Genomic DNA, 72,089 nt, shown 5'->3' with positions numbered 1-72,089 from the left:
CACATTGAAGTAAAAATTTGCAAACCTCAAAGACCTGAAAAAATACAGTAAAATCCCTCAGTAACAGAGTGTAGCAAGCAGAAGAAAGTACTTCTGACATTGAAGACAAAGCTTTTGAACATTTTCAAATGCTCAAAGAGGAAGAGACATGGAGAGCAAAAATGAATCATTCTTTCAGAGAGCTTTGTGATAATTCAAAGAAGGCTAATATCCACCTCATTGGAATCTCTGAAAGTGATGAAGTGGCGTCGCAAGGCACAGAGGCCCTTCACCATGAAATTATGAAAAAGAATTTTCCAGACATGCCAAGAGATTCTGAAATTCAGACAGCAGACAGTTTCAGAACCCCAGCATGACTCAACCCGAATAAGACATCCCCCAGGTATATCATAATTAACTTCACTAAAGTTAATATGAAGGAGAAAATTCTGAAAGCAGCCAGATGAAAGAAAACCATTATCTACAAAGGGAAGAATATTAGAATGACTGCATATCTCTCTGCTGAAACTTTTCAAACCAGAAGAGGATGGTCATCGACATTTAATATTCTAAAAATAAAATAACTTTCAACCCTGGATCCTGTATCCAGCTAAACTGAGTTTCATTTATGACAGAGAAATTAAATACTTTAATGACATTCACATGTTGAAGAAATTTGCCATAACCAAACCAGCTCATCAGGATAGTTTCAGACCTATCCTCCATAATGACCAGCCCAATCCTCTACCACAAAAGTAAACTCACTCAGAAACTTTTCATCAAACTCCAACTTCCACAGTGGCGAAAAGATTAAAAATGTCCACTGGACTTTAGAAAAACTTGATACCCAAAATTTTATCAGAATTATCTATATTCTCAATTAATGTGAATGGCTTAAACTGTCCTCTAAAGGATACAAAAACTCAGGCCAGATATTTGCAGCATACCTTAAAATATAATATAGACTCAGGGTGAAAGGATGGTCATCCATATTTCAGACAAATGGTAATCAGAAAAAAAGCAGTTGTTGCAATTCTATTTGCAGATACAATAAGCTTTAAACCAATAAAAGTAAGAAAGGATAAGCATGGTCACTTCACATTTGTTAAAGATAATACTCAATATGATGAGATTTAAAATATTAAATTTTATGCACCCAACCAGAATGCACCTCAATTTATAAGAGAAACTCTAACAGACATGAGCAACTTGATTTCCTCCAGCTCCATAATAGTCAGAGATTTTAGCATTCCTTTGCCAGTGTTGGATAGATCCTCCAAAACGAAGCTGAGCAAAGAAATTTTAGATTTAAACCTAACCATCTAACATTTGGATTTAGCACACATCTACAGAACATTTCATCCTAACAAAACTGAATACACATACTTCTCATCAGCCCACAGAACATACTCCAAAATCGATCACATCTTAGTCACAAGTCTAACATCAGTAATTTAAAGGAATAGAAATTATTCCTTGCATCTTCTCGTACCACCATGGAATAAAAGTTGAACTCAGTAACAACAGGAATATGCATACTCATACAAAACATGGAAGTTAAATAACTTATGCTGAATGATAGCTGGGTAATAGACAAGGCTAAGAAGAAAATTGCCAAATTTTTAGAACAAAATGACAATGAAGACAGAAATTATCAGAACTTCTGGGATACTGCAAAGGCATTCCTAAGAGGGAAATTTATAGCACTGCAAGCCTTCCTCAAGAGAATGGAAAGAGAGGAAGTTAACAACTTAATAGGACATATCAAGCAACTGGAAAAGGAAGAACATTCCAACCCCAAACTCAGAAGAAAAGAAATAACCAAAATTAGAGCACAATTAAATGAAATTGAAAACAAAAGAATTATGCAACAGATCAATATATCAAAAAGTTGGTTTTTTTAAAAGTTTAATAAAATAGATAAAACTTTGGCTAACCTAACCAGGAAAAAAAGAGTAAAATCTCTAATTTCATCAATCAGAAAGGACAAAGACAAAATAGCAACAGACTCCTCAGAAATTCAAAAAATCCTTAAGGATTATTACAAGAAACTTTATTCTCAGAAATATGTAAATATGAAGGAAATGGACCAATATTGAAAGCAGGTCACCTTCCAAGACTTAGCCAGAATCAAGAGGAAATGTTGAACAAATGTATATCAAGTTCTGAAATAGTATCAACCATACAAAATCTCCATGAAAAGAAAAGCCCAAGACAAAATGGCTTCACGTCAGAATTCTACCAAACCTTTAAAGAACAACTAGTACCTACATTACTAAACCTCTTCCAAAATATAGAAAAAGAAAGAATACTACCCAACAATGAAGCAAACATCACCTTGATCCCCAAACCAGGGAAAGACCCAACAAAAAAGAAAATTATAGACCAATATCACTAATGAATATTGATGCAAAAAATATTAAATAAGATCCTAACAAACAGAATCCAACAACACCTCAAACAAATTATACATGACCAAGTGGACTTTATCCCGGGGTCTCAAAGCTGGTTCAATATACATAAATCTATAAATATAATTGAGCACATAAAAAAACTAAAAATAAAGACCATATGATTCTCTCCATTGATGCAGAAAAGGCTCTCAATATATTCAGCATCCCTTCATGAACAGAACACTTAAGAAAATTGGTATAGAAGGGACATTTCCTAAACTGATAGAGGCCATCTACAGCAAACCCACAGCCAATATCATAGCAAATGGAGATAAATTGAAATCATTTCCACTTAGACCAGGAACCAAACAAGGTTGCTCATGGTCTCCATTGCTCTTTAACATTGTAACGGAAGTTTTAGCCATTGCAATTAGGGAAGAAAAGGCGATCAAGGGTATCCATATATGGTCAGAAGAGATGAAACTTACAGTCTTCACAGACAATATGATTGTATATCTGGAAAACACCGAGGATTCTACTCCAAAACTTTTAGAAGTGATCAAGTGACACAGCATGTCTCAGGCTACAAAATCAACAACCATAAATCTGTAGCCTTTATATATACCAACAATAGCCAACCTGAAAAAACAGTCAAAGACTCTATTCCTTTCACAGCAGAGCCAAAGAAGATTTGGAAATATTTGGGAGTATACCTAACAAAGGACGTGAACGATCTCTATAAAGAGAACTATGATACTTTAAGAAAAGAAATAGCTGAAGATGTTAACAAATGGAAAAACATACCATGCTCATGGCTCTTGTTAAATGTCTATACTACACAAAGCAATATATAATTTTAATGCAATTCCTATTAAAGCTCCACTGTCATATTTTAAAGATCTTGATAAATAATATTTCATTTTATATGGAATCAGAAAAAATGTCAAATAGCCAAGACATTACTAGGAAAGAAAAACAAAGCAGGGAGAATCATGCTACCAGAACTGACACTGTACTATAAATCAATAGTGATCAAAACGGCATGGTACTGGCAAAAAAACAGAGAGATAGATGTCTGGAAAAGAATACAGAACCAAGAAATGAATCCACCTACTTACCATTATTTGATCTTTGACAAGCCAATTAAAAACATTCAGTAGGGAAAAGATTCCCTATTTAACAAATGGTGCTGGGTAAACTGGCTGGCAACCTAAAGGAGACTGAAACTAGACCTACACCTTTCACCATTAACTAAGATAGACTCTCCCTGGATAAAAGATTTAAACTTAAGAGATGAAACTATAAAAATACTAGAAGAAAGTACAGGGAAAACTCTTGGAGGAATCAGCCTGGGTGAATATCTTATGAGGAGGTCTCCCCAGGCAATTGAAGCAGTATCAAAAATACACTACTGGGACCTGATCAATCTAAAAAGCTTCTGCACACTAATACGTTCCTTTTGGAAGGATGTTTGGAGAATACTTAGAGATCTAAAAATAGATCCATTCAATCCTATAATTCCTGTACTAGGTGTACACCCAGAAGACCAAAAATCACAATATAACAAAGACATCTGTACCAGAATGTTCTTTGCAGCCAAATTCATAATTACTAAGTCATGGAAGAAGCCCAAGTGCCCATCAACCCAAGAATGGATTAATAAATTGTGATACATGTATACCATGGAATATTATGCAGCCTTAAAGAAAGATGAAGACTTTACATCGTTCGTGTTTCAATGGATGGAGCTGGAACATCTTTTTCTTAGCAAAGTAAATCAAGAATGGAAGAAAAAGTATCCAATGTACTTAGCCCTACTATGAAGCTAATTTATAGCTTTCACATGAAGGCTTTATCTCAACTATAGCACAAGAATATGTGGAAAGGGCCAAGGAAGGGGAGGGGAAGGGGGAGGTGGAGTTGGAGGGAGGGAAATGGGTGGGGCCACACCTACGGTGCATCTTAGAATGGGTACAGGTGAAACTTAACTAAATGCAGAATACAAATGTCTTCATACAATAAGAAAATACCATGAAGGCTATATTAAACAGTTTGATTAAAATAAAATAAATATTTGGGGGGGTGGAGCAAGATGGCAGCCGAGGAACAGCTTCCCTACAACTGGGCATAGTGAGTCTGGGGACATAAGACTCCAAGCATCTCTGGCTAGTAGGATCTGCCTATAATAATCCTTTTAAGGATACAGGGAGTCAGCAAGCGACTTCTGGACCCCAAGAGGAGAAAAAAAAAGTGGAAAACAGGAAAGTGGTTGCATGTGTTCGATTGACCTAAAGAATCACATCATACATTAAAAGACAAATATAGACTCAAGGTGAAGGGATGGTCATCTATACTTCAGGCAAATGGAAAGCAGAAAAAAGCAGGCATTGCTATCCTATTCGCAAACGCAATAGGCTTTAAACCAACCGAAATAAGGAAGGATAATGATGGACACTTCATATTTGTTAAAGGTAATACTCAATATGATGAGATCTCAGTTATGCACACAACAGTAACACACCTCAATTTATAAGAGAAACTCTAACAGACATGAGAAACTTGATTTCCTCAAATTGCATAGTAGAGCATTTCATCCCAACAAAACTGAATACACATTCTTCTCATCAGCCCACGGAACATACTCCAAAATTGACCACATCCTAGGCCACAAATCTAACATAAGCAAATTTAAAGAAATAGAAATTATTGCTTGCATCTTCTCAGACCATCATGGAATAAAAGTTGAACTCAATAACAACAGGAATCTGCATACCCATGTAAAAACATGGAAGCTAATCAACCTTATGCTGAAGGATAGATGGATTATAGACGAGATTAAGAAGGAAATCAACAAATTTTTGAAACAAAACAACAATCAAGACCCGAATTATCAGAACCTCTGAGATACTGCAAAGGCAGTCCTAAGAGGACACCAACCCCAAACACAGCAGAAGAAAAGAATAACCAAATCAGAGCAGAAATAAACGACATTGAAAACAAAAGAATTATGCAACAGATCAATAAATCCAAAAGTTAAAAAAAATAAATAAATAAATAAAATAAATAAATCCAAAAGTTGGTTTCTTGAAAAGATCCATAAAATAGATAAACCTTTGGTCAACCTAACCAGGAAAAAAAGAGTAAAATCTCTAATTTCATCAATCAGAAATGGTAACGATGAAATAACAACAGACCCCTCAGAAATTCAAAAAATCCTTAACAAATACCACAAGAAAGTCTACTCTCAGAAATATGACCAATACCTGGAAGTACGCCACCTACCAAGACTTAGCCAGAACAAAGTGGAAATGTTGAACAGGCCTGTATCAAGTTCTGAAATAGCATCAACTATACAAAATCTCCCTGAAAAGAAAAGCCCAGGACCACATGGGTGCATCATTTACATCAGAATTCTACCAAACCTTTAAAGAAGAACTGGTACCTATATTACTAAACCTCTTCCAAAATATAGAAAAATAAGGAATATTACCCAACACATTCTACTAAGCAAACATCACCTTGATCCCCAAACCAGGGAAAGACCCAACAAGAAAAGAAAATTATAGACAGGGCGGCGCCTGTGGCTCAGTCGGTAAGGCGCCAGCGCCATATACCAAGGGTGGTGGATTCAAACCTGGCCCCAGCCGAACTGCAACAAAAAAATAGCTGGGCATTGTGGCCGGCGCCTGTAGTCCCAGCTACTCAGGAGGCTGAGGCAAGAGAATTGCTTAAGCCCAGGAGTTGGAGGTTGCTCTGAGCTGTGTGATGCCACGGCACTCTACCGAGGGCCATAAAGTGAGACTCTGTCTCTACAAAAAAAAAAAAGAAAATTATAGACAGATATCACTAATGAATATTGATGCTAAAATACTCAATAAGATCCTAACAAACAGAATCCAACAACACATCAAAAAATTACACACCATGACCAAGTGGGATTTATCACAGCTCTCAAGGATGGTTCAATATACGTAAATTTATAAATGTACCAGAATATTTATTGCAGCCCAATTCATAATTGCTAAGTCATGGAAGAAGCCCAAGTGCCCATTGACCCATGAATGGACTAGCAAATTGTGGTACATGTATACCATGGAATATTGTCTACATAAAATAACGAAGAAAATGCCATAAAGGTTACGTCGAACAGTTTGATGAAAATATTTCAGATTGTATATGAAACAAGCACATTGTACCACTTGATTGCACCAATGTACACAGCTATGATTTAACAATAAAAAAAAATAGATCTGCCATTCAATCCTATAATTCCTCTACTAGGTATATACCCAGAAGACCAAAAATCACATTATAACAATGATATTTGAACCAGAATGTTTATTTCTATATTTTGGAAGAGGTTTAGTAATACAGGTACTAGTTTTTCTTTAAAGGTTTGGTAGAATTCTGATGTAAAGCCATCTGGTCCTGGGCTTTTCTTTTTCTGTTTTCTTGAGGAAGGCTTGCAGTGCTATAAATTTCCCTCTTAGTACTGCCTTTGCAGTATCCCAGAGGTTCTGGTAATTCACGTCTTGATTGTTGTTTTGTTCCAAAACTTTGGTGATTTCCTTCTTAATCTCGTCTATAACCCATGTATCCTTCAGCATAAGGTTGTTTAGCTTCCATGTTTTTGTATGGGTGTACACGTTCCTGTTGTTATTGAGTTCAACTTTTATTCCACGATGGTCTGAGAAGATGCAAGGAATTATTTCTATTTTTTTAAATTTGCTGATGTTAGGTTTGTGGCCTAGGATGTGGTCAATTTTGGAGTATGTTCTGTGGGCTGATGAGAAAATGTGTATTCAGTTTTGTTAGGATGAAATGTTCTTAGATGTCCATTATGTCCAGATGTTCAATGTTTAAGTTTAAATCTACAATTTCTTTGCTTAGCTTCTTTTTGGAGGATCTATCCAGCACTGCTAAAGGGGTGTTAAAATCTCCAACTACTATGGAACTGGAGGAAATCAAGTTATTCATGTCTGTTAGAGTTTCTCTTATAAATTGAGGTGTGTTCTGGTTGGGTACATAAATATTAATAATTGAAATCTCAACGTACTGAGTATTACCTTTAAAAAATATGAAGGGTCCATCCTTATCCTTCCTTATTTTGATTGGTTTAAAGAATATTGCATCTGCGAATAAAATTGCCACGCCTGCTTTTTTCTGCTTTCCATTTGCCTGGAATATAGATGACCATCCCTTCACCTTGAGTCTATATTTGTCTTTTAATGTAAGATGTGATTCTTGTATGCAGCAGATATCTGGCTTGAGTTTTTGTATCCAGTCAGCCAACCTGTGCCTCTTTAGAGGACAATTTAAACCATTCACATTAATTGAGAATATTGATAAGTTTTTCAAGTCCGGTGGACATTTTTAATTATTTTGCGACTGTGGAAATTGGAATTTGATCAAAATTTTCTTGTTGAGTTTACTTTTTGGTGGAGGATTACATTAGTCTTTATGGAGGATAGGTCTAAGAATATCCTGGAGAGCTGGTTTAGTTATGGCAAATTTCTTCAACATGTGAATGTCATTGAAGTATTTAATTTCTTCATCATAAATGAAACTTAGTTTAGCTGGGTACAGGATCCTGGGTTAAAAGTTATTTTGTTTTAGGAGATTAAAAGTCGATGACCAAATGGGTACAGGCGATTGCACTAATGTACACAGCTATGATTTAACAATAAAAAAAAAAAAAGTTGATGACCATCCTCTTCTAGCTTGAAAGGTTTCAGCAGAGAGATCTGCAGTTATTCTAATATTCTTGCCCTTGTAGGTGATGGTTTTCTTTCATCTGACAGCATTCAGAATTCTCTCCTTCATATTGACTTTAGTGAAATTGATTATGATCTTATTTGGGTTGAGTCATGCTGGAGTTCTGAAACTGTCTGCTATCTGAATTTCAGAATCTCTTGGCATGTCTGGAAAGTTCTCCTTCATAATCTCATGGAGAAAAGACTCTGTGCCTTGTGAAGCCACTTCATTGCTTTCGGGGATCCCTATAAGACGAATATTGGTTTTCTTTGAATTGTCCCAGAGCTCTCTGAGAGAGTGATCTGTTTTTTCCCTTCATTTCTCTTCCTCTTTGAGAGTTTGGGAGCGGTCGAAATCTTCGTCTTCAATGTCAGAAATCCTTTCTTCTGCTTGCTCCATTCTGTTACTGAGGGATTCTACTGTGTTTCTGAGATCTTTGAGGGCTGCAACTTCTTGTCTCAATGTGTCAAAATCTTTGGTCATTTGGTCTTTGAATTCGTTGAATTCCGAGATATCTTTTAGGTTACTGCTTGAAATTCTAATTCGATCTTATTTGATATCCAGATTCTGAATTCCATTTCCGACATCTCAGCTATTTGTTTGTGCATGAGATCTTATGCTGTGTCTGCCCCATTGCTTTTGGGGGAGTTTATCTACTCTGATTGCTCATATTCCCAGATTTTTTCTGTTGATTTCACCTCATGATTGTTTTTCACTGTTGCCTCTGGCCATCCTCAGAGTTGGGGAGGTGTCTTTCCAAGATTAGACCCCAGCAGGATCACTCTATTGTTGCTGGATCTTTGTAGGGAGTGATCCTGTGTAATTCCTCTTGGGCTTCTCCAGCCAGAGAGTTCTGGTGGTGGAAGCAGTTCTGGAGTGCGACACACCCGGATCCAGCAACAGGGTGGGAGGTGGTGCACATGGTTCTGGGAGTGCCTGGCACCCAGTGACTTTGGCACAGAGAGCCCAAGGCTCCAGCAGTCTCTTGCCAGGAGAAGGACTCTGTGTAGAGGCAGGGAGGGCTCAAGGGGGCACGTGTCTACGACAGTCCCTGGCCAGACGAGTGGACCAATGTGGAGGCAAGGAGGGTACAGGAGGGAGGACACGGGGTAGTGCGGCTCCCACAGTTCTTGGTCAGTGCATGCAGAGGCCCGACGGGCACGGGTCGCATGTCGAGGTTGTGGCACAGCTCTTATGGAGGTCCGGGCAGTGCCAAGCCCAGGAGTTTGAGGTTGCTATGAGAAGTGACGCCACAGCACTCTACCCAGGGCAATAGCCCGAGGTTCCAGTCTGCCAAAACCGGTCTCACTCTGCCCATGAGGGTTAAGGCTGGAAGGCAGCTCAGCCCCGCCTTTAGGCTGCTCAGTCACTAGGTTACTAGCTCCCACCCTATCTTTGGTCTGCGACCCTGAGGGTGGAGCTTACAAAGGCCGTTCTCTCACAATGACTCCCTGTGGCCCACAGCCGAACACTATTAGCTCTGTCTGGCTTAGCAACTCAGTCTGGGGCCCTAGACAATGCCCAAAGTTCTCTGCACTCCTGCTCAAGCTCTCCCCAAGGCAGTTCAACTGAGTGCCAAGTCCAAAAACACCGAAACAGTTCACAGGTAAGGTCTTTCCGGTTTGCAGTCTCACTGCTGCTTGTACTTACAGCTGCTGGCGGGATTAGGTCCATCAAACACATGCAACCACTTGCCAGTTTTCCACTGTTTTTGTCCTTCTCTTGGGATCCAGAAGTTGCTTTCTGAATCCCTGTGTCCTCAAAGGGATGATTGTAGGCAGATCCCACCAGCCATAGAGGCCTGGAGTCTTATCTCCCCAGATTCACCGTGCCCAGTTGCAGAGAAGCTGTTACTCGGCCAACATCTTGCTCCACACTGACAATATGTTTTTAATATATGTCAACCCCCTGGCCCATGTCTCTGAGGAAGGGTGGCATGCCTTTTGGCCTCAGGCTTCACAGGGTGTGCAACTTCAGAGAATTGGCTTGTGGAATTTTAACTCCAGGCAAGTCAGCTCTGTGCATGCCTCAGGGGGGCCCAGGTCCCTCAAGCCTCTGTAAGAATAGCAAGCCATTTCAAACTCACACTGAGTTCACTTTGTGTGCTTGATATAAAATATGTTTATTTCTAAATACCTCTAAAATATTGAGGTATTCTTCAATACCTACAGGTTTTGAAGAGAAACTTCTCTGAAGAAGACAGGTGCACAGCCTACAGACATATGAAAAAATGCTTATCATCCTTAATCATCATAGAAATGCAAATCAAAACTACTTTGAGATATCATCTAACTCCAGTAAGATTAGCCCTTATTGCAAAATCCCAAGACCAGAAATGTTGGCATGGATGTGGAGAAAAGGGAACACTTCTACACTGCTGGTGGGAATGCAAATTAATACATTCCTTTTGGAAAGATGTTTGGAGAACACTTAGAGATGTAAAAATAGATCTGCCATTCAATCCTGTAATTCCTCTACTAGGTTTATACCCAGAAGACCAAAAATCACAATATAACAAAGACATCTGTACCAGAATGTTTATTGCAACCCAATTCATAATTGCTATGTCATGGAAGAAGCCCAAGTGCCCATCAACCCACAAATGGACTAGCAAATTGTGGTACATGTATACCATGGAATATTATGCAGCCTTAAAGAAAGATGGAGACTTTACCCCTTTCATGTTTACATGAGTGAAGCTGGAACATATTCTTCGTAGCAAAGTATCTCAGGAATGGAAGAAAAAGTATCCAATGTACTCAGCCCTACTATGAAGCTAAATTATAGCTTTCACATGAAGGCTATAACCCAACTATAGCACAAGACTATGGGGAAAGGGCCAAGGAAGGGGAAGGGAGGGGGGAGGTTCGAGTGAAGGGAGGGTAATGGGTGGGGCCACACCTACAGTGCATCTTAGAATGGGTACAGGTGAAACTTACTAAAGGCAGAATACAAATGTCTACATACAATAACTAACAAAATGCCATGAAGGCTACATTGAACAGTTTGATGAGAATACTTCAGATTGTATATGAAACCAGCACATTGTACCCCTTGATTGCACTAATGTATACATCTATGATTTTACAATAAAAAAAAATAGATCTGCCATTCAATCCTATAATTCCTCCACTAGGTATATACCCAGAAGACCAAAAATCACATTATAACAAAGATATTTGTACCAGAATGTTTATTACAGCCCAATTCATAATTGCTAAGTCATGGAACAAGCCCAAGTGCCCATTGATCCACAAATGGATTAGTAAATTGTGGTATATGTACACCATGGAATATTATGCAGCCTTAAAGAAAGATGGAGACTTTACCTCTTTCTTGTTTACATGGATAGAGCTGGAACATATTCTTCTTAGTAAAGTATCTCAAGAATGGAAGAAAAAGTATCCAATGTACTCAGCCCTACTATGAAACTAATTTATGGCTTTCATATAACCTATGAATATGGGGAAGGGGGAAAGGGAAGGAGGGAGGGGGAAGGATGGACAGAGGGAGGGTGATTGGTGTGATTACACCTACGGTGCATTTACAAGGGTACATGTGAAACTTAGTAAATGTAGAATATAAATGTCTTAACACAATAACTACGAAAATGCCAGGAAGGCTATTTTAACCAGTGTGATGAAAATATGTCAAATGGTATATAAGACCAGTGTATGATGCCCCATGATCGCATTAATATACACAGCTATGATTTAATTTAAAAAAAAAAAAACTGCATGGGTTTTGAGCAGGAACTCCTAGGAATTTTTTAGAATTCACATAATCAAAGAACACCCTACTCCTCTATCCACTTCTGACACACCCCTGATAACAAGGCGCAGGGTTAGCAGTCTGAGCACGCTCAGCCGTTTCTTGCTCATTTGCTCAAACTCCCTGAACATCTTCTGCTACACATGTGCCCTGGCCATTCAGCACCATTGAGCTACATGCTCGCTAACATCCCCTTCAACGCCTAGGATGCGTTTGTATTATCTCCTATAGATTATGGTCTAAACTCATCAAATTAAATAATGTTTTGTATTTCTAACGCAATCTGTCTATGTTAGTGATTTTCAACTGGTGTGCTGCAGCACACTGGTGTGCCATGAAACTTTCAAAGATCATTAATGAAATTATTTTCTAAAGAAGTTCAAAGCACAGTAAGTGTATTCTTCTTTTTACTGTTTTTTGATCAACATAATTTAAGTGTGAGCAGAATTTAACTATAGGTTCCAGTGTGCTGTGAGATAAAAAAAATAAAAGGTTGAAAAACACTGGTCTATGTCAGCCAATGAGCATAAGCCTTTCTTTTTTGCCTTTTACAATCTCCATCAAAGCAGTAGATGTTAATTAATAATTTTCATATTAATTTATCTTCACATACCCCCAAAATACCATATGTACAAGGATTCTTACGCCAAGCTAACAAATTTTCAGTGACATATATTAATTTCATCATATACCCCCTGCACAGAAGCAAAGAAAGAATTTGAAAACTAGTCTATGTTTAGGAGTTGCGTGTTTTAGACAAAAATTTTTCATGCCACATAAACCTTTGAGAGATAGTAATTTGAAATTTTCTTTCCTTTATTATACCCTCTTCTGGAAAAAAAAATGTTAAATATTTTTTATTTATTTAATGTGAGTTTTTAGGATATAAATGCATTTCCTTTTTGCTGCTAATCTTCAATCATTTTGGATATGAATTCACATACATGCATGCACCTAACTTCTAAATGTCAAATATCCCTGCTGCACAGACAGACATCAAGCAGTTTCCACGGGAACATTGCTTTAAGGCAATGATCCTATTAAAAGCCCCATCTGAGAACAAATATCTGTTCCCTTCACTGTCATTCAGGAGCATTAAATTAGAGCCACTCCTCTCGGAATGAAGAGAACAATCCCACACTTAACCATCACAGGGCAGTAGAGAATTTTTCCGTTAAAAGCATAATTATTTTACAGCATAGAAGTACTGATAGGGACCATTAGCCTTGACACCAAAAAGCTTCAAATTCTTCTACAATTGAAAAGATGCTTGAGATGACAAGAGACCTACAAATCATGATTATCTTAAAATCAGAGAATTAGGCCACATAGTTGAAAGTGCCCTCCAGACAACTGGCTTTCAAGTCCTCTGGATTAGTCAGGGAAAACAGCTAGAAAGTAGACTTGTTGAGTAGTCTTTCAGAGGTACCACTTGCCTAGTATTAGCCATCAGAGCATGGGAATATTTCTTTTTTTAAAAATTTGTTATGTTCAGTATTTTTCTCATTACCAAATAATAAGATTTAGAAAATTGAAAAGCAAACAGAAGAGATTAAAATCAACCATACCCTCAGCTCCCAGAGAGCCACTGTTAACTTTTTTTTTCATTTTGTATTTACTTTCAAAAGACCCAGGTGAGGACATAGCATATACACTATTTCTTAGTGTACTTTTTTCACAGAACACGTTGTTGTAAATATTTTCTCTGTGTTCTATTCCTATATATTCCAATAAAGATTTTTAATAGCTGCAATGAATTTTAATTTACCATACTGGAATTTATTTAACAAACATCTATTTGGTGCACTTAGATTAATTCTGATTTTTCACTAATAACAAATAGGGGATTAGACATCCTCATAAATATACCTCTATGTATGTCTCTAATCATTTCCACGGGACAAATTCCTAGAAGGAGAAATGCTGACTCAAAGAACACAAGAATGCTAGGAGATTTGATACACTTTGCCAAAGGAATGCATAGAAAAGTAATAACAGCTGAAAGTCCATCGTCAGCGTCTGAGAACTAATAGCAGAAATGGTACCGTCATGGCCTGACAAGGTCTGCCCAGAACAGTGATAGCTGTACACAGAAATCACAGAGGAGTGCTGCCACCTCTTCAAAGGCCCAGAAATTGATTCATGAGAAATACTAGGTTTATATTAAAAAGCAAGAGCTAGGTCAAGTTTACTAGTAATGTTAATTTATAAATACTTCTAAGCATTTGTGAATATCCTCAGTGAGACTGGCAGCAAGTTCTAATTTCTCCTCAAGAAGGAGAAAAGAAGGGGAACACCAGGAAGAAGTAAAGAAATGGTCCCTCCCCGGTCTGGTCTAGATATTCCACATGGCCTAACAGAGCCTCCCATTAGGGGTCAGCATCACTCACGCCTTATATATCTCTGTGATGGACTAAAAGCACCCTAAATACAGACACCTGATTATCGGAGAGCATAAACTCAGTCAGCTGCAGAGCCCAGAAAGGTGCATAAGACACAAACCTTGACAGTTCAAAACATTAGGAAGTAGTGGAGCTTACAGAAAACGTGAGAATACCTGTCTGGCTTAAAGTAATTCACATTCATTTTTTTTAACCATCCTGACAGTCAAGGAAAACACGCTGAGGGGCAAATTTCACTCATGGACCTCCAGATTGCAACCCGGCCTTTTTTTTTTTTTTTCCTAATTACCTGTAGATTGTTCTCAGCCTCAGATTAATGATTGTTCAAAGTGTGCTTTGGATCAGAAACATTCATTGAAGGATTTCTATAGAGCATGATTTTCAAATGGTGTGCCATGAGAGGATCTTAGGTGTGACGAAAATTCTTAGAGATCATTAATTAAATTATTTTCTAAAGAGGTTCAAAGCATAGTAAGTATATTCCTCTTTTTACTTTTTTTAAATCAACATAATTTAACTGTGCAGCAGAAGTTTAACTATAGGTTCAAGTATGCTGGGAGATAAAAAAAGTTGAAAATCACTGCTATAGATATTTGCTCCCATGTGCTCCTTAAAAATGCTTATTTATTAAAACTTAAATGGAAGTTTCTATGTCTCTCCTATATGTCCTTTTTCTGCTTCACTATAGCAATTAGTGCTGTGCATACCCTGGCAAATGAAAAGTTGTTATGTTTATTTTTTCGTAATAATATCAATAATAACGCTAGTTACTATTTACTAAGAACTTGGTGAACTCAGGTCAGGGGTCAGCATCTCAGCTGAAAAGACCTTTCCCCATTATCCACCTCCCCCTAGCGGCTCTGGAGATACTCATTTTACTCATTTTACCCACAAAAATATACAGGCCCCACCCTTACTGTTAAGATTTAGGTCACCTAGGGTGGTGCCTGTGGCTCAAAGGATTAGGGTGCTGGCCACATATGCCAGAGGTGGAGAGTTCAAAGCCAGCCCCGGCCAAAAACTGCAAAAAAAAAAAAAAAAAAAGAATTAGATCACCCTGTTTATTGCAGCTCAATTTACAATCGCCAAAATGTGGAAACAGCCTAAATGCCCACCAACCCAGGAATGGATTAACAAGCTGTGGTCTATGTATACCATGGAATACTATTCAGCCATTAAAAAAAATGGAGACTTTACATCCTTCGTATTAACCTGGATGGAAGTGGAAGACATTATTCTTAGTAAAGCATCACAAGAATGGAGAAGCACGAATCCTATGTACTCAATCTTGATATGAGGACAATTAATGACAATTAAGGTTATGGGGGGGGAAGCAGAAAGAGGGATGGAGGGAGGCGGGTGGGGCCTTAGTGTGCGTCACACTTTATGGGGGCAAGACATGATTGCAAGAGGGACTTTACCTAACAATTGCAATCAGTGTAACTGGCTTATTGTACCCTCAATGAATCCCCAACAATAAAAAAAAAAAAAAAAAAGAGGTCACCTAGCTCCAAGAGATTAAGTAATCATCCAAGGTTAAATGGTACTCTTTACCTTTGCATACTGCAGCAAAATCCAGAGTCACTAATTACAGAGTTCAAATGGTTACAAGTCTATACACACACGCAAGAGTGACCCTCTTCACAAAAGCACAGGCAAAGAAGGAAGGGAAGCATAGGAAAGGAAATGAAGCTGGAAACCCATGTAAAGTTTGATTTTGAGTTGTAAGGCTAAAGTCCCAACAGAGGATAACCCTAGTTAAGCCTAACCTTTGAGGGATGGTAAATGTATTGAATTCACAGGCTGAAATTATCTCAAGAGAGCTGTTTATTCAGAGGAGGCACATTAATGCATTAAGATAATACTTTAACATAAACAATCAGATTTATTACATTTAGCTTCAGTGACCCAAGTGATTTGACCTATTTAATTAAAATAACCTTCTGTGCGAGCAATACAAAAAATAAGCTTCAAATTCCATTCATTATGTGTGTGTGTGTGTTCCATTTGTTAAGTTAAATTCCTAGCCCAGACTTCTATTTTACTTTGAAAATGACAAATTCTTCCATACGTTGAAACATGCATCAGCTCTGCAAAATAAATTGCAACCAAAGGCCTGTACTCACCTGGATAAAAATGAAAGTTTTATGAATATGTTTAAAGAGAAAATGCTGCACAAAGGAAAAAATAAGTTGTGACAGCTCAGGGCTCCAAAATAATAATGAAATGAAATTATATCTTAATTATAATTAGAAAGGTTTGGAGAGTACTAAGATGTGAGTAACTTGTTTATGTTTGCCCCTTAAATGTGTTTAAATATAATTTTCACTCAATCTTAATAAATTATTTATGGCAGATGTTAAGCGTATCAGTATAACAGTATCATGCAAAGAAATTAGTAAATTCCATCCTACTCATAGCATAAGGTAAAACAAATGTGCCTGATTAACAGTGGTGGTTTCAGAGAACAGCTCTAAGCAATATAAAGAATCAGCAACCCAAAGGATCAAAAGAAGCAAATTACTTTCATTGGATGAATAGAAGTAACTTTAAAATTGGGATTGTTATAAGATGCTATTTAAAATGAGCTACAGGAAAGGAATGAAAGAGGACCTATTTTATTCTCAAAATGCCTATTCTACCAAGGTTATTGGAGAACCAATTATTCCTAAGAGTTCGTCACATAAGTGCCTCACAGCCTGTCTGAAGCTAAAAAATTACATACAAGCATTTAGCATGTATTAGTTTGACCCTGTGAGCTGACCTCATTCGTGAAATTTCAACAGAGTTGTTGAAAAATACTTCAACATACTAGCACACCTTAATTGGACATGGCACATATTATAGCGAAGGGTATAATGTGGGAAACTGCACGAAAACGAGAGTGAAAAAAGAAATTAAGGCCATTCTATACCCCTGTGCTATTCTAGAATTTAAGAAGGAACACAGACCATGTAGCCACTAACTTCTGGTTGCATCGATCCAAGTCATCCAACCCACCCACCCGCTTGTCTTGTTTTAAATATTTATGAACACAGCTTTTCTCTGGAATAATTATCAATTACTATTTGTTATATTAATAATAGAAAATTAAAACAGATGGCCTCTCTTCAACAACCCCACTTCACTGCTCCTTACCTTATTGAAAATTCCCCTAAAAGTCAAGAACTATTCATCAGTTAGATGAGTTGTACAGTATGTTTGTTATTACTCAAGATGAGGTGTCAATGAAAGCTTTTCTAAGCAAGAGGCAATTATTTTGATCTGGAAAAAGTTTACAGCATGTTAGATAATTAATATCTGCCTACATGTAAATACTTTCATTTTTCCATTAAGAAATGGAGCTTGTACCTTCCAAGCTCTTACTCTTTGGTGTTTTACTAATTGTTAATCTGGCGAATATTTATTTGCTACTCAGTAAAAAATGGAGATCATCATACATTTACATAAATGTGAAAGCATCTCTTTCATGTGGCCTGTCTGCAATTTGGATCTCTGTGACCACTTTTCTCCTTTCAGGGACCCTCCCCAGTCTGGCCTTCCAGGCCTTCCTCACAAAGTGAACCTATGATCCTGTTTGGAGCTCCAGATGCTGTCCCAAAGTCATCCTTACCCACAAATACACTGTACAACTGAAGTCCAATAAAAGCCTTCCCAACTCTAAAGAATTATATATCATATCATAATATTTTAGACTATAACAATGACATAAATACAAGTGTGATTTTTGGTAAGGACTATTTTACAGTATTTTATTACACGGCTTGTTTCAACATATATTCATGTTCTGTGTACAAGAGAAAATTGAATTGTCTCAATAGCCTTATTCAAACTCTAATCAAAAGTAAGTTCTTATAGTGCTCGCTTCGGCAGCACATATACTAAAATTGGAACGATGCAGAGAAGATTAGCATGGCCCCTGCGCAAGGATGACACGCAAATTCGTGAAGCGTTCCAAAAAAAAAAGTAAGTTCTTATAAAGGAATTGGCATCAAAGCACTTTAGACTCAACAGGCAAATTACAAATAGTACAGTCATACTATTTTTAAGGTAAATAGCGGTAATGTCAATGTTTTATTTGCTTAAAATGCATTTATTCTGGATATTTTTCTTTAACCAGAAACATTGAAAAGTATTTTACTAAGATAAATGTTATTTATATTAGCAATGTTTTTGCTTCCTTTCATTAACCCATTACATATTAGCATAAAAACATTAAAATTAGGTTTGCCAGCTTTACCTCAGATGTCATTTATTTATTAATAGACTGAGATATCGGGTAGGAAATTACACTTTCCTGCCTTTTCAAAGACTAAGCCATTTCTCAACTGCAAATAATTTAGCAAATAAATAGAAAATTCTTTCTAAACCTGGGAAGGAATTATATTATTAAAATCTGAATTTTCTCTACAGCATTCCGATGATAGCTTTTTAGGAAAAACTACAAATGAGACAAATCTTTCAGATGGAAATTTGCCTCTAAAAACCATGGTTAGATGCTTTGGTTCTAGCACTGCAGACTCCCAATCCTTACATTCAAGCAACTGAGCTTCTTCTCACAAGCTTAGCCTATCCCCAGGCTTTGGACCTGCTGTAGTGAAGGTGATTTTGAAAAGCCCTACACAGGCATCAAATCAGCATTACTGCTAGTCTCACTTTGAAATGACGCCCTGATTCTAACAGAATTCTTCATATCTTTTTCCATGGTAGCTGATAGCAACAAGGACACAGGGAGATTCTCAATAATAATTAGACAGGATAAAATAAGTGAAAGCACGCCATGCAGTGCTGAGCATAATGGAGGAAGGTTAAAGAGATGCTGCAGTTATGAAGATCAATCATAAATCAAAAGCATGAAGGATAAGACTAAGTCAGGATATGGTGAAGGCAAAGGCAGGATTTTCAGGTTTTCATGCTGAAAACCATGACCAATATATGGGTATGTTCCGTGACAGAAGTTGTGTGACATGCCAGAGGGCTTCATGGTTCACAGAACCACGTAAACCTGAACTTAACATAAGGTGAGTCTCCATTCTACAGACGAGAGGAATCTACTTAAAATGCTGAGCAAGACTATGATATGATCTGATACACATTTTAGAAATCTCATTCTAGGCTCCGCGCCTGTGGCTCAAGCGGCTAAGGCGCCAGCCACATACACCTGAGCTGGCGGGTTCGAATCCAGCCCGGGCCCGCCAAACAACAATGATGACTGCAACCAAAAAATAGCTGGGCATTGTGGCAGGCGCCTGTAGTCCCAGCTACTTGGGAGGCTGAGGCAAGAGAATCGATTAAGCCCAGGAGTTGGAGGTTGCTGTGAGCTATGATGCCATGGCACTCTACCCAGGGCGGCAGCTTGAGGTTCTATCTCAAAAAAGAAAAAAAAGAAAGAAAGAAATCTCATTCTAGTATTAGGGTGATAGATTGGAGAAGAACATGGCTGAAGGCAGGACCAGGGCATCAGAAGTGGGATATGTTTTAAAGAAATGCAGAAAATAGAATTGATAGGAATTGGTGACCAGGTGGCTCCTGGATCTGGGTTGGAGCTTATGGTAGGTGGTACTTCTCAATCATTCCCAAATCTCACTTGGCCAAATGTGTGGATAGCAGTTCTGGTCACAAACATAGAAAAATTGAGAAAGGAGAGAAAATTTTGAGTCAAGATAATAAGGTCATTTTTAAAGACTGTTAAGTGAAAGACTCTGTGAAATTATCTAGACCAAATCAAAGAAAGAACACTCCCTCAGCCTCTCCAGCTTGGTGCTCCCATCCTTACAGAGGAAGTAGAACTTGTTCCCAAAATCTTACTATGGAGTACCAACAGACACTTCGAAGTATTTATAAATTAACATTATTAATAAACCTTGCTTCATTTTTATTTTTTGGAATAAATCTAGTATTTCTCAGTTTCTGGCCTGTAAAGAGGTGGGAGAATTCCTATTCTCGTCTTGGGTGGACTTTGCTAGATGATTAGAGAGCCATTTCCGGAGTTCATTCTTATACATGTAGTCCCAAGTTACAAACACCTGACTTATTACTTATAACTGGCACTTATGAACAGAAGCTATTACAGTAAGTTCCTGAGCTACAAACATCCAACTGACATATGACTAACACAAACAGAGGCTATTACAGGTAATAGATAAATGTACCTCTTCCAACTTACATACAAATTCAACTTAAGAACAAACCTACAGAATCTATCTCATTTGTAACCTAAGGATTGCCTGTATACCAATGGTGCACTTTGAATTGTTATTACCTTTCTGTACAATACTCTGACAAAATTTATCAAACCTCAAAATATGCTTATATTCTATGATTCAGCATTCTCCTTATGGAAATTATCAGAAATATGCATGAAAATGTATGGTTAAGGATATTGCTCTGTAAGTTAGAAGAGTGAAAAAAGAGTGAAAAAGAGGGACTTTGCCTAACAAATGCAATCAGTGTAATCTGGTTTATTGTACCCTCAATGAAGCCCCAACAATTAAAAAAAAATTAATTAATTAAAAAAATAAAAATAAAATAAAATAAAAATGCACAAGGGAAATCCTCTGGCAAACAAGGAACAGGGTGTGATTATTTTCTTAACTGTCATTTTACAATTCTAATTTGACCCTTCATTTTCAGGAGAAGGGGAGAGGCATACAGTCACAGAGCCCTTTTGTCTCTTTGAGTCTGGATTAGTGATTAAGAAAAGGAGACATCAATTTTTCCATTAATTTCAAAAGGGTCATATTTAAAGAAACCTGTACTATTGTACTTGGAAAATACAACAGACTGTTTTCCAACTGGTCTGACTGCTGCTCGAAAATCAAAATCATTTTCATTTGAAAAATAGACTTTCAGGCTGGATATTTTTTGTCTCATTAAGCACCAATGTACTTGAAAAAAAATCAGACCTCTCAATCTCAGGATGTGAACCACTCATTTTCAAATTGAAGTACTTTTAACCAAGAGATGAAGGTGAGTTTTGATGTCTATCTTCGTTTTTTAATTTCCAGTTGCTATTTATCATAATTAAAGAATAGCCTGAGAGAAGACCACTAAGGTTTGGAGCTAAATCCACAGTCATTAGTGACAGATTTAACATTATTTCATATACGTTCAAACATTGCCTTTGTTAGTTTAATACTGAAAAACCAAAGCCTTGTCACCTGAAAGGCTGGGAAAATGAGTTCTTCTCCCAGTGTCCCTTTGAAGGTAGTAGCTCACATTCCATACTCAATAGAAAGTGACACTTAATTTGGCAGATCCTGGCTTTGGGAACCCAAGAGAATAAAACTGTCCTGGTAACATAAGATACACAATCGAGGCTGAGTCAGGGAGGAATTCACTTTGTCAAACTGTCATAAACACTCCCAGTTGGGGGAAGGATTGGGGTTGGTTCAAGGGGGATTTTGAGGGAAAACATGAAATTTTTGTTTTTATAATTCGGTTTATTTACTTCTCTAAGACCTCTGTTCTATCAAGTGATTCTTCATCTTCACTTGAGATCCTAAATAAAAATAAATAAATCTTAAATGCATTTGAATTATCACACATATATGCCATGTTATTGCTATGAGCCTCCAATGAGCCCTGTTAAAGCGAAAATAAGATTTTTTTGTCTCCATTTTTATAATCAGTGTGAAACAAACTCCTGGGCCTAATTAAGAGTCACTCACAAAAATTGGTAACAAAATCAGAAAAGTCATCCTCTGAAATTGAAGTTTATATTAATTACATAAAAATGATTGTGATTAGCCTTCTACAGGAGTGACCCACTAGAGGCACTTCGAAATGAATTGTGCAGAAAACAGGTAAGTCTCTATTTCTAATTTAGAGGACTAAATTACTACAGCCGGAGCTTTGACTTCAGATAACCTGGAAGACTACATTTTATTAATAAATGCGAACAAGATGAAGTGGCAATCTGCATAAAATTTAAAAAATGGAGAGCTGAAACATAATTATTTTTTAAGAATTTATCCAAATATCTGGGGTCTAAATGATACAAGTTACTAGAAATACATACTAAAGGGTATACATTTTTAATATCTGCTACAATCCAAAAGAAATGTTTTTCCATTTATTTTACCATGATCTCATATGTGCATGTTTGCCTCACAATTTCTTGGTTAGCAACCTGGATTCCAGGGTATCTTGATAATGGAAAGGGCTATCTTAGATAAGTGTTTTCTAGTGACAAGAAAAGCAAATCCCCACCGAGTATTAATGTTAGCATTTGTTTATAAATAAATCCATGTGCCTTGTTAGCCTGAATTGAGTCCCCCAAAGAGCTTATCATTCCTAAGAGAACTGATAGCATCAAGTTCCTTGAAACTGGATTCTGGACCCTGAGAGATTTCGTCAGTTTGCAAAAGAACTCTACCTAAGCAAATGTGTGAACAGTGAATAGAAACACACAGGACACCTTGAGATACATTTGTCCAAACTCAGAGAATGTACACCAAGTGCAAATACTAATTAAGCTATTAACTTTGGGTCAACGATGTGTCAGTGTGTACATTTATCAACTATAACATGTGTCACTCTGGTGGGGGATGTTGAAAATGGGGAGCTGCGCACGTTCTGTTATCAGGCAAGTCTTTGTACAGCTCTTCATTCAGTTGTGCTGTGAACCTAAAACTTCCCTAAAAAATAAAATCAATTTTTAAAAAAAAATAACACATGCAACCAGAAGTTCAAAGTGTATTCTTTGGTGTCAAAGAGACCCTAATTGAAATTCCATCACTGCTCCTCCCTAGGTGACATTGAAAAGTTCATTTATCCTCTCTGAGCTTCAGCTGCTTTAGCTGTAAAATGAAAGTAATAGACATGCACCTTCAGAGGGTTAAACGAAATAACACATGTGAAGCATGTAGCAAAATGCCTGGCACATAGTAAGATTTAATACAGTAATTGCCGTACTCTACCCAAAGTGAATCCTATAAGATTAGACCTAATTTAGACATTATTCTTCATGCCAGAAAGAATAAATCTCACTGTGTCTACTCAGAGGGCCTATGGCACACAGAGATAAGAGCAAGAGAACCCTGGATTAAAAAAAAAAAAAAAATCCCAGTAACAAGTTGTTAGCTTCAAAAATTTTGAAAAGAAAATTGACTGCATCAAATTTTCTTATAAATACAATTGCTGTAAACATCACTATTTTGAATCAAATCTTTAATCATTTTGTAGACCAAAAGACTGAGAATTTTCTGCAATTAATAAATGTCACAACATAAGAAAGTACTGTTTACAACAAACACCAAAAGAAGAAGCAAAACAACAATGGGACACAAAAAAAATAGGATCAAGCAAAATCAGGATGATGAATGAAAAATTTGACAGAGGTAACACAACCAAATCTAGATGCGGGATTTGCCAAATTCATTAATGAAAACTCATTAATGGAAATTAACATCCATTTACATCAAGGCAGTATAAGAAACAGCACAATGAAATTAAATGTTATATTAACTATACAGTAGTGTTGAGAACATCGCTCACTATATCAAGAAGTATCCTATTGTCACAGTGTCAAGAATAGTTGTACTTTTCCTAAACAATCTGTTTGTGGGTGCTTTAAGGACCCTGTGAATATAGTAGTTCTGTTTTCTTCTTAATGGCCGCTAGAGAAAACTTGTGGACTACCTCTTGCAAGGATACGGTCTATTATGACTAACATTTGTATATTCTGGGATTTCTTTCCTTCTTGCACTCATATTCCCTTTATCCACATTCTCTCCATTAATTTTAATTTATTACAATGATATAGCGAACACATCTTTGCAAATGATCCTTTGATAATAAAATGAGATAAAAACTAATTTTTAATGTGTAATAAGCAAGGAACATTCAGGATATGACCCAAAAAATGAAGGGAGTGCCATGTGAATGGCTAGGCCCTATTTACATAGCTTCCGACATTGTTAGGTTTGTTATTCTGTTCTTTCTGTTGCCAGCCTCGTGTCTCATCTCACACACACCAGAATTCAGGACTCACAGCACAGTGTGACATGGCATGGCTCACAGAGTTGTTGAGGAAAGGAAAAAGTAGGAGTGGCAAGAAGAAAAGCAAAATCTTGAGTCAACCAAAATACCATAGGCTGGTGGCTTAACTAACAGAAATTTATTTTCTTAAAGTTCTGGAAGGCAGAGGTCCAAGATCAAAGTCCCCTTGGGGTTGGTTTCTGGGGAGGTCTCTCTTCCTGTCATTTGGCCTTCTTATTATGTCCTCACATGGCCTTTGCTCTGTGTGTGTGTGTGGTGGGGGAGAGCGAGAAAGAAAGAGATCTGATCTCTTTTCCTCTTCTTATAAGGACACTAATCCTATCAGAGCAGGGCCCTACACCTAACCTCGTTTAACCTTAATTACCTCCATGAAGACCCTATCTCCAAATACAGTCACATTGGAGGTAAGAGCTTCAACACATGAATTTTGTGGGGATACAATCCAGTTTATAACATGTAATTATATGTGGCAGGCACTAAACCAGACCTGAAAATGCAGTGACAAACAAGAAAGACCTGGTCCCCAACTTCATAGAGTTTATGATGAAAACACATGCTGAATACATACACATTTTCTCACACAGCACTGCTTATAGAAAGCACAATGTTCACCCCAGTCTTCTTCACACAATGAATTTTCAAAAGGAAATTCTTGTTATATACCTATAAAGGGTAAACTTCAGACCACTTGTATCTGATACAACTGTCTTTAAATTTGTGGAGACTGAGTTAATAAAATTTGGTTGGAAATACCCTCAGAGAAATGGTAGGTGGGGTCCCCCCGAAGGCAGAAAGGTGAGGCCAAGACTTGTCAACAGGAACCCTGTGTTGCTGTGATGAAGGGCAAGAAAGGGTTTTGTGAATCCTGTGGAAGTAGGTGCTAAGCCTCTCTCTCCTACATAGACAAGTGGGTAACAGAAAAACTCTTTTTCATGAGTACCAAAAAATCAAGAGCTATTATGTCTAAGAAGTGTCTGCTGTTGAGCTGAGGCAAATTCACAAGTGTTCCAGAAATGTTTTAAAAAGAACAAAAAGAACTGTGCTCAACAGCATCGCAGCCCTTTGAGTCTGTAATTCTATGTCATTTCCCTACAGTCTACAGGGTAAACAGAGGTTAAAAAAGAAAAAAAAAAAGTGAAGATAGATGTTGACATAACCAAAACATAGAAGAGGAAAAAAACATTCTAAGACCTTTTGTTTAATGATATGCAAATAAAACAGTTACTAGGTCACCAAGCACCATGTATCATAATTCTGCAGAATTTCTTGACTCATTCTCTGTTACCCAGCTGGTGGACATTTTATATTGAATTAGATATAATATTGGCTCTTAGTCAGACAAATCTTGCCTCTGCTTGAATATCCATTGCTGATTAGTTCTATGAGCTTGAGTAAAATACCTAGTCTCTCTGAACCTTGGTTTCCTCACCTGGAAGAACTAGAATAATAATGCTGTGCTAGGCTCTCTCAGATTCAAGAAAAAGAGAGACATACCAGCTATCTCAGGATATTATGAGAACTTACACAGGATATAAATAGTTCTATACAGCAAAGGAAACAATTAGCAGTGTTCAAAGACAGTGTATGGATTGAGGGAAGATATTTGCAAGCCACACATGTGATGAGCCATACATCCAAAATACATAAGGAACCCAAACACCTCAACAGGATGAAAACCAAAAAACTCAATCAAAAAGATGTGAAAAGAGTCCTTCCTATATAAGTTTCCTCAAAAGAAGACATACAAATAGTCAACAACCATATGAAAAAATGCTCAACATCACTGATCAATAGGGAAATGTAAATTAAAACTAAAATGAGATGCCACCTCACAGCTCTCAGAATGATTATTATTTTAAAAAAGATAAGTGTTTGTGAGGCTATAACACAAAGAGAACACTTGTGTACTGTTGATGGGAATGTTTTTCATAATGTATTCCATAAGTACAGTGGTTCCTTAAAAAAACTAAAACTAGAATTATTATATGACCTGGAAATCCCACTTCTGTATATTTACTCAAAAGGTTTGAAATTAGTTTTTTGAAGAGATGTCTGCTCTCCCATGTTCATTTCAGCATTATTCATGATAGCCAAGTTATGGAATCAACCTAGATGACCATCACAGGTGAACAAGTAGAGAAAATGTAGTGTTTTAAATATTCCACAGAGTAGTAATATCCTTTAAAAAGAAGAAATCCTGTCATTTGCAACAACATGAATGGAACTGGAGGACATTATGCTAAGTGAAATAAGCCAGGCACAGAAAAACAAATACCACAGATTCTGCTATATGTGGAATCTAAAACAATTAAACTCAGAGGAGCTGAGAGTACAATGGTGGTCACAGAGGCTAGAGACTGTAGAGAATAGGGATATGACGTTCAAAGGGTACAAAATCTCAGGAGGAATACGATTTTTTATAGTTCTATTGTAGCAGCATGGTGAATATAATCAATAATAGAGTATTATACATTCAAAATTTCTGACAGTAAATTTGAAATGTTCTCACAGAACATTTAACTGTCAAAAAAATGTTAACTATTTAAGGTGATGGATACATTAACTAGCTTGAGTCAATTATTCCACGATGTACTTCTGAATCATAACATTACTTGTACCCCATAAAGGTAGATAATTATAAATGATAAATTTACAGTAAAAAAGACAGAAACAGGAAGAGAAAGAAACTCTTTAACCACCCATATAAACAGGACATTGGAATTTTTTTATTTTTATTTTATTTTTTGTTTGTTTCAATAGGTTTGGGTGGGCACAAGTGATGTTTTTGTTACATGGCTGAATTTCATAATGGAGAAGTCTAGGCTTTTACTGTACCCTTCAACTAAATAGTGTACATTGTACCCAGTAGGTAATATTTCATCCTGTAGTCCTCTTCCACCTTTCCCATTCTGAGTCTCCAATGTCCATTACATCATTCTGTATGACTGTGCATAACGGTTCATTACCTCCCACTTACAAGTGAGAACATACAGTATTTGGTTCCTTGTTCCTGGGTTACTTCACTTACAATAATGGCATCCAAGTTGTTGCAAAAAAACATTTCAATCTTTTTGATGACTGAGTAGTATTCCATAGATGGGTATATGTGTGTGGGAGGGTGCATGCACACCATGTTTTCTTTATCCAGTCTTTGCTTGGTGGGCATTTAGGTTGTTACGTATCTTTTCAGTCTAGAATTGTGTTGTAATAAACACATGAATGAGATGTCTTTTATAAAATAACTATTTTCCTTTTAGTGTTGATCATGATTCAGAAGAGGGTAGGCATCACTCTGTTTTGACCTACCAGGACTCATACTCATCTACTCAAACATGACAGTTTATTACTGCCTACATTAACAACTCTGCCACACTGGTGACTTCTCTTTCTCTCTCTGCTTCTTATTTTCCACCTGCTTCTTTCTATCCTACACAAACTAACTTCTCTCTATTCTTCATGATATGACTCCTGCTAACTTTCTATTTTTTTTTTTTTTTTTGGCTGGGGCTGGGCCTGAACCCACCACCTCCGGCATATGGGACGGGCGCCCTACTCCTTGAGCCACATGCGCCGCCCTCCTGCTAACTTTCTACTTCCATTGCCTTCCTTCTCTTGCCTTTTGTATGTGTATTTCTTTTCTACTATTTCCAACACCCACTGCACCCTTTTGTGTGGGTTTCATTTCTTTTATTTTTTAACTTTATTCAAATTAATATGAGGGTACAATATTTAGGTTACATTGTTCTCACTTCCAGATTAAAGTTCCATTTTTTAAACAGCCCCTCACCCAGGGGCGTGTTATACACCCTCACAATGTGCACTTTAGGAGAGATCCCACCTCATGCCCTCCCTCCTTCTGCCAACCATCCTCTCCCCTCCCCTCCCTCATCCCTCTACCTCTGCACTGGACTATAGTAGTGTTTTATTGTTCTCAGGAACATGTAATTATTTATATATTGAGTTCATATTAGTATGGAGAAGTACATTGGATATTTATTTTTCCATTCTTGCATTACTTTACTAAGAAAAATGTATTTCAACTCCATCCAGGTAAATGTAAAAGATGTAAGTCTCCATCTTTTTTAATGGCTGAATAATATGCCACGGAATATAGATAGATAGATAGATAGATAGATAGATAGATAGATAGATAGATAGATAGATAGATAGATATCACAGTTTGTTGATCCAGTCATGGGTTGATAGGCACTTAGGTTGCTTCCATGACTTGGCAATTATGAATTGAGCCACAATAAACATTCTAGTGCAAATGCCTTTGTGGTAAAATGATTTTTGTTCTTATAGGTAGATACCTAGTATATAGGTTTCATTTCTAAGCTGCCTAAAAGACAGGGTCAGATTTAGTTACTATTCAGAATAGAACTCTGTCTTTATGACAGAATTTGATGCCTGTCCCTTGTAAAGCCACCAACAAGCTATGGATGGCTGCCTTAGAGACTGATGCTCATTCATGATGCAGTCAAATGTGGCTAAAGTGGACAGATCACACAAGACACAGCATGGTTGAATCTGCATAGAGAAATTTTAAAAGAGCTGAGACTCCAGAAAGGAGCAGAGTAACTCAACTCTTACTCACATGACCTGTCCAATAAAGGTCTTAATGAGGATAAGGTAAGACATACAACAACTTTTCAGGTCCTTCCATATGACAGATTCTCAGTGAATCTTAGTCCCCTTCTGTCCCTATTGCTGCAACTCTGGGACAGATCTAAGTACCCTCTCACAACTGTAATATGTTCCCACAAGGTTGCCTCCACTGTCTTCTTTCCTCAAGTTCATCGCCTCACCTCTATCATAGTTATTTATAGAGTCCACGTGGAATTATTCATTTATTTAACATACTTAACATAAATTGAGTGCTTGCTATGTGCCAAACACTGTCTTAAGTAATGGAAATGCAGAAATTGAAAAGGTATGTCCTCCACTGTAGTTTCAAAGAGCAGTAGAGAAAACCAATCATCATACATATATGCCATAAAAGGTTCATTAGAAAAAAAAGACAAGAACACAAATTCTTTCTTTTTTAACAAAGTCATCTCTTAAAAGGAAATAACAGGTGAATCTTGAGAAATGCAGCAGCTCAGGAAATGCTGAAGGAAAAGTTCATTTCATAAAGAGGACAGGAACTGGTCTATGTATACCATGGAATACTATTCAGCTATTAAAAAAAATGGAGACTTTACATCCTTCGTATTAACCTGGGTGGAAGTGGAAGACATTATTCTTAGTAAAGCATCACAAGAATGGAGAAGCATGAATCCTATGTACTCAATTTTGATATGAGGACAATTAATGACAATTAAGGTTATGGCGGGGGAAAGCAGAAAGAGGGACGGAGGGACGGAGGTGGGGCCTTAGTGTGTGTCACACTTTATGGGGGAAGACATGATTGCAAGAGGGACTTTACCTAACAATTGCAATCAGTGTAACCTGGCTTATTGTACCCTCAATGAATCCCCAACAATAAAAAAAAAAAAAAAAAAAGAGGACAGGACCATGAAGAGTTTCAACTTTCATGCAAGGAATCCAAGTATTATTAGTCAAAGGGGAAACATTACTTTTAAAAGATGTTAATAAGGTTAATGTAAAAAATTAATCCATTGGTCCCAGATATGCTGTCTTAAATGACATTAATAATAAGAAGCAGATTTCTTTACTATCACATTTCTTAGAACTCATAATAAGCAAATGTTTATTGTGAATCTCCAGGAATTTTATGAAGGAGAAATTAACGTATGCGCATTTTATAATCCCTTGGTTCTGAGCTCTTCCACAATCTTCTTTTGAAATTCTACTCATCTTTCAGGGTACATCACAAACACCACTCCTTCAATGGAGTCTTTCATAATTCCCAAATGAGTGTTAATATTAATGTTTTCTGCCCAGATTTCATGTGTTGCTTATATTTCTCATTAGCCCTTATTTCATTCTATTTTTTCTGAATACACAGTGTTCATGTGTAATAGCAGCAAGCTGGGGGTGGAAAATTCTGGTCCCAACCTGCCAGAAATACCTGAGGATGAGTTCTAAATTGTTTCACCTGTGTTACTACTTCTTCTTTAGATTTAAGATGAACCTTCTCTCTATATATCATCCCTACACATAACATACCACAGACAGCTGAGGTTCCCAAAATTTTTCTCACTTCACATAGAAGTGCAGAAAAAAATTTCGCTTCTTTACTTTGTCTGTAAGAAGTCCAATCTTCCTCATTAGCACCCAACTGCTGAGTAGTGATAAAAACTGAGTTTATTCTTGTCTTGCAAATTAACCTAATTCTCTCTAGAGAACTTAGTCTTTTTTATATAAAAGTCTAGTCTTTCAGATAGATGCCTTCTTTTGCCTTTCTCTTCCCCCAAAGGACATCTAGGTATATGAACTATGTTTTCTGTGTCCTCCTAACAGTAGGGAGAGGAGGTCTGGGATTTACATTCTTCATCCTTATTCTTTTCTCAGACTGGCAATCATACAAGTACTAATGGGCATTCTGCTAGCATTTGCTGTTGATTTGGCAGCTGGTGGGATTCATGCACTGACCTCTTTCAGTTTCATTAAGGCCCTGTGATCTGATTTAAGTCTATTTTTTCTCTCATACAGGAAATTGGTCCTCCCTTTCTCAGCTACAGGGCCAGCCCAACTCTGCAACATCATCCTTGTACATGCAAGAATCTCAGCTCATTTCCTCCTCTCTTGGCCCCACCAGGGCCTGCAAAAAGATCTAGGACCTTTGAGAAACATGACAGCCAAAACACCTATCAATTCTCCCACTTAATGTGAATGATTTAAATTGTCCTCTAAAGATACACAGGTTGGCTGACTGGATACAAAAACTCAAGCCAGGTATCTATTGCCTACAGAAGACTCATCTTACCTCAAAGAATAAAAAAAGACTCAGGTTGAAGGGATGGACATCTATAATACAGACAAATGGAAATCAGAGAAAAGCAGGGCTGAGAGGGTAGAGCAAGATGGCAGCTGAGTAACAGCTTCCCTGCAACTGGGCATGGTGAGTCTGGGGAGATAAGACTCCAGGCATCTCTGGCTGGTGGGATCTGCCTACAATCATCCCTTTGAGGATTCAGGGATTCATCAAGTGACTTCTGGACCCTAAGAGGAGGACAAAAACAGTGGAAAACTGGCAAGTGGTTGTGTGTGTTCGATAGGCCTAAGTTCGGTTCGATTGGCAACCGGAGGTATAAGCATCAGTGAGACTGCAAACTGGAAAGGCCTTACCTGTGAACTGTTTCAGTGTTTTTGAACTTGGCACTCAGTTGAACTGCCTTGGAGAGAGCTTGAGCAGGAGTGTGGAGAACTTTGGGCATTGTCTAGGGCCCCAGACTGAGCCGCTGAACTGGGCCGCAGGGAGCCATTGTGAGAAAACTGCCCTGGCAAGCTCCACTCTCAGCGTCCCAGAGCAAGGATCGGGTGGGAGCTAGTAACCTAGTGAATAAGCAAGTTAAAGGCAGGGACTAACTTGCCTTAAAGCCTTAACCCTTGGGGGCAAAGTGAGACTGGCTTTGGAACACTGCAGCCTCGGGCTGTTGCCATGGGTAGAATGCTGTGGCATAACAGCTCACAGCAACATCAAACTCCTGGGCTTGGCACCACCCAGACCTCCATAAGAGCTGTGCCGCAACCCCCAACCTGTGACCCTCGCCCACTGGGTTTCCAATGCCCTGACCAAAAACTGTGGGAGCTGAGCAACCCCACGTCCTCCCTCCTGTATCCTCCCTGCCTCCACACTGGCCCACTTGTCTGGCCAGGGATACTGGTAGGTGCGGGCCCTCTGGAGCACTCCCTGCCTCTGGCCTTCTCCTGGCCAGAGACTGCTGCAGACTTGGGCACTCTGTGCTAAACTCACTGAGTGCCAGGCACTCCCAGAACTGTGCGCACTGCCTCCCGCCCTGTTGCTGGATCTGGGTGTGTCACACATGGGAGATGCTTCCACAACCAGAACTCCCTAGCTGGGTCAGCCCCAGAGGAACTACACAGGGTCACTCCCTACAAAGATCCAGCAACAATAGAGTGATCACACTGGGGTCTAATCTTGGAAAGACACCTTCCCAACTCTGAGGACGGCCAGAGGCATCGGTGAAAAAAAATCATGAGGCGAAATCAACAGAAAAAATCTGGGAATATGAGCAATCAGAGTAGATCAACTTCCCCAAAAGCAATGGGGCAGACACAGCACAAGATCCCATGCACAAACAAATAGCTGAGATGTCAGAAATTGAATTCAGAATCTGGATAGCAAATAAGATCAAATTAGAATTCCAAGCAGTAACCCAAAAGATATCTCAAGAATTCAATGAATTCAAAGACCAAATGACCAAAGATTTTGACACATTGAGACAAGAAGTTGCAGCCCTCAAAGATCTGAGAAACACAGTAGAATCCCTCAGTAACAGAATGGAGCAAGCAGAAGAAAGGATTACTGACATTGAAGGCAAAGCTTTTGAACGCTCCCAAACTCTCAAAGAGGAAGAGAAATGGAGGGTAAAACAGACCACTCTCTCAGAGAGCTCTGGGATAATTCGAAGAAAACCAACATTCGTCGTATAGGGATCCCCGAAAGCAATGAAGTGGCTTCACAAGGCAGAGTCTCTTCTCCATGAGATTATGAAGGATAACTTTCCAGACATGCCAAGAGATTCTGAAATTCAGATAGCAGACAGTTTCAGCACTCCAGCACAATTCAACCTGAATAAGACATCCCCCAGACACATCATAATCAATTTCACTAAAGTTAATATGAAGGAGAAAATTCTGAAAGCTGCCAGACGAAAGAAAACCATTACCTGCAAGGGGAAGAATATTAGAATAACTGCAGATCTCTCTGCTGAAACCTTTCAAGCTAGAAGAGGATGGTCATCAACTTTTTTTTTTTTTGTAACATAACTGCGTGCTTTATTAAGATACACAGTAAAGCAGTACTATAATACAATAGTAAGGCATATATTTGGTGAGGTCTGATATGTTGTGAAAATGCAATAAAACTGAAGTTTAAAAAAATAATTAGTAAATGTTATAGTGTCGGTGTTAAAACACAATATATTATGATACTCAAGTAAGAACCCAGTACCTGAAAACAATGACATAACATGCCACGTGATGTTTATGCTTCAGTTACATTGATTATGATTTACAGTTTAATACTCGGTGGTTATAAAGAACACGAAATAATGTCCAAATTATTAATACTCGGTGGTTATAAAGAACATGAAATAATATCCAAACTATGCTTAAAACACAGCAATAAAGCTCTCAATTTTTATTCAAATATTTTGACAGACTCACTCCAGAACTAACGTCTAAAAGATAAAACAAAAAGATTAAAACAAAATTATGCACTCTATTTACCTCTGATTTTAGAATGAAACTTAAACTTCTTTAGTTTAAGTTTAAAGCAACCCCTTGTTGCTTTAAAGGATATAAAGCAACCCCTTGTTTTAAATCTTGGTTAAAAAAAATCCTTGGGTAAAGGCAAGGTCCAGTGTTACATAAAGGTAAGACTAAAACCAAATCATCATGTCATTTGTTACCTTAGAGCTTTGGGTTTTCTTTTGGAAATTATAAAGGAAAAAGAAAATAGAGAAAGATGGTCACACAATAGATAGGTAGTGAAGCAGGTGTGCACAACTATCAGGAAGACCCCAAAACCAAAGTGAGGTAGAAATAGCATGAGAAGCTGTGTTTGATGTTAATTATCATTAATAAAATAATGCACAGAACTATTCTCCAAAAGTTACACTTGATGCCAGAGGTAACAGATTTGCAAAATAACCTGTGATTTCTATTGTAAGGTTAAAAAAAAATAGTAATAAAACGACATGAAAGAGTAAAGCTTTTTCCTACCAGTCCTTAGCTTTTCCTCTTGAGTTTTTCTTCTCTTTTCAAACAATTTTTGTTTGTTTACATATTTAATTAACGTGCCTAATCCATCCCAAAGGATTTGGAGTAGCTTTTTCTTTTGGAACATTTGACTGGATTTGCCTTCGCACTTACAAACCTGTGCGGTAGAGAAATGCAAAGGAAGGAAATAGTTCCTGGGCTTCTGGGTTGATATTCATCAGTATCACAATGTGATGGGGTTACCATCTTACACGTTTTCCTAAGGGTTATTTTAAATTAAGTCTTCCAGCCTTTAAAAACTCGCTGCAATGGGAAAAGAAAAATCTACAGAAACAATAATAAAAGCAAACCACCTACTTCCTTTTGACAGAAGAAGGCAGAGTAATTTAGTTGTAAAATTATAGAGATCATTATGAGCATTCATCCATTCCTTTTCTTTAAGAGTAGACTGCTTCCTCACAGGTATTGGCTGGGAATTCATAGCCCTCTAGCCCTAGCATCCTTCCTCCTCCTGCTTGAGAGTTAAAATTACCTTCTGATTCTCTGATTTCCACTGAAGCGTCATTAAACCTAACCCATGGCATTGCTAGCAGCAGGAAGCTGAATATAATCTACCAACAGATTACTCTGATATAGTAAGTTCTGTGTATTCATTCCCATTAAAGAAAATTCAGTATCTTAGTTGCCAGTGGAAAGTTTAAAAGGAGAAACACCTGGAGCCCTAGACAATGTTTTAGTGTGGTAGTTTCCTCCTGGCTTCAGTCTCCAGGGAAAATTCATTCTAGACCAAGCAGGTAAGCCTGGTGACTAGAAGTGATTTCTTTCCATTAGGAAGTGGCAGGAACATTTGAAGAAGAAATTTGAAAGGTCTACTGAAATTCATATCTAGTTATCTATATACCTATAGTATTTATAGACATATAGATGTATAAAATAAAACCCCACAGCCAGCCCCACGCAGTCAATAATTCCCAAAGAGCAATGCAAAGTAGTCATTTGGTGGTGGTGGTTGTTAGAGAAAGTCCTATCTTTAATATACAATAAAAGAAAAAAAGCTATGAATCTCATATGGATATCACACTAAAAGGATGCAAAACAATGTGCTGCCTCAAACTTTGTGTCTGTGTGTGTGTGTCTGTGTTTGTTTTTAGGGGTTTTTATAAACAACTTTTTTTTTTTTTATAAAGCACACTTTAGTTTACAATCTTTCTTTATAACTGTTATAAATTTTTAAACAACCCAAAATGCGTTCCATATAAAGAAATGGCAAGTTATTTAGCTATCAAGATTTTACATGTAGTTTTCTTATAACTTTTTTTTGTACAATTGCATAGACGTGTAAAACCTGCCATTGTTAACAAAACAATAACATACTTAGAAACTACTGAAATCTACAGTATAGTACCACTACCCTTCACAAAAATATAGATTTTATTTCTTGTAAACACTTACTGTCTAATCCTCTTTGTTGTATGAATATTATAAAAAACTATGCGGGAATCAGGAGTTGTAAAACATTTAGTCTGCTCCTCCTTCATCTGTCATGACTGAAACTAAGGACTCCATCGCTCTGCCCAAATCATCTGCCATGTGGAAAAGGCTTCCTACATTGTGTCCTCTCGAACTAGGGAAGGAGTTGTTGAGTTGCTCCATCACCTCCTCTAACCCTGTGCTTGTGTCTTGAGGAGGACTGAGAAGATCTTCCTCGCCCATGGATTCTGAAGTTTGACTGCCAACCACTCAAAGCAGCATGGGCTGACTGCTGTCTGACCTCTGTAGAGAGGTAGAAGGAGAGGACACCGTTGTACCATTCACCTTGGCTTCTGCCTGGGGTTGTTCCAGCAGCTGCCTTAGCCTATGTAACTGTGACTCCAGCTGTTTATTGTGGTCCTCCAGGATTTGCATCCTGGCTTCCAGGCAGCCTTTGTGTTGACGCAGTAGCTTGGCCTCAGCAATGAGCTCAGCATCCCGAGGACTCTGCGGAGAGGTGGGCATCATTTCAGGAGGGGACGGCAGTAGGGACAGGCCTTTATGTTCATGCTGCTGCTTTAGACGATCGTATTCTGCTTGCAGGTTTCTGTTTTCTTCCTCAAGATCTGCTAGGATTCTCTCTAGCTCCCCTCTTTCCTCACTCTCTAAGGAAATCAAGATCTGGGCAGGACTACGAGACTGGCTCAGGGGGGAGTCCTGGTTCAAACTTTGGCAGTAATGCTGGATTAACAAATGTTCATCATCTATGCTCTCATTAGGAGAGATGCTATTATTTAGATAAGATCCATTGCTGTTTTCCATTTCTGCTAGCCTGCTAGCATAATGCTCAATGCGTGAATGAGTATCATCTGTGAAAGTTGAGGGGACGAGGCAGGCACAGAATCTACCGGCCAGAAGTTGATCAGAGTAACCGGAGTTTCCATGTTGTCCCCCTCTAAGACAGTCTGCACTGGCAGGTAGCCCATTCTGGGATGCTTCGCAAAATACCTTTTGGTTCAAAATTTGTTTTTTAGTACCTTGGCAAAGTCTCGAACATCTTCTCCTGATGTAGTCGGAGTGCAATATTCCACCATGGGATAGTGCATTTTATGGCCTTTTGCAACTCGACCAGAAAAAAAGCAGCTTTGGCAGATGTCATAATTAAAGTGCTTTAGACCCCTGTACCTGAATCCAATGATTGGACACTCCTTGCAGATGTTACACTTGGCCTGATACTTGGCAGTTTCTGCAGCAGCCACCCTGTGCAGGACAGGCAGCCACACCATGGACTGGGGCTCCAGTCGCATCCAGTCTAGGAAAAGGGCCGCTTCTATCTCTGGCTTATTATTAGCAAACTGGAAGCAGCTCCTGACCCTCGGCTCGACGTTACTGCCCCCAAAGGATGCAACTTCACCCAACTGTCTTGGGATTTGAATAGAATCATGCAGAAGAAGGCCCAGCCTGCGCTGGTCACAAAATCCTGTTGAACTTGTCACTTACTTGAAAAGGTATCTGTACTTGTCTTCCAAATGTGCTTTGCACAGGGAAATGATGCCAGTTTTAAAAGACAGGACACGGATCCTCCCTGTTCTTCCCGTATCATAAACATTCAGCAGCCAGTTGAGACACATATCCACGCAGAGAGGGACGTTGACCAAATTGTTGTGCTCTTGCTCCAGGCGATCATAAATAGTGGTCCAACAATTAATGATCTGTAGGATATCCATGGGCTGGTCATTTTGTTTGAGGTTTTTTTTTTGTTTGAGGTTGTGCTGGTCCAAGGCATCACATGCAGCTGACAGGCTCAAGAGATCCAAGCAAAGGGCCTTCTGCAGTCTTTGGAGTTTCGGCAGTCCTATAAGCTGAGAATCTGACATTATTCAGGTCAGCTAAAGACTGGTAGAGTTCTGTCAATTTGGGATGGTCCCAGCAAGTTGTTTGGGTCTGGTGGCCTTTGAGCTGTTCCCTCATGGCTGCACGGGCTCTGCAGTTGGGGGCGGGCGCGTGTGGAGGAGTGAGCTTCCCAGAGCCGCTGCCTCCACCCAGGTTCGCAGCCGAAAGCACTGCGGAGGAGCCCACGAAGGCGGGCCAGCGGGCGGATGGTCATCGACTTTTAATCTCCTAAAACAAAATAACTTTCAACCCAGGATCCTGTACCCAGATAAACTGAGTTTCATTTATGACAGAGAAATTAAGTACTTCAAAGACATTCACATGTTGAAGAAATTTGCCATAACTAAACCAGTTCTCCATAATACTCTCAGACCTATCCTCCATAAAGACCAGTGTAATCCTCCACAACAAAAGTAAACCCAACCAGAAAATTGTGAAAAAATTCCAACTTCCACAGTCGCAAAAGGATTAAAAATGTCCACCAGACTCTCGAAAGGCTTATCAATATTCTCAATTAATGTGAATGGTTTAAACTTTCCTCTAAAGAGGCACAGGTTGGCTGACTGGATAAAAAACTCAAGCCATACATCTGTTGCATACAACAATCACATATTACATTAAAAGACAAATATAGACTCAAGGTGAAGGGATGGTCATCTATATTCCAGGCAAATGGAAAGCAGAAAAAAGCAGGCACTGCAATCCTGTTCGCAGACACAATACACTTTAAACCAACTGAAATAAGGAAGGATAAGGATGGACACTTCAAATTTGTTAAAGGTAATACTCAATATAATGAGATCTCAATTATTAATATTTATGCACCCAACCAGAACGCACCCTAACTTATAAGAGAAACTCTAACAGACATGAGCAACTCGATTTCCTCCAGTTCCATAGTAATTGGAGATTTTAACACCCCTTTAGCAGTGCTGGATAGATCCTCCAAAAAGAAGCTAAGCAAAGAAATTTAAGATTTAAACTCAAACATTCACATCTGGACTTAACAGACATCTACAGAACTTTTCATCCTAACAAAACTGAATACACATTCTTCTCATCAGCCCATGGAACATACTCCAAAATCGACCACATCCTAGGCCACAAATCTAACCTCAGCAAATTTAAAAAAAAAATAGAAATTATTCCTTGCATCTTCTCAGACCATTATGGAATAAAAGTTGAACTCAATAACAACAGGAACCTGTACACCCATACAAAAACATGGAAGCTGGGCGGCGCCTGTGGCTCAGTCAGTGGGGTGCCGGCCAAATATACCGAGGGTGGCGGGTTCAAGCCCGGCCCTGGCCAAACTGCAACCAAAAAATAGCCGGGCGTTGTGGCGAGCACCTGTAGTCCCAGCTACTCGGGAGGCTGAGGCAAGAGAATTGCTTAAGCCCAGGAGTTGGAGGTTGCTGTGAACTGTGTGGGGCCACAGCAATCTACCAAGGGCCATAAAGTGACACTCTGTCTCTACAAAAAAAAAAAAAAAAATGGAAGCTAAACAACCTTATGCTGAAGTATAGATGGGTTATAGATGATATTAAGAAGGAAATCACCAAATTTTTGGAACAAAACCATAATCAAGACACGAATTACCAGAACCTCTGGGACACTGCAAAGGCAGTCCTAAGAGGGAAATTTATAGCAGTGCAAGCCTTCCTCAAGAAAATGGTAAGAGAGGAAGTTAATAACTAGATGGGACATCTCAAGCAACTGTAGAAGGAAGAACACTCCACCCCAAACACAACAGAAGAAAAGAAATAACCAAAATCAGAGCAGAACTAAACAAAATTGAAAACAAAAGAATTATACAACAGATCAATAAATCCAAAAGTTGGTTTTTTTAAAAGATCAATAAAATACATAAACCTTTGGCCAACCTAACCAGGAAAAAAGAGTAAAATCTCTAATTTCATCAATCAGAAATTGTAATGATGAAATAACAACAGACCCCTCAGAAATTCGAAACATCCTTAACGAATACTACAAGAAACTCTGCTCTCAGAAATATGAAAATATGAAAGAAATCGACCAATACCTGGAAGTACGCCACCTACCAAGATTTAGCCAGAATGAAGTGGAAATGTTGAACAGGCCTATATCAAGTTCTGAAATAGCATCAACTATACAAAACCTCCCTAAAAAGAAAAGCCCAGGACCAGATGGCTTTGTGTCAGAATTCTACCAAAACTTTAAAGAACTGGTACCTATACTACTAAACCTCTTCCAAAATATGAAAAAAGAAGGAATATTACCCAACACATTCTACGAAACAAACATCACGTTGATCCCCAAACTAGGAAACGTCCCAACAAAAAAAGAAAATTATAGACCAATATCACTAATGAATATTGATGCTAAAATACTCAATAAGATCCTAACAAATAGAATCCAACAACACATCAAAAAAATTATACACCATGACCAAGTGGGATTTATCCCCGGGTCTCAAGCCTGGTTCAATATATGTAAATCTATAAATGTAATTCAGCACATAAACAAACTAAAGAATAAGGACCATGTGATTCTTTCAATTGATGCAGAAAAAGCTTTTGATAATATCCAGCATCCCTTCATGATCAGAACACTTAAGAAAATTGGTATACCAAGGACATTTCTTAAACTAATAGAGGCCATCTACAGCAAACCCACAGCCAATATCATATTGAATGGAGTTAAATTGAAATCATTTCCACTTAGATCAGGAACCAGGCAAGGTTGCCCATTGTCTCTATTTCTCTTTAACATTGTAATGGAAGTTTTAGCCATTGGAATTAGGGAAGAAAAGGTGATCAAGGGTATTCACATAGGGTCAGAAGAGATCAAACTTTCACTCTTCGCAGATGATATGATCATATATCTGGAAAACATTAGGTATTCTACTACAAAACTTTTAGAAGTGATCAAGGAATACAGCAATGTCTCAGGCTACAAAATCAACACCCATAAATCTGTAGCCTTTATATATACCAACAATAACCAAGCCGAAAAAACAGTCAAGGACTCTATTCCTTTCACAGTAGTGCCAAAGAAGATGAAATATTTGGGAGTATACCTAACAAAGGACGTGAAAGATCTCTGCAAAGAGAACTATGAAACTTTAAGAAAAGGAATAGCTGAAGATGTTAACAAATGGAAAAATATACCATGCTCATGGCTGGGAAGAACAAACATTGTTAAAATGTCTATACTATCCAAAGCAATATATAATTTTAATGCAATTCCTATTAAAGCTCCTTTGTCATATTTTAAAGATCTTGAAAAAATAATACTTCATTTTATATGGAATCAGAAAAAAACTCAAGTAGCCAAAACATTACTCAGCAATAAAAACACAGCAGGAGGAATCACACTACCAGACCTGAGACTGTACTATAAATTGATAGTGATCAAAACATCACAGTACTGGCACAAAAACAGAGAAGTAGATGTCTGGAACAGAATAGAGAATCACGAGATGAATCCAGCTACTTACCATTATTTGATCTTTGACAAGCCAATTGAAAACATTCAGTAGGGAAAAGATTCCCTATTTAACAAATGGTGCTGGGTGATCTGGCTGGCAACCTGTAGAAAATTGAAACTGGACCCACATCTTTCAACATTAACTAAGATAGACTCTCACTGGATAAAAGATTTAAACTTAAGACATGAAACTATAAAAATACTTGAAGAAAGTGCAGGGGAAACTCTTGAAGGAATCGGCCTGGGTGAATATTTTATGAGGAGGACTCCCCAGGCAATTGAAGCAGTATCAAAAATACATTACTGGGACCTGATCAAACTAAAAAGCTTCTGCACAGCCACGAACATAGTAAGTAAAGCAAGTAGAAAGCCCTCAGAATGGGAGAAAATATTTGCAGGTTATACCTCCGATAAAGGTCTAATAACCAGACTCCACAGAGAACTCAAACGTATTAGCAAGAAAAGAACACATGAACCCATCTCAGGGTGGGCAAGGGACTTGAAGAGAAACTTCTCTAAAGAAGACAGATGCATGATCTACAAACACATGAAAAAAAGCTCATCATCCTTAATCATCAGAGAAATGCAAATCAAAACTACTTTGAAATATCACCAAACCCCAGTAAGAGTAGCCCACATAACAAAAATCCAAAAACCAGAGATGTTGGTGTGGATGTGAAGAAAAAGGCACACTTCTACACTGCTGGTAGGAATGCACACTAATACGTTCCTTCTGGAAGGATGTTTGGAGAATACTTACAGACCTAAAAATAGACCTGCCATTCGATCCTATAATTCCTTTACTAGGTTTATACCAAAAGACCAAAAGTCACAATATAACAAAGACATCTGTACCAGAATATTTATTGCAGCCCAATTCATAATTGCTAAGTCATGGAAGAAGCCCAAGTACCCATCAACCCAAGAATGGACTAGCATATTGTGATACATGTATGCCATGGAATATTATGCAGCCTTAAATAAAGATGGAGATTTCACCTCTTTCTTTCTTTTTTTTTTTATTGTTGGGGATTCATTGAGGGTACAATAAGCCAGGTTACACTGATTGCATTTGTTAGGTAAAGTCCCTCTTGCAATCATGTCTTGCCCCCAGAAGGTGTGGCACATGACTTTACCTCTTTCATGTTTACATGGATGAAGCCGGAACACATTCTTCATAGCAAAGTATCTCAGAAATGGAAGAAAAATTATCCAATGTCCTCAGCTCTACTATGAAGCTAATTTATAGCTTTCACATGAAGGCTATAACCCAACTATAGCACAAGACTATAGGGAAAGGGCCAAGGAAGGGGAAGGGAGGGGGGAGGTTATGGTGGAGGGAGGGTAATGGATGGGGCCACACCTACAGTGCATCTTAGAATGGGTACAGGCAAAACTTGCTAAATGCAGAATACAAATGCCTACATACAGTAACTAAGAAAATGCCATGAAGGCTACGTTGAACAGTTTGATGAAAATATTTCAGATTGTATATGAAACCAGCACATTGTACCCCTTGATTGCACTAATGTACACAGCTATTATTGAATGAAAGAAAGAGAAAGAAAGAAAGAAAGAAAGAAAGAAAGAAAGAAAGAAAGAAAGAAAGAAAGAAAGAAAGAAAGAAAGAAAGAAAGAAAGAAAGAAAGAAAGAAAGAAAGAAAGAAGCAGGGGTTACAATTTTATTTGCAGATACAATAGGATTTAAACCAACAAAGACAAGGAAAGACAAGGATGGACACTACATATTTGTCAAGGGAAACACTCAACATGAAGAGATTTCAATAATTAATATTTATGCACCCTACCTAAATGCTCCTCAATTTATAAAGAAAACCTTAACAGATATGAAAAATGTGATATCTTCCTGCACTGTAATAGTTAGAAATATATAACACCTCATTGTCAATTCTGGATAGATCCTTCAAGAAATTAAACAGAGAAATAATGGACTTAAACTTGACCCTAGAACAAATCAACTTAACAGACCTCTACAGAACATTTCATCCTAATAAAACTGAGTACACATTCTTCTCAGCAGCCCATGGATAATCCTCCAAAATTGATCATATCTTAGGACATAAGTCTAACATCAACAAATTTAAAAGAATAGAAATTATTCCTTGTATCTTCTTGGACCATCGCATAATAAAAGTTGAATTCAACAGCAACAGAAATCTGCATACTCAAAGTCATGGAAACTAAATAACCATAGGCTGAATGATAGCTTGGTCAAAGATAAGATTAAGAAGAAAGTCATCAAATTTTTGGATCAAAATGATAATGAAGACACAAATTATCAAAACCTGTGGGATACTAAAAATGCAGTCCTAAGAAAAAAATTTATAGCGTTAGAAGTCTTCATCACATTTGTCTGTCTTCTTTAGAGAAGGTTCTATTCATGTCTCTTGCCCATTGATATATGGGATTGTTGGCTTTTTTCATGTGGATTAATTTGAGTTGTCTATAGATCCTAGTTATCAAGCTTTTGTCTGATTCAAAATATGCAAATATCCTTTCCCATTATGTAGGTTGCCTCTTCGCTTTGGTTGTTGTCTCCTTGGCTGTGCAGAAGCTTTTCAGTTTAATGAAGTCCCATTTGTTTATTTTTGTTATTGTTGCAATCGCCATGGCAGTCTTCTTCATGAAGTCTTTCCCCAGGCCAATATCTTCCAGTGTTTTTCCTATGCTTTCTTTGAGGATTTTTATTGTTTCATGCCTTAAATTTAAGTCCTTTATCCATCTTGAGTCAATTTTTGTGAGTGGGGAAAGGTGTGGGTCCAGTTTCAGTCTTTTACATGTGGATATCCAGTTCTCCCAACACCATTTATTGAATAGGGAGTCTTTCCCCCAAGGTATGTTCTTGTTTGGTTTATTGAAGAAGACAGACGAATGGCTAACAAACGTGAAAAAATGTTCATCGTCCCTATATATTAGAGAAATGCAAATCAAAACAACCCTGAGATACCATCTAACCCCAGTGAGAATGGCCCACATCACAAAAGCTCAAAACTGCAGATGCTGGCATGGATGTGGAGAGAAGGGAACACTTTTACATTGCTGGTAGGACTGCAAGCTAGTACAATCTTTCTGGAAGGAAGTATGGAGAAACCTCAAAGCACTCAAGGTAGACCTCCCATTTGATCCTACAACCCCATAACTGGGCATCTACCCAGAAGGAAAAAAAAAAACCCTTTATCATAAGGACAGTTGTACTAGACTGTCCATTGTACCTCAATTTACAATCGCCAAAATGTGGAAACAGCCTAAATGCCCACCAACCCAGGAATGGATTAACAAACTGTGGTATATGTATACCATGGAATACTATTCAGCTATTAAAAAAAATGGAGACTTTACATCCTTCATATTAACCTGGATGGAAGTGGAAGACATTATTCTTAGTAAAGCATCAGAAGAATGGAGAAGCATGAATCCTATGTACTCAATTTTGATATGAGGACAATTAATGACAATTAAGGTCATGGGGTGGGGAGGAAAAGCAGAGAGAGAGAAGGAGGTAGAGGGGTGGGGCCTTGGTGTGTGCCACACCTTCTGGGGGCAAGACATGATTGCAAGAGGGACTTTACCTAACAAATGCAATCAGTGTAACCTGGCTTATGGTACCCTCAATGAATCCCCAACAATAAAAAAAAAAAAAGATGTCTTCATCACAAACACAGAAAGAGAGATACTCTGGTTTCTCTTCAGATCATATAAATCTTTCACCTTTTACAAACACAGAAAGAGAGAAAGTCAACAACCTAATAAGTCATCTCAAGCAACTGGAAAAGAAAGAACAATCCAACACCAAACCGAGCAGAAGGAAAGAAATAACCAAATTTAGCACCGAATTTTTTTTTTTTTTTAAGAGATGGAGTCTCACTTTGTCACCCTCCATAGAGTGCCCTTGCATTGCAGCTCATGGCAACCTCCAGCTCTTGGGCTTAGGTGATTCTCCTGCCTCAGCCTCTCAAGTAGCTGAGACTATAGGCACCTACTACAATGTCCAGCTATTCTTTTTTTATGGTTTGGCTGAGGCCAGATTTGAACCCACCACCCTCAGTATATGGGGCCAGCGCCCTACTCATTGAGCCACAGGCACTGCCCTTAACACAGAATTACAGGAAATTGAGAACAAAAGAATCACCCAGAAGATCAAAAAAACAAAAAGCTGGTTCTTTGAAAAGATTAATAAAATTGATAAAAGATTAATAAAATTGATAAACCTTTGGCTAGTCTAACCAGAAACAGAAAAATAAAATCACTAATAACATCAATCAGAAACAATAAAAGAGAAATAACAAGAAATAATAAGATCCTAGCAAAAAGGATTCAATGACACATCAAAAAAATTACACATCACGTCAAGTTGGTTTTCTCTCAGGGTTACAAGGTTGGTTCAACATACGTAAATCTATAAATATAATACACCACATAAACAAAATGGAAAACAAAGACCATATGATTCTATCAATTGATGCAGAAAAAGTTTTTTTTTTTTTTTTTTTTTTTTGTAGAGACAGAGTCTCACTTTATGGCCCTCGGTAGAGTGCCGTGGCATCACACAGCTCACAGCAACCTCCAACTCCTGGGCTTAAGCGATTCTCTTGCCTCAGCCTCCCAAGTAGCTGGGACTACAGGCGCCCGCCACAACGCCCGGCTATTTTTTTGGTTGCAGTTTGGCCGGGGCCGGGTTTGAACCCACCACCCTCGGTATATGGGGCCGGCTCCCTACTCACTGAGCCACAGGCGCCGCCCTGCAGAAAAAGTTTTTAATAAAATCCAGCATCCTTTCATTATCAGAATACTTTAGAAAATAGTCTTAGATGGGACATTTCTTAAACTGATACAGACTATCTACAGCAAAACCACAGCCAATATCATATTGAAGATAGTAAAATTGAAAACATTTTCACTCAGATCTGGAACTAGACAATGATGCCTATTGTCTCCACTGCTATTCAACATAGTAATGGAAGTCCTAGCCATTGCAATCAGTCAAGAGAAGAAAATCAAGGATATTCAAAGGAGGTCAGAGGAGAAAAAAGTGTCACTCTTCACTATGACATGATCTTATACCTGGAAAACTCCAAGGACTCAACTACAAAGCTCTTAGAAGAGATGAAGGAATACAGCAGCATCTCAGGAAACAAAATCAATACTTACAAATCAGTAGCTTTTATATATACCAACAATAGTCAAGCTGAAAATATAGTCAAGACTCCCGGAAGTGACTTGTCCTTTGCTCTGCCTTCTTACTCCATTACCGGAGCCCCCACGCACATTGCTATTTCCCTCCCTCCCACTTTTCGTGTCCAGCGCTCCCGCCTTCTCTCCACTATGCTCTCCTCAAAGTCTTTGGCGGTAGGAAGGGAGGGAGGGAGGGTGTGTGGAAGAATTGGAGTTCTCGGGAGCACGAGCTGCAGCACCACTTCCGGGAAGTTCAGGAGTCCTGGAAAGGAGAAGGAATAAGACGACAGGAGGAAGAGAGAGAGGGCGTAGAATGGAAGAATCTCACTTCAATTCTAACCCATACTTCTGGCCTTCTATCCCCACAGTTTCAGGACAAATTGAGAACACAATGTTCATCAATAAGATGAAGGATCAGCTGTTGCCAGAGAAGGGCTGTGGGCTGGCTCCACCTCGCTACCCCACCCTGCTGACAGTGCCTGCCTCAGTGTCCTTGCTCTCAGGCATCAGTATGGACACGGAATCCAAATCAGACCAGCTGACCCCACACAGCCAGGCTTCCGTCACTCAGAATATCAAAGTGGTCCCTGTGCCATCTACAGGACTAATGACTGCTGGTGCAGGTTTGGTAATCACGTCCCCTTCAGGCACTCTTGTGACCACAGCCTCACCAGCTCAGACCTTCCCCATTTCAGCTCACATGATTGTCTCAGCTCTTCCTCCTGGCTCACAAGCCCTGCAGATGGTCCCTGACCTCTCCAAGAAGGTAGCACTAACCCTAACAGAGGAAGGAGGTGGAGGTGGTGGTGGAGGTGGCAGCGTGGTTCCTAAGCCCCCCAGGGTCCAAAGAAGAAGCGGATGTTGGAGTCGGGGCTGCCTGAAATGAATGACCCCTATGTCTTCTCCCTTGAGGATGATGATGACCATCAGAAAGACGGCAAGACGTACAGGTGCCGGATGTGCTCACTGACATTCTACTCAAAGTCGGAGATGCAGATCCACTCCAAGTCACACACCCGAGACCAAGCCCCACAGGTGCCCACATTGTTCCAAGACCTTCGCCAACAGCTCTTACGTGGCCCAGCACATCCGTATACATTCCATGGGCTAAGCCCTACAGTTGTAACTTCTATGAGAAATCCTTCCGCCAGCTCTCCCACCTTCAGCAGCACACCCGAATCCACACTGGTGATAGACCATACAAATGTGCACACCCAGGCTGTGAGAAAGCCTTCACCCAGCTCTCCAATCTACAGTCCCATAGACGGCAACACAACAAAGATAAACCCTTCAAGTGCCACAATTGTCATCGGGCATACACAGACGCAGCCTCCCTAGAGGTACACCTATCTACACATACGGTGAAGCACGCCAAGGTGTACACCTGCACTATCTGCAGTCGGGCATATACGTCAGAAACATACCTTGGAAACACGCGCAAACACAGCCCTCCTGATCTCCAGAAACAAGTACAGGCAGCAGCAGCAGCAGCAGCAGCAGTGGCCCCGACCCAGGCCCAGGCCCAGGCCTAGGCCTCCCAAGCATCACAGCAGCAGCAGCAGGAGCAACCACCACACTTCCAGTCTCCTGGGGCAGCCCCCCAGGGTGGGGGTGGTGGGGACAACAACCCCAACCCTCCACCCCAGTGTTCGTTTGACCTAACCCCTTATAAGTCGGCGGAGCATCATAAGGACATCTGCCTCACTGTCACCATCAGCACCATCCAGGTGGAGCCCCTGGCCAGCTCTTAGAAATCCGTGCTGCCACCCACTGGGAAGAGGAGAAAGAAGTTTTGGTCCCTCCTTTCTCCAACTCTTGGTGAGAAAACTCCTCTTCCTTGATAACCCTGGGCCCTATTTCCTTGGGCCTTAGGCATGGCTTTCCTTCACAAGATACCATCCTTATTCTCAACTCCTCTTAAAAAAGGAACATCAGCCCTCCTGATTAGTAAAGGAATACTGAGCTGATGGTGTCATTTAGCAGCCTCCCCTCCCAAGCAAAGCTTTTTAAATTGGGGGTTGGTGCTCAAGGGAAGGATTTGCTATGACCTCATAGAAACTTGTCCTGTGTGGACACTTACCCTATCTTTATCCTCATCCTCAAAGGTTGCCCTGATCAAGGACTAGAGGCTGGCCCTCCCAGATTACAAGGAAAGGAGGCCCTAAATGCAACCAGCCTCCTGTTCTGTTTTTGCCTGCAAAAGAACAGAGGCTTCTCATGTGCCCCAATTCCTGAAAACCATTTTCTTCTTCTACTTGGTCTCACTTCACATCCTGCCTATTGCTGGTAAGATTTGGGTAGGAATTAGACCTCCTTTTATTCGTCAAGGGGCAAGGGCTGACATGTGGTCCCTAAGGGGTCAGATTCCCAAGGTGGTCAGGGTGGCTTAGAAGTGTGGGTTATGGTTTTCCTTGGAGCCTCTCCCTCCCCTCCGCCACTATTCTCTGCCAGCCAAGACCCTGCACACTTAGCCTCCCTAACCCAATCCCCAAGGAGCTGTGAGAGCTTTGTGTTCTCTATGAAACCCCAAAATAAGGGGTGTGGCAGAGAAGGAAGAGTTCAGAGCAAACACCAGGACTGGACTTAGCTCCCTAGGTGCCATGGTCAGATGCCTGACATAGATTTACATATATATATATATATATATACACACACACACACGCACATACCCACTCATCACGGCCATCTTTGTTGTAACCATTTTTTGTGTTTATAAATGCATTATCTCTGAGAACTTTCATATTTGATGTTTATTTTATTTTTGTCTTTTTCTCCACGCTGTCCTCTGGCCATGGCATTTTTATTTCTTTTTGCCTTTTTTTTTTTTTTTGGTAAATCATGGCAGATTTCAGAGAAAAAGAAATTTTAAAAAATCAGGAAACCAGTTGTTATATAGCAATTTTAAAATGAAAAAAAAAAAAGAGAAAAAAAACTTATGCACAAACCAAGGGGTGTTTTTAGAACATCGTATAGAAATAAATTCATGTAAAAGGATCAAAGGCAGTGGAGCTAACTGATGTGAGCATGGGGAAAAGCTATCTGGGGAGATGTTCAAGGTCAGTACTAAGGATTTACACCAGTGTGTGTGACAAATGAGTGGTTGTGTGATTAAGCTCCATGTGTTATTCCCTAGCCATAGGAGGGGTGCAATTTATCCCTTTTAAATGAAATCCTAGTTTATGAGGATTTCTACAAATAAATTGTCATGAGACTTGCATTGCCTAAATACGTGGGAACAAGGTTTCAGTTACGTTAAAAACTAAGCTTCGATAAATGGAAAAGGAAGCATGGCCTCTTGAAAAGAACTATACTCCTTCCTGAGCATCTGTGAAATGTGGCAACTTATTGGCAATGTGTATACATTCAAGCATATGTTCCTTACCCTGTGGCACCAAAACTCAGGTTTCCAGTGGGGAAACTATGATCACTTAAGGAATGCAGAATTGATTGACGATACAGGACAGCTATAATAGAGGAACAGAATGTGATTAGGAAATGCAGACTTCAGCTCCAGCTCTACCATCAACCAGTGTTGTCCACGGTGTTTCTTCCACTGTTAAATGAAGGAATTGGACTAAATAACTTCCAGGATACCTTTTTAAGAATTAAAAACCTTGCTTTAAGCACTGGAAACATGAACAAAAAAAAAATAAAGAAAGAAAATGTAGTCAAGGATTCTATTCCTTTTACAGTAGTGCCAAAGAAGATGAAATACCTAGTAATTTATCTAAAAAAAGACATGAAAGTTCTCTATAATGAGAATTATGAAACCCTGAGAAAAGAAATAGCTGATGATGTTAAAACATAGAAAAACATACATGCTCATGCCTGGGAAGAATCAATATTGTTAAAATGTCCATACTACTCAAAACAATCTACAGATTTCATGCAATACCTATCAAAGCACAAATGTCATACTTTAAAGAACTTGAAAACATAATACTTCATTTTATATGGAATAAGAAAAACCCTCAAATACCCAATACATTACTTAGAAATAAAAACAAATCAGGAGGCATCACATTACCAGACTTCAGACTTTACTATAAATCTATAGAGATCAAGACAGCATGGTAGTGGCACAAAAATAGACAGGTATACATGGAATAGAATAGATAACCTAGAGAGGAACCCAGACATATATTGTCATTTAATCTTTGTTAAGTCTAACAAAAACATACATTAGTGAAAAGATTCCCTATTTAACAAGTGGTGCTGGGACAACTGACTAGCAAACTGTAGAAGACTGAAAGTAGACCATCAACTTTCACCACTAACAAAAATTGATTCTCGCTGGATAAAAGATTTAAAATGAAGACATGAAATTATAAAAATACTAGAAGAGAGTACAGAGAAAACACTTGAAGACATTGGAATGGGAAAATATTTTATGAGGAAGACCCTCCCCCACCCCCAGGATCTGATCAAGCTAAAAAGCTTCTGCACAGCTAAGGGCACTGCAAGTAAAGCAAACAGACAGCCTTCAGAATGGGAAAAGGTTTGTGCACATTATAATTTTGACAACACTACAGAGAACTCAAATTAATCAATAAGAAAAGAACAAAGAACCCCATTTCTTTGTGGGCAAGAGACTTGAACAGAAAATTCTCTGACGATGACAGGAGAATGACCAACAAACACATGAAAAAATGCTCATCATCTTTAATGATCAGGGAAATGCAAATTGAAACCACTTTGAAATAATCACCTAACTCCAGTAAGATTAGCCCACATCACAAAATCCCATGTTGGCGTAGATGTGGAGAGAGGGAACACTTCTACACTACTAGTAGGACTCCAAACTAATACAGCCTTTTTGGAAAGAAGTATGGAAAATTCTCAAGGAACTAAAAGCTGACCTGCCTTTTGATCCTACAATTCCATTACTAGGTATCTACCCACATGAACAAAAATCATTTACAAAGGGGTGGAGAGCAAGATGGCGGCAGAGTAACAGCTTCCTTGCATCTGGGCACCGTGAGTCTGGGGAGATAAGACTCCAGGCATCTCTGGCTGGTGGGATCTGCCTATAATCACCCCTTTGAGGATACAGGGAGTCAGCAAGAGACTTCTGGACCCCAAGAGGAGGACAAAAACAGTGGAAAACTGGCAAGTAATCACGTGTGTTCGATTGGTCTAATCCCACTGACAGCTGTAAGTGCAGTAGCAGCAAGATTGCAAACAGGAAAAGCCTTACCTGTGAAATGTTTTGGTGTTTTTGGACTTGGCACTCAGTTGAACTGCCCTGGGGAGAGCTTGAGCGGGAGTGCAGAGAACTTTAGGTGTTGTCTGGAACCCCAGACTGAGCCACTGAGACAGACGGACACAGCTAATAGTGTTTGGCTGAGGGCTACAGGGAGTCATTGTGAGAGAACTGCCCCAACAAGGTCCGCCCTAGGGGGTTGCAGAGCAAGGATCGGGTGGGACGTAGTAACCTAGTGACTGAGCAGCCTAAAGGCAGGGTCTGAGCCGCCTTACAGCCCTAACCCGCAGGTGCAGAGTGAGATGAGTTTTGGCACACTGGGCAAGTAGATAGCCACTTCAGCAGTGATTCCAACCACAAACATTTTCCTGGGAAAGCTTCTGCTTAGCAAGTTTGGAAGCTTAAAGTGCCTTTTTAGAGGGCTGGAGAGAGACTTAGGGTGTCTACCCTGTGGGGGTTGAGAAATCAGCGGAGGTCTCCAGTCGTATCAGCATGGTAATTAGCATCTCATACACCAGAAGACGACCTGTTGCCCAGATAATATTCAAAAGATATACATACTGCTATGTTTTTTGTTGTTTTTTATTTTGTTTTGTTTTGTTTTGGTTTGTTGTTGTTGTTGTTGTTTATTTTGATGTTGCTGTTGTTGTTTTATTTTTTAATTTCACCCTTTTCCTTTCTGATTTTTTCTTTTCTTTCTCCAGTTTTCCAATATAAATACAATTTCCCATTGCTGCCTTTTCCAATAACTAGAATGTCATTTTTGCTAGTGTTTCTACCCCTATTATTTGGTTTTTCACCCAATTTTATCCTGTAAAGTTTTCTGTTTACTTGTTTTGGTTTGATTTATAACATTTTTCTCTTTCCTCTATACTTGGTGGAGGTGGGGTACTGTGTCTGATCAGGTTATCAAAGAGTTGCTGACTTCAAGAGAACCATCCAACCGGGCACCCACAGAGGTTGGGGTTTTTTAAGGTTGTGTCAAAGTACGCTATGGTACACCTATATTGCTCTGTCTCCCTCTTTATGTGCCTCTCTTCTTTTTGTCAATATTCTTTTTACCCACCCCCTCTCCTTTCTATTCTCTTTTCGTTCTTTCCTTCTTTCTTTCATCCCTTCTTCCTTTTCAACCTTCTCATCCTTCTGGTCCTATAACAAAAGGACTCATTGAAACCTTAGTCCACAGGCATGGGAACTTAAAGAGCAAGAGGAAGTGAAAGGAAAATTAGGGCAAGGAAACAGATAAAAGAAAGCACCCATGAGGAAGAATCAGCAGAAAACTCCAGGCAACATGAAGAACCAGTCTAGAACAACCCCTCCAAGGGAACATGAGGTAGCTACTGCAGAGGATTCCACCAATAAAGAAATGTCAGGAATGACAGAAAGGGAATTTAGAATACACATGATGAAAACAATGAAGGAAATGATGGAAACAATGAAGGAAACGGCTAATAAAGTGTAAATAACCAAAATGAAATCCAAAAACAGAATCAAATACGAGATGAATGACATGAAGAATATAGAAAGCATATAGCAGAGCTGAAGGACCTGAAGCAGTCAATTAGGGAACTTAAAGATGCAATGGAAAGTATCAGCAACAGGATAGACCATGCAGAAGAAAGAATTTCAGAGGTAGAAGACAAAGTTCTTGAGATAACTCAGATAGTAAAAGAGGCAGAAAAGAAGAGAGAGAAAGCAGAACGTTCACTGTCAGAATTATGGGACCTTATGAAGCATTCCAACATAAGAGTTATAGGAATCCCAGAAGGGGAAGAAGAATGCCCCAGAGGAATGGAAGCCATACTAGACAATATTATACAAGAAAATTTCCAAATATCACCAAAGATTCTGACACGCTGCTTACAGAGGGGTATCGGAGCCCGGGTCGCCTCAACTCTAACTGAGTTTCTCCAAGACACATTGTGATGAACGTGTCCAAAGTCAAGACAAAAGAAAAGATTCTGCAAGCTGTCAGAAGTAAGCACCAGTTGACCTACAGGGGAAAATCCATCAGAGTGACTGCAGACTTCTCTAATGAAACTTTCCAAGCAAGAAGATAATGGTAATCTACCTCTAATCTACCTAAACAGAACAATTTCCAGCCCAAAATTTTGCACCCTGCTAAGCTAAGCTTTAAAATTGATGGAGAAATCAAATCATTTACGGATATACAAACATTGAGGAAATTCGGCACAAGACCAGCTCTACAGGAAATACTTCAACCAGTTCTACACACTGACCATCAGAATGGATCAGCAGCAAAGTAAAAACTGAGAAGGTAAAGGACAGAACCTAACCTCCACACTGATGCAAAAGATAAAACTAAGCAATGGATTCTCACAAAATAAGATGAATAGAACACTACCACACTTATCAATTATCTCAATAAATGTTAATGGCTTGAATTCCCCACTGAAGAGACATAGATGGGCTGACTGGATTAAAAAACACAAGCCATCCATTTGCTGTCTGCAAGAAACACACCTGGCTTCAAAAGACAAATTAAAACTCCGAGTCAAGGGTTGGAAGACAATTTTTCAGGCAAATGGAATTCAGAAGAAAAGAGGAGTTGCGATCTGATTTTCAGATACATGTGGATTTAAAGCAACTAAAGTCAAAAAAGACAAAGATGGTCACTTTATATTGGTCAAGGGAAAAATACAACAAGAAGACATTTCAATTCTAAATATTTATGCACCCAATTTAAATACTCCCAGATTCTTGAAACAGACCTTACTCAGTCTGAGCAATATGATATCCAATAATACCATAATAACAGGGGACTTTAACACTCCTCTTACAGAGCTGGACAGATTCCCTAAACAGAAATTAAACAAAGATATAAGAGATTTAAATGAGACCCTAGAACAACTGTGCTTGATAGACGCATATAGAACACTCCATCCCAAAGATAAAGAATACACATTCTTCTCATCACCCCATGGAACATTCATCAAGATTGATCATATCCTGGGACACAAAAAAAAAAAAAATCAATAGAATCAAATGAATTGAAATTTTACCTTGTATCTTCTCAGACCATAAGGCACTAAGGATGGAACTCAACTCTAACAAAAATGTTCGACCCCACACAAAGACATGGAAATTAAACAATCTTCTGTTGAATAACAGATGGGTGCAGGAAGAAATAAAACAGGAAATTATTAACTTTCTTGAGCATAACAACAATGAAGACACAAGCTACCAAAACCTGCGGGATACTGCAAAAGCAGTTTTGAGAGGAAAATTTATCACTTTAGATGCCTACATTCGAAAAACAGAAAGAGAGTACATCAACAAACTCACAAGCCATCTATGGAGTTGGAAAAAGAAGAACAATCTAAGTCTAATGTCAGTGGAAGAAAAGAAATCTCCAAAATAAAATCACAGATCAATGAAATTGAAAACAAAAGAATCATTCAGAAAATTAATGAAACAAGGAGTTGGTTTTTTGAAAAAATAAATAAAATAGATAAACCATTGGCCAGACTAACTAGAAATAGAAAAGTAAAATCTCTAGTAACCTCAATCAGAAATGATAAAGGGGAAATAACAACTGATCCACAGAGATACAACAGATCATCTCTGAATACTACCAGAAACCCTATGCCCAGAAATTTGACAATGTGAAGGAAATGGATCAATATTTGGAATCACACCCTCCCCCTAGACTTAGCCAGGAAGAAATAGAACTCCTGAACAGACCAATTTCAAGCACTGAGATTAAAGAAACAATAAAAACTCTTCCAACTAAAAAATGCCCTGGTCCAGATGGCTTCACACCAGAATTCTATCAAAACTTCAAAGAAGAGCTTATTCCTGTATTGCAGAAATTATTCCAAAAAATTGAGGAAGAAGGAATCTTCCCCAACACATTCTATGAAGCAAACATCACCCTGATACCAAAACCAGGAAAAGACCCAAACAAAAAGGAGAATTTCAGACCAATCTCACTCATGAATATAGATGCAAAAATTCTCAACAAAATCCTAGCCAATAGATTACAGCTTATCATCAAAAAAGTCATTCATCATGAATGAGTACGTTTCATCACAGAGATGCAAGGCTGGTTTAACATACGCAAGTCCATAAACGTTATCCACCATATTAACAGAGGCAAAAATAAAGATCATATGATCCTCTCAATAGATGCAGAAAAAGCATTTGATAAAATCCAGCATCCTTTTCTTATTAGGACACTGAAGAGTATAGGCATAGGTGGCACATTTCTAAAACTGATTGAAGCTATCTATGACAAACCCACAGCCAATATTTTACTGAATGGAGTAAAACTGAAAGCTTTTCCTCTTAGAACTGGAACCAGACAAGGTTGTCCTCTGTCACCTTTACTATTCAACATAATGCTGGAAGTTCTAGGCAAGACAAGGAAATAAAGGGAATCCAAATGGGAGCAGAGGAGGTCAAACTCTCCCTCTTTGCTGAGGACATGATCTTATACTTAGAGAATCCCAAAGACTCAACCACAAGACTCCTAGAAGTCATCAAAAAATACAGTAATGTTTCAGGATATAAAATCAATGTCCATAAGTCAGTAGCCTTTGTATACGCCAATAACAGTCAAGATGAGAAGTTAATTAAGGACACAACTACTTTCACCATAGTTTCAAAGAAAATGAAATACCTAGGAATATACCTAATGAAGGAGGTGAAGGACCTCTGTAAGGAAAATTATGAAATCCTCAGAAAGGAAATAGCAGAGGATTTTAACAAATGGAAGAACACACCATGCTCATGGATGGGAAGAATCAACATTGTTAAAATGTCTATACTTCCCAAAGCAATCTACCTATTCAATGCCATTCCTATCAAAATACCAACATCGTCCTTTCAAGATTTGAAAAAAATGATTCTGCGTTTTGTATGGAACCAGAAAAAACCCCATATAGCTAAGGCAGTTCTTAGTAATAAAAATAAAGCTGGGGGCATCAGCGTACCAGATTTTAGTCTGTACTACAAAGCCATAGTGGTCAAGATAGCATGGTACTGGCACAGAAATAGAGACATAGACACTGGAATCGAATAGAAAACCAAGAAATGAAACTAACATCTTACAACCACCTAATCTTCAATAAACCAAACAAGAACACAACTTAGGGGAAAGACTCCCTATTCAATAAATGGTGTTGGAAGAACCGGATATCCACATGTAAAAGACTGAAACTGGACCCACACCTTTCCCCACTCACAAAAATTGATTCAAGATGGATAAAGGACTTAAATTTAAGGCGTGAAACAGTAAAAATCCTCAAAGAAAGCATAGGAAAAACACTGGAAGATATTGGCCTGGGGAAAGCCTTCATGAAGAAGACTGCCATGGCAATTGCAACAACAACAAAACTAAACAAATGGGACTTCATTAAACTGAAAAGCTTCTGCACAGCCAAGGAGACAACAACCAAAGCAAAGAGACAACCTACACAATGGGAAAGGATATTTGCATATTTTCAATCAGACAAAAGCTTGATAACTAGGATCTATAGAGAACTCAAATTAATCCACATGAAAAAAGCCAACAATCCCATATATCAATGGGCAAGAGACATGAATAGAACCTTCTCTAAAGATGACAGACAAATGGCTAACAAACATAAGGAAAAATGTTCATCATCCCTATATTTTAGAGAAATGCAAATCAAAACAACCCTGAGATACCATCTAACCCCAGGGAGAATGACCCACATCACAAAATCTCAAAACTGCAGATGCTGGCGTGGATGTGGAGAGAAGGGAACACTTTTACACTGCTGGTGGGACTGCAAGCTAGTACAACCTTTCTGGAAGGAAGTATGGAGAAACCTCAAAGCACTCAACCTAGACTTCCCATTTGATCCTACAATCCCATTACTGGGCATCGACCCAGAAGGAAAAAAATCCTTTTATCATAAAGACACTTGTACTAGACTGTTTATTGCAGCTCAATTTACAATTGCCAAAATGTTGAAACAGCCTAAATGCCCACCATCCCAGGAATGGATTAACAAGCTGTGGTATATGTATACCATGGAATACTATTCAGCTATTAAAAAAAATGGAGACTTTACATCCTTCGTATTAACCTGGATGGAAGTGGAAGACATTATTCTTAGTAAAGCATCACAATAATGGAGAAGCATGAATCCTATGTACTCAATTTTGATATGAGGACAATTAATGACCATTAAGGTCATGGGGGGGAAGGAAAAGCAGAATAAGTGAGGTGATGGTTATGTTAACTACTTTGATTTAACCATTCCACATTGTTTATCAAATCATCACATTGTACCCTATACAGTTATGATTTAATAAAAATTAAATTTAAGAAATAGATTTACAGGTTCAGCACCTGTGGCTCCAGTGGCTAAGGTGCCAGCCACATACACCTGAGCTGGCGGGTTTTAATCCAGCTCAGGCCCACCAAACAACAATGATGGCTGCAACCAAAAAATAGCCGGGCATTGTGGCAGGTGCCTGTAGTCCCAGCTACTTGGGAGGCTGAGGCAAGAGAATCGCTTAAGCCAAGAAGTTGGAGGTTGCTGTGAGCTGTGATGCCACAGCACTCTACCCAGGGTGACAGCTTGAGGCTCTATCTCAAAAAAAAAAAAAATAGATATACAAATTTGATTTCTTCCTTATTGTAGCTTATCATCACCATCCAAGAGCAGAAGCAAGTCCTCTATCCTGAGATACTTTAAATTCTAAAAAAAGTAGTCATAGTATAGATACTCATATGGAGAGCAAGATAAGAATACTTGAACAAGATATTGCCTTGAAGTTGGAAAATATACTAAGGACATCAGAGACAACTTGGTAAGAAAGTTGAGATACAGAAAGAGGCTGCAAATCACATGAGGGTAGAAAACGAACAAGGGAGGGCGCTTTGGAATTAGGCAGTGAAGGATTAGAAAATTTCTCTCAAGGGGCGTAGCAAGATGGCAGCCGAGTAACAGTTTCCTTGCATCTGGGCACCATGAGTCTGGGGAGATAGGACTCCAGGCATCTCTGGCTGGTGGGAACTGCCTATCATCACTCCTATGAGGATACAGGGAGTCAGCGAGAGACTTCTGGACCCCAAAAGGAGGACTAAAACAGTGGAAAACCGGCAAGTGGTCGCGTGTGTTCAATCCGTCTAAACCCGCCCACAACTGTAAGTTCAGTAGCAGCGAGACTGCAAACCAGAAAGGCCTTACCTGTGAACTGTTTTGATGTCCTTGGACTTGGCACTGAGTTGAACTGCCTTGGGGAAGGCCTGAGCGGGAGTGCGGAGAACTTTCGCCGTTGTCTAGGGCCCCAGTCGGAGCCGCTGAGCCAGACGGAGCTAATAGTGTTTGGCGGTGGGTCACACGGACCCATTGTCAGTGATCTGCCCCGGCAAGCTCCGCCCTCAGGGTCGCAGAGCTAGAAACGGGTGGGAGCTGGTAACCCAGCAACCAAGTAGCCTAAGGGTGGGGTCTGAGCCGCCTTGCAGCCCTAACCCTCAGGGGCAGAGTGAGACCGGTTTTGGCACACTGGGTAAGTGGATAGCCACTTCAGCAGTGATTCCAGTGAGAAAGCTGGGAAAGCTTCTGCTCAGCAAGTTTACAAGTTCAAAGTGCCTTTTAAGTGGGCTGAAGAGAGATTTAGGGTGTCTACCTGCTGGGGTTTGAGAAATCAGCAGCCTCCAGTCATATCAGAACTGTGACTAACATCTCATACCCCAAAAGACCACGTGTTGCCCAGACAATATTCAATAACATGTACAAACTGCTTTGTTTTTGGTTGTGTATTTTTTTTTTCTTTTTTTTTGTTTGGTTGGTTTTTTTTGTTTGTTTATTTTGACGTTGTTGATGTTCTTTTGTTTCTTAATTTCAATCTTTTCCATACAGATCCCTTTTTCTTTCTCAATTTTTCTAGTCTAATTATAATTTCCCATTGCTGTCTTTTTTAATAACTACAACTTCATTTTTGCTAGTGTTTCTACCGCTATCACTTGGTTTTTCACCCAATTTTATCTCCATAAAGTTTTCTGTTTGCTTGTTCTGGTTTGATTTATAGCATTTTTGTCTTTCCTCTCTACTTGGTGGATGTGGGGTACTGTGTCTGACCAGGTTAGCAAAGAGCTGCTGACCTCAAGGGAACCACACAACTGGGCACCCAACCCCCAGAAGGTGGGGTTTTTTAAGGTTGTGTCAAAGTACCCTACTGTACACCTATATTGCCCTGTCTCCCTCTTTCTGTGCCTCTCTTCTTTTTGTCAATATTCCTTATCCCCACCCCCTCTCCTTTCTCTATCTTTCTTTTTTTCTTATCACTCGGTCCTCCTTTCTTTCATCCCTTTTTTGCTCTTCAACCTTCTCACCTTTCTGGTCCTGTAACCCTTAGTCCACAGGCACAAGAACTTAAAGAGCAAGAGGAAGTGAAAGGAAAATTAGGGCAACGAAACAGATAAAAGAAATCACTCATGAGGAAGAATCAGCAGAAAACTCCAGGCAACATGAAGAACCAGTCCAGAACAACCCTGCCAAGGGACAATGAGGTAGCTACTACAGAGGATTCCACCTATACAGAAATGTTAGGAATGACAGAAAGGGAATTTAGAATACACATGTTGAAAACAATGAAAGAAATGATGGAAACAATGAAGGAAACTGCTAATAAAGTGGAAAATAACCAAAAGGAAATCCAAAAACAGAATCAAATCAGAGATGAACGATATGAAGAATATAAAAAGGATATAGCAGAGCTGAAGGAAATGAAACAGTCAATCAGGGAACTTAAAGATGCAATGGAAAGTATCAGCAACAGGTTAGAGCATGCAGAAGAAAGAATTTCAGAGGTAGAAGACAAAGTTCTTGAGATAACTCAGACAGTAAAAGAGGCAGAAAAGAAGAGAGAGAAAGCAGAACGTTCACTGTCAGAATTATGGGACTTTATGAAGCGTTCCAACATAAGAGTTATAGGAATTCCAGAAGGGGAAGAAGAATGCCCCAGAGGAATGGAAGCCATACTAGAGAATATTATAAAAGAAAATTTCCCAAACATCACCAAAGATTCTGACACACTGCTTTCAGAGGGATATCGGACCCCAGGTCACCTCAACTCTAACCGAGCTTCTCCAAGACACATTGTGATGAACCTGTCCAAAGTCAAGACAAAAGAAAAGATTCTGCAAGCTGCCAGGAGTAAGCGCCAGTTGACCTACAGGGGCAAATCCATCAGAGTGACCTCAGACTTCTCTAATGAAACTTTCCAAGCAAGAAGACAATGGTCATCTACCTTTAATCTACTTAAACAGAACAATTTTCAGCCCAGAATTCTGTACCCTGCTAAGCTAAGCTTCAAAATTGACGGAGAAATCAAATCATTTACGGATATTCAAACATTGAGAAAATTCGCCACAACAAGACCAGCTCTACAGGAAATACTTCAACCTGTTCTGCACACTGACCACCACAATGGATCAGCAGCAAAGTAAGAACTCAGAAATCAAAGGACAGAACCTAACCTCCACACTGATGCAAAAGATAAAACTAAGCAATGGACTCTCACCAAATAAGACAAATAGAATACTACCACACTTATCAATTATCTCCATAAATGTTAATGGCTTGAATTCCCCACTGAAGAGACATAGATTGGCTGACGGGATTAAAAAACACAAGCCATCCATTTGCTGTCTGCAAGAAACACACCTGGCTTCAAAAGACAAATTAAAGCTCCGAGTCAAGGGTTGGAAGACAATTTTTCAGGCAAATGGAATTCAGAAGAAAAGAGGAGTTGCGATCTGATTTTCAGATACATGTGGATTTAAAGCAACTAAACTCAAAAAAGACAAAGATGGTCACTTTATATTGGTCAAGGGAAAACTACAACAAGAAGACATTTCAATTCTAAATATCTATGCACCAAATTTAAATGCTCCCAGATTCTTGAAACAGACCTTACTCAGTCTGAGCAATATGATATCTGATAATACCATCATAACAGGGGACTTTAACACACCTCTTACAGAGCTGGACAGATCCTCTAAACAGAAATTAAACAAAGATATAAGAGATTTAAATGAGACCCTAGAACAACTATGCTTGATAGACGCATATAGAACACTCCACCCCAAAGATAAAGAATATACATTCTTCTCACCACCCCATGGAACATTCTCCAAAATTGATCATATCCTGGGACACAAAACAAATATCAACAGAATCAAAAGAATTGAAATTTTACCTTGTATCTTCTCAGACCATAAGGCACTAAAGGTGGAACTCAACTCTAACAAAAATGCTCGACCCCACCCAAAGGCATGGAAATTAAACAATCTTCTGTTGAATAACAGATGGGTGCAGGAAGAAATAAAACAGGAAATCATTAACTTCCTTGAGCATACCAACAATGAAGACACAAGCTACCAAAACCTGTGGGATACTGCAAAAGCAGTTTTGAGAGGAAAATTCATTGCTTTAGATGCCTACATTCGAAAAACAGACAGAGAGCACATCAACAATCTCACAAGAGACCTTATGGAATTGGAAAAAGAAGAACAATCTAAGCCTAAACTCAGTAGAAGAAAAGAAATCTCCAAAATCAAATCAGAGATCAATGAAATTGAAAACAAAAGAATCATTCAGAAAATTAACGAAACAAGGAGTTGGTTTTTTGAAAAAATAAATAAAATAGATAAACCATTGGCCAGACTAACTAGAAATAGAAAAGTAAAATCTCTAGTAACCTCAATCAGAAACGATAAAGGGGAAATAACAACTGATCCCACAGAGATACAAGAGATCATCTCTGAATACTACCAGAAACTCTATGCCCAGAAATTTGACAATGTGAAGGAAATGGATCAATATTTGGAATCACACCCTCTCCCTAGACTCAGCCAGGAAGAAATAGACCTCCTGAACAGACCAATTTCAAGCACTGAGATCAAAGAAACAATAAAAAATCTTCCAACTAAAAAATGCCCTGGTCCAGATGGCTTCACTCGAGAATTCTATCAAACCTTCAAGGAAGAGCTTATTCCTGTACTGCAGAAATTATTCCAAAAAACTGAGGAAGAAGGAATCTTCCCCAACACATTCTATGAAGCAAACATCACCCTGATACCAAAACCAGGAAAAGACCCAAACAAAAAGGAGAATTTCAGACCAATCTCACTCATGAATATAGATGCAAAAATTCTCAACAAAATCCTAGCCAATAGATTACAGCTTATCATCAAAAAAGTCATTCATCATGATCAAGTAGGCTTCATCCCAAGGATGCAAGGCTGGTTTAACATACGCAAGTCCATAAACGTTATCCACCATATTAACAGAGGCAAAAATAAAGATCACATGATCCTCTCAATAGATGCAGAAAAAGCATTTGATAAAATCCAGCATCCTTTTCTTATTAGAACACTGAAGAGTATAGGCATAGGTGGCACATTTCTAAAACTGATTGAAGCTATCTATGACAAACCCACAGCCAATATTTTACTGAATGGAGTAAAACTGAAAGCTTTTCCTCTTAGAACTGGAACCAGACAAGGTTGTCCTCTGTCACCTTTACTATTCAACATAGTGGTGGAAGTTCTAGCCAATACAATTAGGCAAGACAAGGAAATCAAGGGAATCCAAATGGGAGCATAGGAGGTCAAACTCTCCCTCTTTGCTGAGGACATGATCTTATACTTAGAGAACCCCAAAGACTCAACCACAAGACTCCTAGAAGTCATCAAAAAATACAGTAAGGAGGGGAGACAAGATGGCGGACTGAAGCCAGCTTTCAACAAAGGCTCCCGTCCAGAAGGAGAGTTAAGGGACAGGAATTTAGTAAGTATCCTGGTGGACTTGAGCCTCACCAAGAGAGAAGGCTGAAGAACGCACATCAACACCGCTGAGGCAAGTTGTGATCACAAGGACGCAAACAAAAGGTACAAAATCCACCACCAAGCGGACGGGAGTCCCCCTCCCCCATGAGACCGGCTCTGTAGCCCCACAATTGAACAAACGGGCAGAAATTAAAGCCCCTCCCACTACACTCCACGGGAGAGACCTTCTAAAAACTGGACCTACCTCCCCTACTGGGGTGCCCTGGCGTTCTCCTGCCGGACATAGCGCTGAATAAAACTTTGGGAATCCTTTGCCGGCAACCCTGAATCCCCGGCGCTCCCCTCCCGCCCACTGAGGTCCGGAGGCCTGTCCCCCAGGACTTCGGATCCTTGGGTGATTTCTCAAGGGGAGTGGACAGTCCCCGAGTTGCGACTGGTCAGCATTGACTCTGAGGCGCGCCGAGTGAGGAGAGGGCACCGGGCTGAGGGGGAGTCACGCCTCGCGGCACTTCCCTGCGGTGCAGTGCACCAACCCTCCCCGGGCATAGGGGGCCCAAGACTGAATCAGACTCTGGCCTCCCCGCTGAGAGCTGAGAACCCCTACTCTCACTCGGGGTCTGAGGGCCTATCCCCCAGGAGTTCGGCTCCTTGGGTGATTTCTCGAGGGGAGTGCACAGTGCCTGAGCTGCGTCAGGTCAGCGCTGACTCTGGGATACGTGAGTGAGGAGAGGGCACTCCGCTGAGGGGAAATCAAGCCTTGGCGGCACTTCCCTGCGGTGCAGTGCAGGAGCCCTCCCCGGGCACAAGACTGAATAAGACTCTGGCCTCCCCGCTGAGAGCTGAGAACCCCTACTCTCACTCGGGGTCTGAGGGCCTATCCCTCCGGAGTTCGGCTCCTTGGGTGATTTCTCGAGGGGAGTGCACAGTGCCTGAGCTGCGTCAGGTCAGCGCTGACTCTGGGATACGTGAGCGAGGAGAGGGCACTCTGCTGAGGGAAAATCAAGCCTTGGCGACACTTCCCTGCGGTGCAGTGCAGGAGCCCTCCCCAGACCGTAGTATTGCGTGAAACTGAATGAAACTCTAGCTTCCCCCCGCCCCACTCCCAATCCGGGTCTGGGGGCCCATCCCCCAAGAGTTCTGATTCTTGGGGGATCTCTTAAGGGGTGTGGACCCAGCACAAACTGCGGCCGCTCAGTGCTGACTCTGGGGCACGGGACAGAGGAGAAAAGGGTCGCCTGAGTGCCCACACCAGAGCAGCAGTTCCCTGGAGGTAGATCAACAGCCGTTTTTTCTTTAACGGCAGAACGCTCACTTCTGGATATTCTGAGGCCACACCCCCTGTCTCCCTGGGCAACCAGAGGAGGCCACCGGTGTCACGGCTCACAAACCCAGAAGCCTCCAGGGCGGGGCCGACCCAGAGAGGTGTTCAGACGCAATTCTCCAGCAGCAAAGACGTTTGAACTCAAAACAGCCCGTCTCCTGTAGGCGACGACAGGAACAGAGACAGAACCTCACAAAGTTGTCTGTTCTGTTCTGTTCTGTTAGCAGCATCCATCAGGGACGGGGCTAAGCCTGAGTGAACACCTCCTTCCCATCACCTGCATCAAACACTCAAAGATGTCAGGCCCCATCTCCTCCTGCTAGATAGCGGCAGTCTGCGGGGGCCTGGCAGACTTCCTCGCGATTCAGGCAGGTGCAAACCCCTGGAGTGTCTGTTCACTGCAGGCAACTGGGTTAGCCATCTGCAGAGATACCAGTGACTGGGTCCGACGGAGGGGCAAAGTGGGGAAGGAGACGTCAACCTTCCCAGACTGCTCTGTTTGCGGGGTGGCTCCTCCTGACTCCACGCTGCACTGGGGTGAGCTGTCTCAGAGGAGTCACCAGGCCCCTGTGATCCAGTTCCCAGAGACCTCTTGAACCCTTCCACCTGAGACAAGTGCCGATTGAGACAGTTGATTCGGACCTTTTGAACTGGGCTAATAGACTGAGGACTTTTCAGGCGGTGCCCTGGGTGTGCGATTGTAGGAAGGTTTGATTCTCCTTTTCCAACTGGGGCCAGAGGTGGGCAGGCGGGGTGACTTAATTGCTGATTTTTCCACACAGCTGAGACTTCAAGCCAGAGTAGAAGTTGCAATAGGATCGAACAGAAACCAGCTGAAAACAAGACAGAACCACTTTGCTCCACCACACCAGACAGGGCCCCAGTTTCTCAGGCCACAACACTGTACGGGCCCTCGATAAAACCCCAGGGGAAAAACCAAAGGGAGTAAACCATGGGGCGGAATCAGCGGAAAAACTCTGGTAACATGAATAACCAGAATAGATCAACCCCCCCAAGAAAAGATACGGCAGATGTGATTGAAGATCCCATTCATAAACAACTGGCTGAGATGTCAGAAGTCGAATTCAGAATTTGGTTTGCAGACAAGATTAATAAAATGGAATTAGGAATTCGAGGAGAAATTCAAAAACTGTCTCAAGAATTTAACGAATTTAAAGACAAAACCACCAAAGACTTAGACACACTGAAACAAGAACTTACAGCCCTCAAAGATATGAAAAATACAGTAGAATCCCTCAGTAACAGAATGGAGCAAGCAGAAGAAAGGATTTCTGACATTGAAGATAAAGTCTTCGAACGCTCCCAGTCTCTCAAAGAGGAAGAGAAATGGAGAGCAAAAACGGATCACTCACTCAGAGAGCTCTCAGATAATTCGAAAAAAAATAACATAAGGGTTATAGGAATTTCGGAGGCTGATGACGTGGCATCCAAGGGCACAGAGGCCCTTCTACATGAAATTATGAAAGAAAATTTTCCAGACATGCCTAGAGAATCTGAAATCCAGATAGCAGACAGCTTCAGAACCCCAGCACGATTCAACCCCAAAAAGCCATCTCCCAGACATATCATAATTAGCTTCACTAAAGTTAACATGAAAGAGAAGATTCTCAAAGCAGCCCGGCGAAAGAAAACTATAACGTACAAAGGTAAGAATATTAGAATAACTGCAGATCTCTCTGCTGAAACTTTTCAAGCAAGAAGAGGCTGGTCATCAACTTTTAATCTCCTAAAGCAAAAAAACTTTCAACCCAGGATCTTGTATCCAGCTAAACTGAGTTTCATCTATGATGGAGAAATTAAATACTTCAATGACATTCATATGTTGAAAAAATTTGCCATAAGTAAACCAGCTCTTCAGGATGTTCTCAGACCTATCCTCCACAATGACCAACCCAATCCTATACCACAAAAGTAAACTCACTCAGAAACTTCGGATCAAACTCCAACTTCCACACTGGCGAAAGGATTAAAAATGTCCACTGGACCTTTGAAAAACTCGATACCCAAAATTCCACCAGACTTATCCTTACTCTCCATCAATGTGAATGGCTTAAACTGTCCTCTAAAGAGGCATAGGTTAGCTGACTGGATACAAAAACTTAAGCCAGATATTTGTTGCATACAAGAGTCACATCTCAACTTAAAAGACAAATACAGACTCAGGGTGAAAGGATGGTCATCCATATTTCAGGCAAATGGTAATCAGAAAAAAGCAGGTGTTGCAATTTTATTTGCAGATACAGTAGGCTTTAAACCATCAAAAGTAAGGAAGGACAAGAATGGTCACTTCATATTTGTTAAGGGTAATACTCAATATGACAAGATCTCAATTATTAATATCTATGCACCCAACCAGAATGCACCTCAATTTATAAGAGAAACTCTAACAGACATGAGTAACTTGATTTCCTCCAGCTCCATAATCGTTGGAGATTTCAACACTCCCTTGGCAGTGTTGGATCGATCCTCGAGAAAGAAGCTGAGCAAAGAAATCTTAGATTTAAACCTAACCATCCAGTATTTAGATTTAGCAGACATCTACAGAACATTTCATCCCAACAAAACTGAATACACATACTTCTCATCAGCCCACGGAACTTACTCCAAAATTGATCACATTTTAGGTCACAAGTCTAACCTCAGTAAATTTAAAGGAATAGAAATTATTCCATGCATCTTCTCGGACCATCATGGAATAAAACTTGAATTGAGTAACAACAGGAATCTGCATACCCATACAAAAACATGGAAGTTAAATAACCTTATGCTGAATGATAGCTGGGTCAGAGATGAGATTAAGAAAGAAATCACCAATTTTTTGGAACAAAATGACAATGAAGACACAAGCTATCAGAACCTCTGGGACACTGCAAAGGCAGTTCTACGAGGGAAATTTATAGCACTGCAAGCCTTCCTCAAGAGAACGGAAAGAGAGGAAGTTAACAACTTAATGGGACATCTCACGCAACTGGAAAAGGAAGAACATTCCAACCCCAAACCCAGTAGAAGAAAAGAAATAACCAAAATTAGAGCAGAATTAAATGAAATTGAAAACAAAAGAATAATACAACAGATCAATAAATCAAAAAGCTGGTTTTTTGAAAAGGTCAATAAAATAGATAAACCTCTGGCCAACCTAATCAGGAAAAAAAGAGTAAAATCTCTAATATCATCAATCAGAAACAACAAAGACAAAATAACCACAGACTCATCAGAAATCCAAAAAATCCTTAATGAATATTACAAGAAACTTTATTCTCAGAAATATGAAAATCTGAAGGAAATAGACCGATACTTGGAAGCACGCCACCTTCCAAGACTTAACCAGAATCAAGTGGAAATGTTGAACAGACCCATATCAAGTTCAGAAATAGCATCAACTATACAAAACCTCCCTAAAAAGAAAAGCCCGGGACCAGATGGTTTCACGTCAGAATTCTACCAAACCTTTAAAGAGGAATTAGTACCTATATTACTCAACCTGTTCCAAAATGTAGAAAAAGAAGGAAGACTACCCAACACGTTCTATGAAGCAAATATCACCCTGATCCCCAAACCAGGAAAAGACCCAACAAGAAAAGAAAATTATAGACCAATATCACTAATGAATATAGATGCAAAAATATTCAACAAGATCCTAACAAACAGAATCCAGCAACACATCAAACAAATTATACATCATGACCAAGTTGGTTTTATCCCAGGGTCTCAAGGCTGGTTCAATATACGTAAATCTATAAATGTAATTCAGCACATAAACAAATTAAAAAACAAAGACCATATGATTCTCTCAATTGATGCAGAAAAAGCTTTTGATAATATCCAGCATCCCTTCATGATCAGAACACTCAAAAAAATTGGTCTAGAAGGGACTTTTCTTAAACTGATAGAGGCTATCTACAGCAAACCCACAGCCAATATCATATTGAATGGAGTTAAATTGGAATCATTTCCACTCAGATCAGGAACCAGACAAGGCTGCCCATTGTCTCCATTGCTTTTCAACATTGTAATGGAAGTTTTAGCCACCGCAATTAGGGAAGAAAAGGCGATCAAGGGTATCCATATAGGGTCAGAAGAGATCAAACTCTCGCTCTTCGCAGATGATATGATTGTGTATCTGGAAAACACTAGGGACTCTACTACAAAACTCCTAGAAGTGATCAAGGAATACAGCAGCGTCTCAGGTTACAAAATCAACATTCATAAATCGGTAGCCTTTATATACACCAACAACAGTCAAATTGAAAAAGCAGTTAAGGACTCTATCCCATTCACAGTAGTGCCAAAGAAGATGAAATATTTGGGAATTTACCTAACAAAAGACGTGAAAGATCTCTATAAAGAGAACTATGAAACTCTAAGAAAAGAAATAGCTGAAAATGTTAACAAATGGAAAAACATACCATGCTCATGGCTAGGAAGAATCAACATTATCAAAATGTCCATACTACCCAAAGCAATATATAATTTCAACGCACTCCCTATTAAAGCTCCACTGTCATATTTTCAAGATCTTGAAAAAACATTACTTCGTTTTATATGGAATCAGAAAAAACCTCGAATAGCCAAGACATTACTCAGAAATAAAAACAAAACAGGAGGAATCACACTACCAGACCTCAGACTTTACTACAAATCGATAGTGATCAAAACAGCATGGTATTGGCACAAAAACAGAGAAGTAGATATCTGGAATAGAATAGAGAACCAAGAGATGAATCCAGCTACTTACCGCTATTTGATTTTTGACAAGCCAATTAAAAACATTCAGTGGGGAAAAGATTCCCTATTTAACAAATGGTGCTGGGTGAACTGGCTGGCAACCTGCAGAAGACTGAAATTGGACCCACACCTTTCACCATTAACTAAGATAGACTCTCATTGGATTAAAGATTTAAACTTAAGACATGAAACTATAAAAATACTAGAGGAGAATGCAGGGAAAACCCTTGAAGAAATTGGTCTGGGTGAGTATTTCATGAGGAGAACCCCCCGGGCAATTGAAGCAGCTTCAAAAATACACTACTGGGACTTGATCAAACTAAAAAGCTTCTGCACAGCTAAGAACACAGTAAGCAGAGCAAGCAGACAGCCCTCAGAATGGGAGAAGATATTTGCAGGGTATAACTCTGACAAAGGTTTAATAACCAGAATCCACAGAGAACTCAAACGCATCAGCAAGAAAAAAACAAGGGATCCCATCGCAGGCTGGGCAAGGGATTTGAAGAGAAACTTCTCTGAAGAAGACAGGCGCACGGCCTTCAGACATATGAAAAAATGCTCATCATCTTTAATCATCAGAGAAATGCAAATCAAAACTACTTTGAGATATCATCTAACTCCAATGAGACTAGCCTATATCACAAAATCTCAAGACCAGAGATGTTGGCGTGGATGCGGAGAAAAGGGAACACTTCTGCACTGCTGGTGGGAATGCAAATTAATACATTCCTTTTGGAGGGATATATGGAGAACACTCAGAGATCTAAAAATAGATCTGCCATTCAATCCTGTAATTCCTCTGCTGGGCATATACCCAGAAGACCAAAAATCACAACATAACAAAGATATTTGTACCAGAATGTTTATTGCAGCCCAATTCATAATTGCTAAGTCATGGAAAAAGCCGAAGTGCCCATCGATCCACGAATGGATTAATAAATTGTGGTATATGTATACCATGGAATACTATGCAGCCTTAAAGAAAGATGGAGACTTTACCTCTTTCATGTTTACATGGATGGAGCTGGAACATATTCTTCTTAGTAAAGTATCCCAAGAATGGAAGAAAAAATATCCAATGTACACAGCCCTACTATGAAACTAATTTGGGACTCTCACATGAAAGCTATAACCCAGCTACAACTTAACAATAGGGGGAAGTGGGAAAGGGGGGGGTGGGTAGAGGGAGGGGAATCGGTGGGATCACACCTGTGGTGCATATTACAGGGGTATTTGCGAAACTTGGTAAATGTAGAATATAAATGTTTTGGCACAGTAACTGAGATAACGCCGGAAAGGCTATGTTAACCACTGGGATAAAAATGTGTCAAATGGTTTATGAAGTGAGTGTATGATGCCCCATAATCATATCATTGTATACACTTATGATTTAATAAAAAAATTAAAAAAAAAAAAAAATACAGTAATGTTTCAGGATATAAAATCAATGTCCACAAGTCAGTAGCCTTTGTATACACCAATAACAGTCAAGATGAGAAGCTAATTAAGGACACAACTCCCTTCACCATAGTTTCAAAGAAAATGAAATACCTAGGAATATACCTAACGAAGGAGGTGAAGGACCTCTATAAAGAAAACTATGAAATCCTCAGAAAGGAAATAGCAGAGGATATTAACAAATGGAAGAACATACCATGCTCATGGATGGGAAGAATCAACATTGTTAAAATGTCTATACTTCCCAAAGCAATCTACCTATTCAATGCCATTCCTATGAAAGTACCTACATCGTACTTTCAAGATTTGGAAAAAATGATTCTGCGTTTTGTATGGAACCGGAAAAAACCCCGTATAGCTAAGGCAGTTCTTAGTAATAAAAATAAAGGTGGAGGCATCAGCATACCAGATTTTAGTCTGTACTACAAAGCCATCGTGGTCAAGACAGCATGGTACTGGCACAAAAACAGAGACATAGACACTTGGAATCGAATTGAACACCAAGAAATGAAACTAACATCTTACAACCACTTAATCTTCGATAAACCAAACAAGAACATACCTTGGGGGAAAGACTCCCTATTCAATAAATGGTGATGGGAGAACTGGATGTCTACATGTAAAAGACTGAAACTGGACCCACACCTTTCCACACTCACAAAAATTGAGTCAACATGGATAAAGGACTTAAATTTAAGGCATGAAACAATAAAAATCCTCAAAGAAAGCATAGGAAAAACACTGGAAGATATTGGCTTGGGGAAAGACTTCATGAAGAAGACTGCCATGGCAATTGCAACAACAACAAAAATAAACAAATGGGACTTCATTAAACTGAAAAGCTTCTGTACAGCTAAGGTGACGATAACCAAAGCAAAGAGACAACCCACACAATGGGGAAGATTATTTGCATATTTTCAATCAGACAAAAGCTTGATATCCATGATCTATAGAGAACTCAAATTAATCCCCATGAAAAAAGCCAACAATCCCTTATATCAATGGCCAAGAGACATGAATAGAACTTTCTCTAAAGACGACAGATGAATGGCTAACAAACACATGAAAAAATGTTCATCATCTCTATATATTAGAGAAATGCAAATCAAAACATCCCTGAGATATCATCTAACCCCAGAGAGAATGGCCCACATCACAAAATCTCAAAACTGCAGATGCTGGCGTGGATGTGGAGAGAAGGGAACACTTTTACACTGCTGGTGGGACTGCAAACTAGTACAACCTTTCTGGAAGGAAGTATGGAGAAACCTCAAAGCACTCAACCTAGACCTCCCATTTGATCCTGCAATCCCATTACTGGGCATCTACCCAGAAGGAAAAAAATCCTTTTATCATAAGGACACTTGTA

General features: G+C 39.3%; 1 non-coding gene and 2 pseudogenes across 1 annotated transcript; 2 read left to right on the top strand and 1 right to left on the bottom strand.

The window, feature by feature from the left end:
- The first annotated feature begins 18,156 nt into the window (after positions 1–18,156).
- Positions 18,157–18,263, top strand: LOC128560513 (U6 spliceosomal RNA). The gene has a single exon (XR_008373011.1). It is a non-coding gene; the product is annotated as a U6 spliceosomal RNA (small nuclear RNA).
- A 17,045-nt stretch (positions 18,264–35,308) lies between these two features.
- Positions 35,309–37,648, bottom strand: LOC128560371 (dystrophin-like; annotated as a pseudogene).
- Positions 37,649–46,439: 8,791 nt separating this feature from the next.
- Positions 46,440–47,949, top strand: LOC128598863 (zinc finger protein 384-like; annotated as a pseudogene).
- The last annotated feature ends 24,140 nt before the right edge of the window (positions 47,950–72,089 follow it).

Source organism: Nycticebus coucang, chromosome 11, assembly GCF_027406575.1.
Source record: "Nycticebus coucang isolate mNycCou1 chromosome 11, mNycCou1.pri, whole genome shotgun sequence".
NCBI classification, from domain to species: domain Eukaryota; kingdom Metazoa; phylum Chordata; class Mammalia; order Primates; family Lorisidae; genus Nycticebus; species Nycticebus coucang.
Note: the sequence above shows the minus strand (reverse complement) of the source record. Positions and strands in the feature narration are given on the sequence as shown.